The 72,089-nt window shown below is 41.0% G+C and overlaps 3 protein-coding genes across 4 annotated transcripts; all 3 read left to right on the top strand.

Annotated features, from left to right (window-relative positions):
• The first annotated feature begins 2,060 nt into the window (after positions 1–2,060).
• On the top strand, positions 2,061–13,960 carry stip1 (stress-induced phosphoprotein 1). Of its 2 annotated transcripts, none has more exons than XM_079651743.1 (14): positions 2,061–2,117; positions 5,768–5,977; positions 6,076–6,217; positions 7,353–7,494; positions 7,831–7,996; positions 8,084–8,210; positions 8,486–8,588; positions 11,773–11,893; positions 12,065–12,161; positions 12,249–12,373; positions 12,465–12,501; positions 12,628–12,731; positions 13,195–13,370; positions 13,449–13,960. In XM_079651743.1, exons 1-14 carry the CDS (start codon positions 2,076–2,078, stop codon positions 13,519–13,521), a joined length of 1,665 nt encoding a protein of 554 aa, XP_079507869.1. In that variant the 5' UTR covers positions 2,061–2,075; the 3' UTR covers positions 13,522–13,960. The 2 variants fall into 2 exon arrangements, with proteins under 2 accessions (XP_079507869.1, XP_079507870.1); XM_079651744.1 differs by lacking the exon at positions 2,061–2,117 and adding an exon at positions 2,590–2,736.
• A 550-nt stretch (positions 13,961–14,510) lies between these two features.
• rps6ka4 (ribosomal protein S6 kinase, polypeptide 4) lies at positions 14,511–31,362 on the top strand. The gene is made up of 18 exons (XM_079651742.1): positions 14,511–16,090; positions 16,923–16,994; positions 17,462–17,529; positions 17,740–17,890; positions 18,082–18,197; positions 18,920–19,027; positions 22,413–22,493; positions 23,184–23,287; positions 23,457–23,607; positions 23,706–23,867; positions 24,547–24,672; positions 25,246–25,379; positions 25,520–25,613; positions 26,387–26,557; positions 27,588–27,779; positions 27,867–28,026; positions 28,797–28,960; positions 29,058–31,362. Exons 1-18 carry the CDS (start codon positions 16,003–16,005, stop codon positions 29,301–29,303), a joined length of 2,388 nt encoding a protein of 795 aa, XP_079507868.1. The 5' UTR covers positions 14,511–16,002; the 3' UTR covers positions 29,304–31,362.
• Positions 31,363–32,858: 1,496 nt separating this feature from the next.
• LOC307019624 (poly(A) polymerase type 3-like) lies at positions 32,859–36,105 on the top strand. The gene is made up of 11 exons (XM_079650621.1): positions 32,859–32,956; positions 33,088–33,154; positions 33,487–33,639; positions 33,717–33,770; positions 33,881–33,992; positions 34,144–34,233; positions 34,408–34,546; positions 34,635–34,707; positions 34,815–34,935; positions 35,169–35,229; positions 35,454–36,105. The coding sequence occupies exons 2-11, from the start codon at positions 33,140–33,142 to the stop codon at positions 35,482–35,484; spliced, it is 849 nt and encodes a 282-aa protein (XP_079506747.1). The 5' UTR covers positions 32,859–32,956; positions 33,088–33,139; the 3' UTR covers positions 35,485–36,105.
• The last annotated feature ends 35,984 nt before the right edge of the window (positions 36,106–72,089 follow it).

The raw sequence follows: 72,089 nt of genomic DNA on the forward strand, positions 1-72,089 counted from the left end.
CACATACAAATAGAAAGGACCCCAGTGTATATAAACATATGAACAACATGAACTGTGAACATCTAGGCCAAATTTGGTGACATCCTGATCATTATCTCCAGGGATACATACATGGGATAACGCCAGCACGGCCCCCTTCAGAGGAGCCCACATTTTCACTATTTTCGGTTATGGGAAAGTTCCAAACATTAACCAAAATTAATCATTTTGCAGTAAAATATTTGTATACAACCATCCGTTTCATAGACATATTCAAGTAATGAAAAAACATGGTTGTGCTTTGTTCTACCTCGGGTAGGGGTACCTCAACTTTTAGGGGCCCTAGTTCCTCTACTAATTGCCTCACCCTGAATCCGCATGCAAAATGGGAAATGTAGTCTACGTAAAGTGTGCTGTATTTTGACGTAGCCTACTCTAGTTTAGATTAGTCATCCTATATTTTAAGCCTTCATAATCCAATGTACCAGGTGACATTTACTGAGCCAGGCCCTGAGAACAGATTGAACATATTGACATCAGATGGGCAACTCATTAGAAGGTCTATAGGGAAAGACAAGGGCAAGGGCGACTCAGTTCTGCTTTTCGTTGCACACTGAGCCTGAGGCAAACCTCAGATGCAGTGTGTCTGTGTGGCATCCTTGCTGAAAGCCCAAAGGCCGCTCTCTGAACATGACACACATCGCTTCTCTGTCTTGTGTTTCCTTGGTCTGTGAATCCATGGCAACAGATGAATGCTCTATTCAGGATGGACTCCATTACATAATTTGCAAATGAATCAGCAAACAAGGTGTGATGTGAAATTCAAGTTTTTTTTTAAAAGATACAAAATAGGATGTCTTCATGGAGTTTATTTTGAAAGTATATTCCAGAAGAAGAATATGCTTTGACAAAGAAACTTGTCTGATATGCAGCATCTTGTAGTCATAAGGAAAGTAATAAAAGGGCGGTACTAGATCCGCAAACAATGTTATTGTAGGGTAAAACCCAGTTATTATTTCTTTAGTATAATTGCGATGTCCGGTCTTTGTCTTGACAAGATTTTGAATAGGACATTGGCCCCGTCTCAGGTCGGTTAAATGAAATCCTTGCTTCCCTCACTTGCGTCGTTTCCCTGCGTCTAGTCCCTCCCACCAGGGAAGCATGGAGGGACGCAAGGAAACCACGAGAAGCAGGAAAATGAATTTTAAGAGCAATGGGACGTCCTTTCCTCCGGAGCGTCACGTGAAGCGACGTCCGTTTGTGATGACGCCGCACAGCTGTTCGTCTGACAGCAGCTCTGTCCCCGTTATTTTCACAAACACCCCCGCCACACATTTACTGACACAAACATTTGTATCATCTGTTGTAGACCCCAATAAATAAAATAAAATAAGAACTCATTCTCAAAAAAGATAAACGCCATTCTTAAAATGTATAAACGAACAATAGTTTGATTCTGATTCTGATTAATATTGATTAGAGTGCACAATAGAAATAAAATAATTGAGAGAAGAAAAAGAGATATATTATCTATCAAAACCCAGTTAGATTAAAATTCATTGGATTGCACACTTTGTTTGTTTGTGTGGATATGTAGCACATTAACATTTTAATAGCACTTAATGACTGACTGAATGGAAATGACAATAAATGAAAATGTAAAACGAAAAAAGCGATCATGAAAATGTTTCCAATAAATGAATACAATGATTTTTGACCACTTTGTTGTTCAGATATATCACATATTTGTAACTAAATGATACATGAATTGAAACAAAACACGGTATAAACTGAGGAGTGAGTCCCGTGAGTTTCATGTGTTTTCTTCACTCCGCTGGGAAACTGCTCTCATGTCAAGAAGCATGAGATCAGTGCATTCACTGCATCGTCCAATCAGTGAGCGATACACAGTAAGGGGGCGGGGCAAGTATCTGAGGATTTCATCGGAGGATGGATCGGTGGTTCCTCGATTATCGCTCCTCCATTATCGCTCCTCGCTCCTCGATCCTCCGGCAGAAATAAGAGCCATGGGACGGTACTCAAGATGGCGCAGACAAATCAACTTCCGGTGAGACCGAGGACCGAGGAACGAGGAAATGAAAATAGTCGACCTGAGACAGGGCCATTGTCTACGTTGGGTATATTTTCTGATTCTGCTAATGATTAAGATAAATGGTAAAACCGTCAGTTCTTGTATTTAAAACTATTTAAAAACATATCAGTGATAACTGGCCATAGCACCATATGTTTAAAGGTGATCTTCTATACATCATATGAAACTGTAATATCATATTGTGTAATATAATCTTGCCATAAATAATGAGTATCGATTAATGACTATCATATTTGATGCCATAAATCTCCACACGTTATCTTTCACTCATGAAGGTATTAAGATAGCCTAGTATATTTGTGTACTCCTTCCACATGTCATTGAAAAGTCCTAATGATTGACTTTTATGTTATTATGCGTCGAGGTTTGCCCTCTAATGTCCAGCCATGATCATCAACCAACTGATCTGTCCCTAAATTATTATCAGTCAGCCAATTCCCCTTAGAATATACCATGAAAAACACCACACATTGTTGTTTTGTTCCATGATCTTCCAGAAGTTTCAGTAAGTTTCCTGGTGAGACATAAATCTCAGCGTTGATCGCGTATTTCCTACATCCCAAACTGGCAACCTGCGTGTTCCGGGGGAGGCGCTTGTACGCAGTAGTTTCTGGAAGGAACCTCATGCTTGCACCATGGAGAAAGTGAGTGGCATAGAACTATCTTAATTTTTTGGTTTATTTCCTTCAATTTTACATATCTTTACAATAGAACTTAGAATAGAGTAGAGATTCATTAAGTTAAATACTTAAGTAGTGCAATGTAGACACCTTTCTACACCTTGACTTCACTGTTTGCCTTTACCAGTCGGCTAGTTAGCTCGTTAGCTTAGCGTCAATCCGGTAGTAATGTGTATTAGCTGTTTGGCTGATGTTTTCGATTAAGGTTGTAATCAAACCAACACAACATATTTTGACAATGCGACTCTGCAATATAGCTTAAACGGAATTCAAAGTGTGCTAATTCAACAAGATTAACTGAACGTGCATCTGCGTGCGGTTCTTGCTAATTTGCAATTGCACGCTATAAGGTTAGCTAACATTAAGCTAGCACATATGACTTACACTTCTTACGGCTGCTCTATCGTTGAAAAATATCACACTGAGGTTTGCCTGCCTCTGTAGCCATTGTCTATGTCTTGCTAACTCCTAGCAAATCACCGGCATAATGGCTTTGAATAACTCCTGAGTTACTGAATCATTGTGTCAAAGCTCACCATGTGAACTCTATCATTGATAAGGTGACGGACAAATGAAAATCATAATTGGGCCAGTAGATGTATATCTGTTGAAAGATTGTGTCAGGATGCCGACAGCTACTGCGGCGGTCCGCCAGTAGCACATGCTGCAGAGTATTTTTGGATCGGCTCCTCAGCAGCCTGCTCTCAGACCGGGGATTATTCTAGATGCACACGGCGCCGCTGTCATGGCTACAGCCGCAGTTTGTCGTTTTCACAGTTCAGCTACATCGTCCTACAAATAAATATACTGTGGTGGAAGAAGTTAATATATATTGCATCTGATACATCTTAAGCTAATTTGAAAAACTGTACTATTGGGTATAAATTAGTAAATTAAACTTAACCTATTTATATATAATTATTATTATTATTATTATTATTATTAAAAGTCTGAAGCTCAACAATCAGAATTATTGTGGGATAGAAGTTTAAATTAGCAGAAAATTAAAATACTCAAGTAAAGCACAGGAGCCTCTTAGTTATATATACAGTACTTGAGTAAATGTACTTAATTTCCACCACAGTTATATTGTAATGCCTTACCTGGTAAGTCATCGAAAATGTAAATGTTCCACTTTACATTATAGATCAAAATAAAGCAATACTTTTTGCAAACCCACAGTGTCTCCATCAAATACCCTTGAATTACCTGCTTTCTCTCGTCAAAACTATACTATAATATCATTCCAGCCCCCATTTAAATTATGGATAAATGAAGTATACTTGGAATTCATTATACACATATGACACAATCCAAAATAAAGCATAATCATGAATAACCAGACCACACTGAGATACACATTCGTATCTGTTCCTTCCATGAACTATTCTGTGAACAATTATGTATTGATGCTGCTAGTAGTGCTTGGTTTATCATCATTTTGGCTAATTCTACAGATTTTATATTTTGTCATAGTTGCGACTGGTTTAAAAATTAGGTAAAGAATTGTGAAACTAGATTTGTCAAATATAATCAGTAACATACATTAGAAACAGGTAGGTACCAAGTAGGTTAACACATGTGAAGAATTTGTCTTGGTGTTTTTGGTGCATACATAAACATACATTAATAAAATAATAATGATAAACAAACAATAAACCAAATAGAAATACTTTTGTTTTCCGATCAGAGTAACAGCTAGTGTGTAATTCATTTCGTCACATACTCTGGAGATGCAGTGTGATAAGTAGTATTAGTGACGATTTGTTGGGAACAATCTTGCTTAAAGGGGACCTATCATGCAAAATGCTCTTTGTGATGTCTTTTATAATCAAATATGTGTCCCCGGGGAACTCACGCAGCGTCAGAAAATAAAACCCTCTCTTTTCCTCCGTACCCAAATCTTTTAAAAACGGGTGTACAACTAGCAGATACAGATTCCATCCGCTGTGATGTTGGCGGACCCACAGAAAGTAGCTATCAGAAACAATGCCTGACGTGTTTTGGACGTCTTTGTTTACATTAGCAAGCATCGCTAACACCCTGTACTGAAGAGCACATTTGTTTTTTTTAAAGCAGGAAATAAATAAAGAACTCGCCTTGTGATAAACCTGCAAGAGAAAAAGCATTTGAGCTCCATACTATTTCAGAAATAATCCTTGACGTGGTTTAAACATGATGGCGTTTTATCACAACCGAATTTAACTATCTCTGGCATTAGCTCCGCCTCCTTATTTATTTTTGTTCAAGCTAAGGTCCCAAAATCTGCATTTCTCTAACAGGGCTGCAAAAGAGGGGTTTGAGCAATATGAGGCATGGCTACGATGGGTGATCTGTTTGGTATTTTGAAAAAAAAACTTCATAGACATGTTTTTATATAGGTATGGCCCTACAATATATTTTTCAAATATAGCATGATAGGTCCACTTTAAATATTCAATATCTCCCGCTCTCTAGAGCATCATCAGAATGCTTTGCTGTCCTTTATCCTAACTGGTTTTAGATCTGAACGAAAGTGTGGCAGTGTTTATACTCTGGAACAGACATTTTTTAAATGTAGGGCCATCTTAAGAAAATGAAACCAGTGCATGCTCACTCTTCATGTAAACATGAACACTTTATATATAGCTACATTCTATGGTCAACACAAAGAGCAGATGAGATTATTTTCCTGCTGCAGTGAGAGCCGATGACAGTTTAAAAACACTGCTGCAATTGGGCCTGCGCAGTTACATATGAAAAGTGCAATTTAAGAGGTTTGTGTTTTTGTCTCGGACAGACTATTTCTCTGCCGGGATGGGGTACATTTCTTTTGACGGCACAGGCCGCAGCGCTCCGCTTACAGGGAGACTCAATCGGAAGAAACACTTCAGATAAAGTTTAGAAGCTTGTAACATATTTCCCTGCAAAGTGATCCAAAGCGGAATGCATCCTGGTGTATTGTATATTATCTCATTGCTTAATTCAATTTTTCTTTTTTTGCATGGCTCGTTAGGTTTCAGCATTGAAAGACCAGGGCAACAAGGCGCTAAGTGCAGGGAATATTGATGAGGCTGTGCGCTGCTACACCGAGGCCTTGGCCCTTGACCCCTCAAACCATGTCCTGTTCAGTAACCGCTCCGCTGCCTACGCCAAGAAAGGCAACTACGAGAATGCTCTCCAGGACGCCTGTCAGACCATCAAGATCAAGTCTGACTGGGGCAAGGTGAGATGTCAATTGTTTTGCAATTATTCTATTGACAAAATACATAGCAAATACAATTTTGAATGCAATCTATATCCTTTGCATTTCCAATCAACCAGGGCTACTCCCGCAAAGCTGCAGCATTGGAATTTCTTGGCCGATTGGAAGACGCAAAAGCAACTTACCAGGAGGGACTCCGGCAAGAGCCAACCAACCAGCAGCTAAAGGAGGGTTTACAGAACATTGAGGCCCGGCTTGCAGGTACTAACTGTCGTATTTCTGATGTTCTATATTCTACAGAAAAAATTGTATTATGATGTGAGTCACTTTTCCCTTGTGAGTGGGTCGATATAAAGACAGGCTGTCCGCGGGGTCTTAAAAAGTATTACAAGTTGATAAATACATTTCGCGAAAATTAAGGCTATTAAACGGCATTTTCCAAGGTATTACAGTTTGTAGCTTGTTTTCAATAAGTATATAAATTGTCCAATGAGGCTGTATTCTAAAGTGTGCCTGAATGTAACCATTGCGTAGGTGTGTAGTGTGATTCATTGTGGTTTATTTATGGCATCCCGTTGGATTTGACGTCATCTGAACGGGACATCACACGTTCACTGCTTGATAGCGCGCGAAAGTCCGTTTACGCCGGTTGTTAAACAACATCGTTATGAGGAAATGCAAGTTTGCGTCCAAATGGTTGGAAGATAAGGAGGAAGGACAATCAATACTGTATATAGTAAAGTGTGTCGCCAATATAACCGGTTAAAACTTGAAGTGGCGATGAGGTCTTAAAATGTACGGAAAGGGTCTTCAAAAAGGTATTACATTTGACTTCAGGATTCCTGCATATACCCTGAAAGATGGCTGCTTTAATAGCATTGTGGGTGCTCCAAAGCAGAGTCGGCAGTCCACTTGTGTTTGGAGCATTGTGATTCATTCAGACAATAGACGAGTAGTAGGGGTGACGGAGGAAGCTCTGCTGTATTTAATCCTGACTCAGTGCAAAATATGTTGGCATCCTATACAATATAAACATCTTAAAATAGAATATTTAACGGAAGAGTGAAAATATTAAAGTTGACCATCAATCAATGTTTATTTATACAGCCCAATATCACAAATGTTACATTTTTCTCAGTGGACTTCATAGTTTGTACAGAATATCAGTATGACAATACGACACCCTCTGTCCTTAGACCCTCGCATCATACAAGGCAAAACATGAATATATACATATGTAGACTATTTGACAAATAAAACACTATTGAAGGGCATATTACATTTGATATAAATGTACTGTGTGCCCACTTAGTACAGCTAACAAAAGAGAAACTATGGAGCAGTGACTGGTTTGTATGACCATATCAATTACACTAATACATTTTTGCTCTACCAGAGAAATCAATGATGAACCCCTTCGCCATGCCCAACTTGTATCAGAAGCTGGAGACTGACTCAAGGACCCGTGAACTTCTGTCCGACCCCAGCTACAGAGAACTGCTGGAGCAGCTCAGGAGCAAACCATCGGAGCTTGGCACGTATGTGTATTTTCAGAAATGTGTAACTTTAACAACTTTCTTTGATTAATGACTAACAAATGATGTCTTGAGGCAGTACAGAGAAACAAAAAGATGCTTAGTTTAGGTAGAATTGTACACAATTCTGGAAAAGCAGTACCACGTTACTTGGTAATTGTAAGCCCACTTTCTTTACATTTATTGTATTGATTTTTGTGGAAGATCATCTTCTATGTTGGAGCTCCAAAATCAATTATACTCAAGGAGCCTTTTTAAATCAATCTTAATAAATCAGAAACTGAAGTTAAGTTTAAATAAAAGATGCGGTAGCCCTGAATACTGTGGACTGTTTTGCAGGAAGCTGCAGGATCCCAGAGTGATGACCACTCTGTCTGTGCTGCTGGGACTGAACCTCTCTGAGATGGATGAAGAAGAGGAGACCACTCCCCCTCCTCCCCCCAAACCCAAAGACACTCAGCCCCCTCCTCCCAGAGACGAAGACCTTCCTGAAAACAAGAGAAAGGTAAAGTATGATGAACCGATACATCATGTTTTTCACATTTAAGTTTCAAGCCTTTTTGCCTCTTTCTAATTACCTATTTTTTAACAGGCCGTGAGGGAGAAGGAACTTGGGAATACTGCATATAAGAATAAGGACTTTGAAGCGGCGCTGAAACATTACGAAGAAGCAGTCAAACATGACCCCTCCAACATGACGTATATATCGAATCAAGGAGGTAATTATTCTTACACCTTAGGTGGCTTCACACTTGAGCTCACTTACCCATAACGTGCCTAAAACTGACTATTCCGAATTTCTCACATATTGGATATAAAATGGGAAAATGTTTCAATCACACTTTAGGATTGGTTCTTGAAATATTGACCCATTAAACTTGCCAACAGTTGAGCCTCAGTTCAACCAAAATGTAGGAACTGCCATGATTATTATGAGCTTATAATTTCCACCACTGTTAAATGTGTACTCCGTTTTGTTTCGTTGTCCCTTCAGCTGTCTACTTTGAGAAGGGAGATTTTGAGAAGTGCCGAGAGCTGTGTGAGAAGGCCATCGATGTTGGCAGAGAGAACCGGGAAGACTACAGACAAATTGCAAAGTGAGTTCTGTAAAAAGCATGTCTTTTTATTTATTTTATGTCTTTACTTGAGTGAATGTACCCACATACTGCCTCATAACATAGAGGGCAGGATATGTATTTTGTGGGTCTTGTACGACAAAATGTCTTCATTAATTTATAAACGGTCTTTTCAGGGGCCTCATTTATAAAGCCTTGCGTAGGATTAACGTGGGAAGGTTGCTTACGTAGGACCAAGCAAATAAATACGTACAGACATTTTCGATTCATAAAAGACTGCGTACCGGCGCAGGACTTGCGTACGGCACATCCTATGCCCGTTTCCCTTTTTTATAAATCACAATCGACTCGAAATACGGCGCAGCTTTTGCGGGCTTCACGTGATGCCCATATTTGCCTATAAATATTCAAAGAAACGCCCATTCATTCATTTTTGACTGATCGCAGGATATGGCGACAGAACAGCTTAAAAAAAAATCTCACACCGTGTCAGATTTTGGTTATTTTGGGGAGGTCGAGATAAATCATGTTGTTTGGTGGATGCAGTTTGAACCAGAGTAGCAGCATGGAGGTCGGATCGTCAACAAAATAAATAAATAAGTGGTCCGAAAAAGGTTAATGACAAAAAAATACACATACCCTAACCTTCCTCAGGCAGTGTGTTCGTACCGGGGACAGGAGACACCCCCTTAATAAAGAAAATTATCAGGGAATCCCTCCGGAGTGGATTCATGACGACTGGATCTGAATTATTTGTTTGTGTTCCAGCCTTCGATCAGCAACTATATATCCATAATCCACCAGTTAAAGGAAATACAACTAATGTGTTGTGTTATATTAGCTGTACAATTTACCACATATGGTGTTCTTAGTTTCCATACCTCCTTTGTTTTACGAGCGACTTATCAAGTAGGCCATTGGCGAACGGCATAAAACACGATTAAACATGATAGTGTATATAAAACCATGCTCCTATACAACCTATAGAAATGCAAAACAGGGTCAGTTTAAAAATCATGCAAAATGCACTTTTGTACGTCTTTTTATACATGAATATGTCTTCCAAGGAACTCACAAAGTGTCAGAAAAGACAACCCTCTCTATTTTCCTCCATACCCAAATCTCTAAAAAAGGGGCTGCAACGGATCTGATAAAAACTGATCCAGATTTGAACACTTTACTGACGTCAGTAAAGTGGCGCTACGGCTATTGGGCCAACTCTCCAGCTATCAGGGAATGTGGGCCACGGCCGGCCATTGTCGCTCGAAAGTTCTGGAGACGCTGTAGTACATATGCGAGGCCTGTAAGTGGCGCTGTTGTTTGCCACAAAAGCAGCGAAGAAGACTTCCCGCCAGTGTTTCCGCCAGACCAGGGCTGAGAGGGCGTCCACCCCGAGAGCGGGGGGGGGGGGGGGAGGTTGTTTTGAATTTTGACTTGAGCCGTCCCTTATAGATAGGCCTACTATCTTTTTACGTTAGTGAACCGGATAATTTGGCTCGGCTCTCTTAAAGCGCCGGCTGTTTCCAAACAGCTCTTCATGTTATCAGTTTAACACAGAGCCTCAGTTTCGCTGCTGCGAGGCTCTGGCGCTCGCAGCTCACGCGCTCCACTAAAACCCCCCCGCTCAGCGTGTCCAAATCGCGCACGTTCCGTGTTGTCCTGTAGCAGGCACCTTCGATGTCGGGGAAACGGTCTTCAATACTCCGAAAATAATCCCACCAGACTCCTTTGCCCCTCCAACAGCGGGATGTCCTTGTCCTTTTTCCTTTTCGTCATTTCAAGCGATATCTTCTCACGAATTATTAATATTTTTTGGACGCCCTCGGCTCGCGTTCAGGGCGTCCCGAGCTGAATAAGGGCGTCAAATGATGGCAAGACGGCCCCCTGGCGGAAACGCTGCTTCACGCGCATGGTTGCCATGGTTGCCCTTCTGCCCTTCAAGCGTTTGGTCCCGCTGCTGTAATTCAATGCAATCCCTCCCCGTCAAGGCAAGCACTGTAATTCTCTCTGGTTAGTCCACCAGCAGATGACAAACACCCACCTCTCCGCCTCTTCCAAGGAACGAGGGGACCGTGCGCCAGAGTTCCAGTAGATGTCCGTTAAAGTTTAAATCTTCCGGACAAAATTAGAAAAGTGCCGGTCAAAGGTCTTCTTTGTTATTTATTGAGCTTTAAAACAAATTAACAACGACTCTATATAATAAAACACGGAGGACGGAGATCTATTTTTCTCCCCCTCTCTGACTTGATCAGAGCACGCTCCCCTCTCCTGCAGGGGGGCGTGGGTCAGCTGCAGCTCACAGAATCAGCCCCCTGCAAAAACAGGGCTGGAGAACAGCAAATAGAGCGAAATGAGGCATGGCTAAAATGCATGATCTGTTTGGTAATTTTAAAACAGAAACAATACCATATATCAGTTAAATATAGCATGATAGGTGTACTTTTTAAAAGTAATTCTGTCCTTCATCTTACCGCATAATTTATGAGAATACATTTATTTATTTATTTCTCCAAGTTATGTTTTTGTGCATTTAGGAGTCTCAAACAGGTGTTTGTTAAATCATTTTAAAATTGGCTTTAATCAATTTGTGGAAATGTATTCTTCATAAATTATAAATGAGAGGTAACATTTTATTTATGGTATTATTTCCACATGTTTCTCTCCATTCTTCCTTCTGCCAACGGTGTCACAGTTTCTCGTCTCTCCCATTTTTGTGCCGTACGCATGGGTCAGAGTTTGTGTGGAGGACCGCACATTTTCCCGTCAAGTTTGTTTTTTATAAATCGCAAACATTGTGTGGAAACTGGCGTTCGCCATCTTTTGAGCTTACGCACCGTTTCTAAATGAGGCCCCAGGTTGGGATTTGGGCAGCATTTGACGAGAAAATGTGTGTTGTATAGGAAACTATGATGTGTCAGTGTTGCTCTATTATTCCACACTTCATACTGGCCAAAGAGGACATAGTGATGTTACTGCTACTTAACCTTTTAATTGTGGTCACAAGCTCTAAGGTGGAATTAGGACCATTGTTTTAGCCAGTAGTTTCATAAGAATTATTTATTTCTGAACTGTCCACTACTCGAAAGAAAAGCTCCCTCATTCTCTTTGGTTTGCTTTTGAGTCTTCGGGTAAGAAAGCAAGCGCTCCAGCTCTCTGATGTAATGACATGTTTATCTTGTTCCGTCTCCTCCTTCTCTTTGTATAGGGCCTTGGCTAGGATTGGTAACTCGTACTTCAAGCAGGAACAATACAAAGAAGCAGTTCAGTATTTCAACAAGAGTTTGACGGAGCACCGTACTCCGGATGTCTTGAAGAAGTGCCAACAGGTGCAGTGAAAGCTGATTTCTAACCGAAATAAACGTTATTGTGACTCAGAACATTAGACAGTATTGGTAAAGTTTCAGTCTGATTGGGGGGGGAAAAAGGAAAAGTCTAGCGGGAATAAAAACATAACTGGGCATTTGACTTATACCTTGATATTGTGATTGGATCTGCAGGCGGAGAAGATATTAAAGGAGGAGGCAAAAGTAGCCTATATCAACCCCGATTTAGCCCTGGAATCGAAGAGCAGGGGCAATGAGTCCTTCCAAAAAGGTATGTAATTGTTGTAATGCTCGTTGGATAATCATTTAATTCTTCTTTTAAGAACTTCTTTAAAGATGAACTCATACTTTTCCACAGGAGACTACCCCTTAGCCATGAAACAGTACTCCGAGGCCATCAGGAGAAACCCCAAGGACGCCAAACTGTTCAGTAACCGAGCTGCCTGCTACACAAAGCTGTTGGAGTTTCAACTTGCCCTGAAGGTACACCATATCCTCACCCTGCTTCTTCATTAGTCAGTTAAAAGAGATTGTAGCAAAGAAATGACCTTATGATATTATTTTTGTTAATCAGGATTGTGAAGAGTGCATCAAACTTGAGCCCAGTTTCAGTAAGTAGAAACACTTAACATTTTACTTTAATAAAAGTGTTATTTTATTTGTATTTGTTTTACTCTTAACAGTTTATAAAAAATCCTTTTTGATTTTACACCTAATTCAACTACATCTTTCCACAGTCAAAGGCTACACGCGTAAAGGTGCTGCCTTGGAGGCCATGAAAGACTTCACTAAAGCTATGGAGGTCTACCAGAAGGCTCTGGATCTCGAATCTAATTCAAAGGTATTTCACAGGTTGCTAACTCCGTAATCCTGGGAAAATAATAATAATTTACATGAATGTAAGTAACATTTATTTATAAAGTGCTTTTCCCAGACATAGTCACAAAGTGCTTGACAAAGCATTAAAAGATTAAATGACCACACAAGCCACGTGTTAAGACACACAAGTTACCCAACAATATACATATTTAAGTACTTAGTCTTTTTTTTGAATGATAAGTCATTACCTGAATTCCATTTTCAGGTGTAGTGTGACTCAGAATAATAGATTCAATATTCTGTCATCTTTCTCAAAAACAGGAACATGGTAATTCATTGTTATCTGTAGGAATTGATTTGGGGACCATCAAATCTAAGCAAATGCTCAACACCTAAATCTATAAAACAACTACTCTGACGATGGAGACTTATTCATATATGCTTGCTAATGATCAATTGTTTTTCTTCCATTACTCCTCATTCAGGAGGCCACAGAGGGAATACAGCGCTGTATGTTCAGTCAGACGTCTATAAGGACTGACAGTCCCGAGGACGTGAAGAAGAGGGCCATGTCTGACCCCGAGGTGCAGCAGATTATGAGTGACCCCGCCATGCGCATGATCCTTGAGCAGATGCAGAAGGACCCTCAGGCGCTTAGCGAGTAAGTCCAGGAAATGTTTTCAAGTCACTTCCTGTTTCTCAGCACAGATAAGTTAATGTCTCTTTTTTCGTTCCTCAGACACTTAAAGAATCCAGTGATTGCTCAGAAGATTCAGAAACTCATTGATGTCGGACTGATAGCCATTCGTTGATGATAACCAAGAGACTCCAAGACAACGTGCAAATCCATTCAAAATATGACATCCTCCTTTCTTGCCTTCAAATTCAAAATTATATTGTCATTAGTCTCCCTGAGACTGTGTGTATGGTATGTTTTTTTTTTTAAAATCAGTTTCACTTTTTCAATGTATTAAAGAAAGCATCTTGTATGTCATCTGGAAGACTTGGTGGAAAAAATCTGGATTCATGTGTACAGATGCTCTATTACATAAAATAAAACGGCACAATTTAGTGCAGCAGCACACACCGTGTTTAAAGGGGAGATGCACCCATAAGCAGATAATGCTATATTCCTATTGAATCAGGGTTTAAGGAAATAAACAATATAAAAAAAAAAAAACTAATGAAGATAACAAAGAAATTGTCAACATAAGTCATTGTTAACTCTTGTTTTTTTTAAGTTTGACTAAACATGGTGCTTTAAAGCTGAACGCTCAGGTTTGTTCAGCTCCTTCCTGGTTGATCTCCTGCCGCAGGTAGAAAGTTGAATCTATTGGCCATTCACATGTTTGGTATTATTTTTGTACCTATCTGAAATATTCCAGGTTAGTTTTTCCGCCTTGCGGTCTTTGGTTGAATGTATTATGTGTGTACAGCTAATCAGAAATAATATCAGAAATGTGCTTTGTGTTTCCATGATTTAAGAGCTTGAGGATGTTGAAACATAACTTGGACTGGAATGGCATTTCATGATGCCATTAAGAGTGTAGGGAAACTGATGAGTGATTTTAAGATTGAGGTTGATACAGTAATTAAGGCAGCCATGTTATTGTTTTTGTACTGTTATACTGTTAGTCAAAAATTAAAATGTTGGAGGCAAAGCTCTTGTGCCAGTTGCAGTCTGCAAGAATACTGTAGAAAGATTGTGATGTGTTGATCTAGCATAACAGTCCTCACGGTGTTGTGATTTGGTGACCAAGTTTACCTTAGCGCAGGCAGTAGGAAGTGTGTTGATTCATGTTAAAGATGCTTTTGACTGGTCTCAAAGGGTGGATTTACCTTTCTAAACTATCAGCTATTGGTTGAGTAACAGGGGTCACAATTATCTCACTTTATGATAAATCTTGTTTGTCTGCTTCAAATGACACAAGCCAACGACACAGCAGAAAAAAAGGTGTGGGCCATGTCTACATTAAAGTCCCATTGTGATAAAACTACACACAACGACCAAGTTACTATGTGGTGGATGGTGTTTATGAAACTGTCATTGCAGGTGAAACTTACTTATGTTACATCAGATGTACAGTGAAATATACAGTTACTTCATGTAATTTAAAGGTGGCTTGTTGTACTATAAGACCAACAATGACTCAATGCAGTAGGAGACCTACATTCTAAGGTCTAATTCTGTGTGATTTTAAAACATTACAATACATAAATAAAAATTTCAATTAGAAATTATTGTATTTACAAATATCAGTGTAAATGGATATGCTTCCTGTTGAGAGATATATGGCAAATCTTTCAGAGTTGAAGGACCTGTCCCTCAGATCAAATGTATCGTTGAGACAGGATCTGATCTAACTGGTTCTCCTGAGGACTCGAACGTTGCTCCGCCCACACAGGCGGCTCACGTGACTGACCGTCGCCCAGGTTGTGTCGAAAGCATCCTGGTTTTAGCAGTTAGCTACCCTCTGATGAAAAATATAAAGTGAGGTGTTAATATTTGTATATGCGAATTATTAACTTGGCTTTAACGGTGTCCAAGACGACACGGATTTACCTTAACTGGCCCTGATAGATGATATCTGAAGAAGCCAGCTGACATTGCTAACTAAACATTAGCGTAAGCTAACGTCCACACTTTGACGGGCAAGAGCAGCAATTCGTTAGCTAGCTGCTAGTCTGCCAAATTACTACGACCATCCTAGTTAGCCAGGTAACATATCTTGTTGTTGTAGCAATTATGCTAACTATCTAGCGACGTAGGTGTTTACGCACCGAACAAAAGGTGATTTTGAACAGACGTTTATGTAAAACTGGCGTTAACGTTATTACTAAATAACGTGAGCTAACTTATCAATAATGACTTATGTGAAGCAGCTAATGCTAACGCTAGCGACTTAAACTTCATTGTAACTAACATACTCAATTGCCGCTGTGATTATATTTCTCATAGTTAATAGTGAAATAAAGCGAACAGCAGCCAGTAGGATGCTTTTTTAAAGCTACGCGTCTGTGTTTTGTAATTCATTTCATCCAATCACGAGATAAATAATTCAAAACATTAGGATGTCGAACGCTTGGGGATTAACATTTGGACAGCAGTATTTTCTAGAAAACACAGCTGTCCGGTCATTTCGGTAATCCCCGTTTTCTTCGTAATGCAGCTACAATAGATGTTTTTAATTGCTGAACGATAAAGTAAAAATCCTGTATACACCAATCAATATTTAGCTATCAAGTTTACCTTTAACAGTCTGTATAGGCTATAGCATACCCTGATTTAAGTTATGTCTGGGGACGCATCTGATAGTAGTGATGACTCCGATACAAAAACAAATGAAAAGGCCTGCACCGTCAAGCATCAAATCACCAATGGTAAGTCAAGGCAACTGTTTGTAATCAACACGTTATACGCTACTGTATGTAACCCTACCTATAGAAACCCCAAAACACTGTAGTTTATTCCATCATTCCATGTATTCAACACACGTGTAACATATATACATGTTTTATATTGTTGTATTTTTGTCGATTAAACTCTGCAGAGTTAGAAATGAATACACTTAGTATCTTCTGATAATGGATCTTATGGTAATGTTTTATTGGATTGCATGATACTTAGAGAAGCAAGCATAGTTAGAAACAACTTACACTATCTGATTCGGTCAATACAAAAAAACATATTCTCAATTTTAAATACATTAATGACTTAATTCTTTATGGTGTTGTATAATAGAAGACGTTTTTAATTTATTTGGAAAGATCTTACCCACTTGGTCATGTTTTCAGAGCATCAGTGTGTCAGACCTGAGGAGAGGCGAAATATAAAAAGGGCCAATTGTTGATTTATAGTTTGCATATAAACATTTGTATCCCTAGATAGATGTAAATCTGCCAAGAAAGAAAACATTTTATAATATGGTCATTGCAAAAAAGTAACAACACATTGAATCCTTATTCAAATTATATGTGTGTCTTTTTCTTCTTATATTGTGATATTTTTGCCACTACATGGTATTTTTTTGTCCACTTCTGAATGTCAAAATCAGGGATTACTTTGTGTTAAATTCAGTCCCTCACAATTTAAACATGCTATGTCTTAAAAGATTATGGGTCTTTTTGCATATTTTTAGAGATGCAAATGCCTTTTTTAAATGTGTCTGCTTGTTCTTTATTAAAAACAACAATTACACAATTCTGCCATTAGCTAACCTCACAGGTCACACTGAGAAGGTCGGCATGGAGAACTTTGAGCTGCTTAAAGTTTTGGGCACTGGAGGTAAGTGTCTACATGAAGCATTAAATATAGAAGCAGTTGTTATTGTACCTGAGTTAAAACTTGATTAGATGTAGGAGGAATATATAAAGCAGACGGGAGGTATTTTCCTTCCGTCATTAATTATGTTAAGGGTAGTGTTTTTAATGATTTTTTTTGTAGCTTGTATGAGAAAGCATCCCTGATGACTTGATGCTCTGGTGAAACTGTTCTTAACATTCATATCCTGATATGAAGATTGCAAATCATCATCACAGCATAAGATGTATCAGTGTGTTTGAAGGTATACCATGTGCTGTTGATGTCTCCGTTATTAAATCTGATTCATTATGAATCCCAATGAGAAAAGTAAAAGGCTGTTTTAATCAACACAGCAACACCTTAATAAAGTTAATGTGCAGGAATGCTTTATGAATCTATTCCAGTTATTATATAATGCCTTAATGGTGTATTTGCTTGTCTTTGTCTAGCTTATGGAAAAGTGTTTTTGGTCAGGAAGAACACCGGCCACGATGTGGGCCAGCTATATGCAATGAAGGTAAGACAATTTGTCTAAAAATATTCACCTAAATAAGATGACAAAACAGTTCTTTCTGAGACACAACTTTAAAATACTAATCAAGGCCGGAAAACAATTTATTATATTGTAAATCTTTGACTCATTTTGCTTTTACACAAAATGTATTTAGAATACTTGCACAGCTCATGCTTATTTGGCATGTCAACTTGATTTTGGTCTCTACTCTAGGTGTTAAAGAAAGCAGCGATTGTTCAAAAGGCAAAGACCACAGAGCATACTCGCACTGAGAGGCAGGTGCTGGAGCACATCCGCCAGTCTCCCTTCCTGGTCACGCTCCACTATGCCTTTCAGACGCAAAGCAAACTACACCTAATCCTGGGTGAGTGAGTGATGACACACACTGCAGCCAAACATGAAGAACTCCTGATCGTCAGTCTTGAAGCGCTGAATAGATGTTTTCTTCTTGTTTCTGTTTTCTGTTTGTCTGTTTGTTGGCATAATTTGTGTTTGGGTAATTTTCGTAAATTGTCTATTGAAGCTCTCTGTGTATTTGACTGTGTTTGGGTACAGACTATGTGAGCGGCGGGGAGATGTTCACTCATTTATACCAGCGGGACCACTTTCCTGAAGAAGCTGTGCGGATTTATATTGGGGAAATAATCCTGGCTCTGGAGCACCTGCACAAGGTGGGTGTTTGTCCCTCCAGCTCTGTGATTTTAAGCTATATTTATAGATCGGAGTAGTTTTTGGATAGTTCTTTGGATACAAAGATGCCGAAGACAGAGAAAGCACACTTACAGAGACACCAACGTATCTTTTTTATATTTGGTGAAGCCCTAAAAATTCACAAACTGTTGCCTAATCACACACATTTAGCAGATATTCACATTATCATTCAAGTCTCATTGTTGGTGGTCTTTTATCGATGACTCGGTAGCCACCAACTCCCTGACTATTTACCAGATTTTCTAGAACTATCTGTCATTTGGTTCTGGATAAAAGGAATGTAGTTTACTTTAAAGTTTACTTTGACAACATTATGAACATATTCACTGTTTTTAAATATTAACAGCTGTCTCTAACTTTCTAAGTTATGACCTTGATGCAAGACAGTGCATTCAAAGAAATAAAAACCTTGACATCGCAAAAACACTGACATAGTAGATTTTTGACTTTTATGAGTTGTTCCTTTGCATAGCTTCAAATAAAGCAATCTAAGCAAAAGTGTCAGTGACTCATATCCTCATTTTGAATTGCTTAACATAGTTTTGAAATGCTGCAATTACTGACAATAACCAGTTGATAATGGCTCATTCTGTCTTCATTGTTTTTAAAAAGGTTTACTAGGTTCTTTTGTGACTCACTGTAGAAATGAAGATGATTCATTATTTGACTGTTTTTTGTTTAGCTTGGGATTGTGTACCGAGACATCAAATTGGAAAATATTCTTCTCGACAATGAAGGCCATGTGGTGTTGACAGACTTCGGGCTCAGCAAGGAGTTTCTGGAAGAAGAGGTATGTAATAGGGTTGCCAGAAACTGACCATGATCAAAATCTGAGGTCACCTACTGTAACCCCAGTTTCTATGAGTAAATGGCGCAGCCCTCTAAGGCTATCGCTATTGGGTAATCCCCCTGCGCCCCCGCGCAGCACTGAAACACTTGTAGTCCACGCCCACCCACAAGGTGGGCCCCACCCTCGTGCCTCCTTCCGGTATAAATAGGAAGGAGGCCCGGCAATCTGCTCCCATACCAAATAACTTTTCTTTAGCTATTCGTAGAGCCAGTGGGGCCCAGCGCTTAGAGGGCTGCGCCATTTACTCATAGAAGCTGGGGTTACAGTAGGTAACCTCAGTTCTATTTCGTATATGGCTTCGCCCTCTAAGGCTATCGCTATTGTTTTAAGGGCGAAGCATGATGTAGTCTGCGCCCCACTGGGTCCGCCCGGCACTATAAGCACAGACACACCTGCTAAATAACACCCCATGCCTGTTGTGCCATGCGTAATGGCGCATCACCGTCCCTGGAACATAGCAAAACATGCCTATCTTCCTGACGGGGTGAAGGCTGGGAACAATACATACCGGCCGCTGTGAGAAAGTAGAGACGAAGGTCCCACCTTGCGCAGCGATCATAGAGGGGGAACAGCAGCTCTCTGCGTGTCAGACAGGTAGGAGAGCGCCCAGCTGGATCCCTGACGTCACTCACTCTGACCAGGCACTCCGTACAAAGTGTGTCAGAGGAAAAAGGAACATCCCTCCTATAAGAGGGAAAAAGGGCCGCTCTCCGCGTGCCGAGAGGCAGGAGAGAGGCGCACAGCTGGCTCCCTGACGTCACTCACTCCGACAGGACACCCAGTACAGGGTGTGTCAGAGAGGAATGGGAGACATCCCTCCAATAAAATTGATTAAACGAACAGGGGGAAGACCAAGATGCAGCAGTGCAAATATCTTCCACTCCACATTCCTCCGTGCAAAGCCGTGGAGGAGGAAATTCCTCTGGTGGAGTGCGCATTAATGTTCTCCGGGAGCTCCACCCCAGAGGAGATATATGCCTGTGACACAGCCTCACACAACCTGTGTGACAGCCGCTGTGCAGACAGAGGTTGCCCGATCGAGCGCTCTCTATAATGCACAAACAGGCGCTGAGAATGGCGCAAGGCAGCCGTGCGCGCCACATAGCAGGACAGCGCGCGCACAGGACAGAGGAGATTTAGAAAAATAGCGGGGGTAAAAACCGCGCAAGACACTGTTCCTGGGATGACAGGAGTGTTTCTTGTATCCCATGGAACTGCTGGGGGGAGAGGCTTCTCTGTGAAGTGCCGTAACTGCAGGACGTATCCTCTGCTGATCAGCCTGCTCATCCATCTGTCCATCAGACACACGCGCTGCCACTCTGAGAAACACTCTAAGAGCGGGCGCACATGCTCGAGATGTTCTGTGGTCGTCATGGCAACGAGCCACGCCAGGGAGTCTCCACACGCTGCGTTTCACTCCGGCTCTCATCATGAGGCGTGTACACGCTCAGGGGATGAATGGAGGTGTGTGCAGTGCTGTCCACACGAGGCGTTATAACAGCGCTCATGGGTTTGTTATGACCGTGTGCAGGAGGCGTATCTCGGACAGAGGAATGCCGCGAGCTCTGCAGGTTATTAACCGAGGTTAATAACCTTAATTCTGCAGGGAGCCCTGCTGTCGACAGATTAGTGGCAGCCGGCTTAATTACCGGCTCCGCTTCCTCGGAGGCTCTCGCGGAGCCGACCAGGAGCGGGGGAGCCTCACTCCCATTTGACTCGCCGCCGGGAGACCCTGTCTCTGGGGTGGCGGGGGAGCGGAGACGTGGGACGGGGCCCCTGCAGCCGCCGGGGCGGTTGCTGTGGGCGTCTCTCCGCTTGCGGCCTCCTGTGGCCGGCGTGGACGCCGCGTCTGCTGCGGGCGTTGGTGCCACTGTGGCAGCTCAGCCGACTGGAGCCAGCTGTACATGCTGGCGAATGCCGTCCACCTGTTCCGCGGCCGTCTCCATGGACTCCACCATGGCGTGGAACTGGGGTCCGAACAGCCCGTCCGGGCTGATTGGAGCGTCCAGTAGCACTTTTCTGGCCGTTTCCGTAACAGACGCCGCCGCGCTGTGGTGACGGAGAGGGGGAAAGCATGTTCGGCCGCCAAGCTGGCACCCTGCTCCGACTCTGTCTCCCCCGTCCGGGGGAGAGGAGGGAGGGGTAAACCGAACGGTGAACCGTGGAGGGAGGCGGGGCAGGAGTTGCTTCGGACTCCTGCCCGGCAATCTGCCCCAGGGACAAGAGGCCCCGTCCGCGGGCTCGTAAGCCTGGACGGGCCAATCGTCCTCCTCGGCCACAGCAGCAAGAGTGTCCGCTCTCCGCTTCCTGTCGCCCGAGGGGAGACGAGCGCAGTGCATGCTACCTGCTGGTTTAGAGCCGCGTACGCGTGCTCTGACCCCCGGCAGGATTCGCATACTGCTTTTATCTCTGCAGGTCATAACTCATTATGAACCCAGAGCCACATGAGGGACAACCACGGACGCAGTTGTTGCTCATGATGATTCTCAATTGCTGTGCTTCAGTAACTGTGCTGGTTTGTTGAAAAAAAGAGGGAGCAGATTGCAGGGCCTCCTTCCTATTTATACCAGAAGGAGGCCCGAGGTTGGGGCCCACCTTGCGGGTGGGCGTGGACTACAAGTGTTTCAGCGCTCCGCGGGGGCGCAGGGGGATTACCCAATAGCGATAGCCTTAGAGGGCTATACGAAATAGATCGATTATTCGGCAGCCCTGGCGGGAGAGAAAAAAAAAAACTCAAGACAAAAGGATTTCCGTTGTTTTCTTTACTGGAACATGTTTAACAGTACAAACAAAATAAACGACAAATAAACCAACATCAACATGATGCAGCTCCTTGAACTCTTTTTACCTGCCGCTTTGTTCATCTTTAGTCGCACGTGTGAGGGGGTGGGGGTGGGGGCGGGGTCGGTGTGTAGCGTGTAGCGTGCTGCAGCAGCAGTCTGCTCTGCACGCAGGCTCCTCCAAGTTTACAGTAAAACAAACTGGTGGTGTGACCAATGGCCATTTACAATTATTAATACTATTACTATTATTAGCATTAGTCTATATTTTGGTTGAAACTAAGCCAGAAAAAAAAAAAAAGACATTAATAATAATAAAAAAATATATAAATAAAATCGATTTTTAAAAATAATATTCGATTATGGAGACTGTAACGAATAATCGAATAATCACTGGCATCCCTAGTATGTAAACATGATACCTAAACAGGTGCACAGTGATACATGGAAGGTAAAACCTCTGTTGTTGCAATCTGAACAATATTTTATTTATACAAGATTGTTTTTAATACTTATACTATATCTTCCCTTTCTCCTCTGTACAGAAGGGAAGGACATACTCTTTCTGTGGCACCATTGAGTACATGGCACCTGAAATCATCAGGGGGAAATCTGGGCATGGCAAGGTAAATCAAACATGTTGTTCGCGTTTTTTTGGTCACGTTGAAGATTGAAGAGTAGTAGTAACTGGTAAGTAATTATTCTATTGAGATCCACATGAGTTGAACATTAATCAGTAAAGAGATTGCAGTTAGAGGGCCCTATTATGCTCATTTTCAGGTTTCATAATATTATTTTGTGCCTCTCCTGGGACACGTTTAGATAATCTCTTTTCACCCTCTGTCTAAAACCAGAGCCCAGTCTGATTGGTCAGCTGGCCGGCTTTTGTGATTGGTCATCCACTGAGGCTAAGGGGCGGGACATCTCTATCACGTAAAATGTATGGGAATGCTAGCCAATAGAAGCGCAAGTGTTACGTAGTGTCACCATGTTATGTAAGTAAACAAAGGAGTCCAATGGAGGCATTTCAGGCAGGTTGTAGGAGACGTCTGGAGGGAACTTTGGGATATTAGCCTTTGCAGACCCCTTTAAAAATAAATAGCCGAATGCTGAGTCGTGAAAACGTTGGTGCATTTGCAGGGCTATGATAAATTGTCAAACACTCAAAGATAAGATTCACTTTTGTGGTTGAAGGCAGTCAGTATCATAACAGACAACCCAGGTTCTGCTCAATAAATACACAATGGTTCTCTTATCTGCCCCTATTTCACCCTATTTCCATTATTTTATACATTTTAAACTGTTTTCTCCTTCAGTCAGTGGATTGGTGGAGCCTTGGGATCCTGATGTTTGAGCTTCTGACGGGGGCTTCACCTTTTACCTTGGAGGGAGAGAGGAACTCTCAAAGTGAGGTGTCAAAGTGAGTGCTCCATCTCCATAAAAAATGTTTTTAGATAATCAACCTTCCTAACACATACAGGTGGTTATCATTAAAACAGCGGAAATATCAAAGCTAATCTAGAATTTGTTGTCTCTAAATGGTAATTATTTGATTTCCCTGTCCCTCCCCACCACCATTCTACTGTCAGACGGATTTTGCGCTGTGACCCACCGTTCCCCTCTATGATCGGCTCCATCGCTCAGGACCTGCTGAGGAAGTTGTTGGTGAAAGATCCCCACAGGAGGCTGGGCTCAGGACCCCGGGGGTCTGAAGACATCAAAGCACATTCCTTCTTCAAGGTCCCATCCACCAGACTGTTTCTCGTATATCTCCCTTCCCCTGTCACCTCCTTTCATTCATTCACAACCCTCCTCATCTGCTCTGTCTTTCCTAACAGGGACTGAACTGGGCGGACCTAGCAGAGAAGAAGTTACCAAGTCCATTCAAGCCGGAGCTGAAGAGTGAACTGGACACGGGGAACTTTGCTGAGGAGTTCACTGGGATGGATCCGGTCTACTCTCCTGCGAGCACGCCGCCAAGCACCGACCGCCTGTTCCAGGTCAGTGCTTGCTGTTCTTGTTGAATATTAAATCATATTGTGTGATGAGATGTCTTATGCATTTTATATATATTTTTAAATTGTTTAGGATTTTATATAGTCTGCCCTTTCTCTCCCGCTTCGCAATTCTATTCACCAGTTTTTTTTGGAAAATAGAAAATTGGTTGAAACGTAAAACATTGATTTTTTTCAAATATCGCTTACGTTTTTTTTGCACGCGTTGATGATATTGAATTAGTTGTACCATTGAAATAAAATGCGACAAAGTGGAATGGAAACAGATTTAGCAACTAAATGATGACGTAGGTGAAGCAAGTCACTATAACAGTTGGGGTCGAACCTTTTTTTTTTTAAAGTACATTTTGTTTACTTTGTCTACTAAGCGACAATATATATATATATATATATATACAGGAAGCGTCATTACAAAGTTTCTACAAAGCTGTGTAATACATCATGAGGGTGACTGGCATATGTCAGCAACTAATAATAATTTGATGAGAATTATTAAAGCATTAGACAACAATCAACAAACACTGCGATGCACCAAAGTCCAAACCACAAGTGAAGCAACTAGAACTGCATATGTAAAATTGGTTGGGTTAAAACGATTCTCTCTTTCTCTCTCAAAGTTGACTTCTTGGTCATACACCTAACATTGCTTCTCTGTGCTTTTTAGGGTTACTCTTTTATTGCTCCCTCCATCCTGTTCAACAAGAATGCGGTGATGGGAGACTTTGTGCAATCCCAGATCGGTGCGGATCGTCCAGCTTCAGCATCTGTCCAACGCAGTGCCATGTTAGAGGTGCCTAACTTAAACCAGTGGTTCTTATCGTATAAATACATTTTGGGTTATGTTTTTAAAGGATTTAGTGTTAGTTGTTTTTCTTTGCACTACTGTAGAAAGTCGGTTTTGTAAAATCTATGCTGATTTAAAAAAAGAATTGAAAAACTAGGCTCGGTAGTATTTGATAATGAGGACAGGAAGGAAGAGAAGCTAGTTTATTTACAAAAGTTTGCCTACATGATTTCACTACATGTTTTGTCATGTTTTCTTAACGGTTAGGCAATATGAAAGAAATGTCACAAGTATTAGGTGCTTTTACAGTCTCTGTTTAGGACTGGATAAACTAGGGTCAGATTTTGAGTGGATCATCTTTGTACTACTTTATTTTAATAACCCAAAATGCATCACAGTTTGGTAGAGAAAAGAACATCTGTAATGTTATTAAAACTGCAAATTATGAGTCATATTATTTATATAGCAAACCTTTTCCAATTTGACTTTTCAGGTCTCGTTAACACTGCTATGCACACATGAAGGAAACAAACAGCACTTATAGTTCACTGTGACTCATTACATCCCTTCTTTGTTCAGGAGTCCCATTTCTTTCAGCACTATGAGCTGTGTCTCCATGGCCCCCCCCTGGGTGAGGGTAGCTTCTCTGTGTGCAGGAAATGCCGACACAAGCAAACCGGACACGAGTATGCGGTCAAGATCGTCAGCCGCAGGTGAGTGGAGATGTGATGCTGCTACACCGTCTTAGTTACAGCTTCAAGTTTTTGTGTGTAACTATCTCTTACAGTAATGATGTACAGTCTGACGGTTTAGGTCTGAGCATGTCCTTTTTAACACGTGCGAACTGTGTTAGGATGGAAGCAAACACCCAGAGGGAGGTGGCTGCTTTGCGGCAATGTGAGAGTCACCCAAACATCGTCAAGCTGCAAGAAGTCTACACTGATCAGGTACAGTGGAGGAAACCAATGACATGATATAACGTGAAATATTTAATATACGGCATTTGATTTGGAAAACATAACTATTAATGGCAGATATTTCAATTGCGATATGATTAATAAAATAACAGGTAATGGTAACTTTTAAAACATTTTCACATTGTTATTGAAATATATATTAAAAGCCTATTATGCTTTTTTTTCTCTATCGTGTAGGTTTTAGTGCTTGGAAATGGTCTGCAAAGGCTAAATTCCTAAAGTTCCCTCCCCCTCCCCCCTGCCCTCCATTGGATATCTTTGTTTACTTAAGTTACATAGTGACATCACTATGTAACCCTTGCGCTTCTATTGGTGCTAGTGCGTCGACACATTGTTCTACTAATCGGCAGGACATCACTAAGCAGTTGACCAATCACAACAGAGCCGGTCAGCTAACCAATCAGAGCAGGCTCAGGGCTCTGGTTTCAGACAGAGGGTGAAAAGAGGTGCTGCAGCACAGGCAGTATGAGAAAAATAAAGAGCTTTTTGAACATTAAAGCATGGAGACATGTCACAGTGAAGGAACAAATACAGATACAGTATGAAGCTGAAAATGAGCGTAATATGTAAAAAGGATCATTGTGTTTTTTTAAAAGTCTGTTTGTAGCCTTGGAGATCTCTGCAGCACCAAAGTATTTAATTTAAAACAAATATTGCACATTTCATTTTTAACTTTGCATCCCTATTGCATGAACTTTAAATTATGGAAAGCGTATGAACTCTTCCTTCGTTTTCTCTCTCAGTACCACACATATTTAGTGATGGAGCTTTTGCGAGGTGGGGAGCTGCTGGAGAGGATCAAGAGGAAGAAACTGTTCGGAGAGGCCGAGGCCAGTCAGCTGCTACAGAGCCTGTTCTCAGCTGTCAGCTTCATGCACGAGGCCGGAGTCGTGCACAGAGACCTCAAACCGGAGGTGGGCTGGACTTTGATGATTTGATTCATTCCTAAATTATTCAGTCTGAAGTCATTGCATCCATAATTAAAAATACATTTCAGTGATTAAAAATGTAAATGTTTCCAGGGAAGTTACATATTAGAAAGGAAGCCATGGCAGGTGGGATTATTGGCCAGGGATATTTGGTGAGAGAGAATTAGTCGACACAGAGTGAAGTTTAATTGTCTCTATTTTTTCCACTGTGAGCTGCATGTGTTCTGTGTGCCCTGAGGATATCTCGATGTAAGCATGTTGTTATTTTTGGCAGCATCATTTGAACATTTAATCGAGGCAAACACAGTGGACAGCAGTGCATAATATCTCTACTGCGGTGAAGCACTTTTCAAAATGAAGGCTGCAGATTTATCACACACGCATGCGGCCGTCTTCAGATGGCTGTGGGATTTAATTAACTAAAGGGGAAAGGCTTTCATATAGTATAAAGCAGCTGTGAATGACAGATAGTGGTAGGAATCACCCATTAACTTCTAGCTCCGCGAAGAGTGTTTTACGGAGATGCCTGTCGTAAACGCATAAACTTTTAGTTTTGATGCCAATCTAAATGCGTTTACAGGCTGGAGGGTGTTTAATTAAAACTGTTTATCTACATTATTCCATAATTGCTTCACATTTCTTCTTAAGTGTTGACTTTGTTGACAGAATCATCAAATGATGAGTCTCTGTCAGATGGGTGATGTTTAAAGAGCTGTTGTCTTACAGCATCTAAACTCATTTTCACCAATTAATTTGGCATTGCCTCGTTTGAATGAAACCCCCATCTGTTTGCCCTCTACTCACACCTTTGCACCATATGTAATGCACTGGGCTTGAAAATACCAAACAAAACACTAAGTAAGGCAAACAGTACGTTCAGGAACATACCAATATGCAGTATATAGTGGTAGTACTAGGATTTACTCAAAATATTGATCAGTTTTTGCTTTTTCAGAGTGTTAAAAAGTAAAGAAAAAGGGGATGATCATAGACTTCTAATTTGTTTCCCTTGCAGAACGTGCTGTTTGCAGATGAGGGGGAGGAATCTGTGCTGAAAGTAATAGATTTTGGATTTGCCCGCCTGTGCCCTGCAGGCAGTGCCCCCCTGCAGACCCCCTGCTTCACGCTGCAGTACGCTGCTCCTGAACTTTTTGAGAGTGCAGGATACGACAAAGCCTGTGACCTCTGGAGTCTCGGGGTCATCCTGGTAATTTAAACCAAAAAAATTGCTGATTCTGTCCCATCAGTAAGGTTAACTGAAGTACTAATGACTCGCTGTGTGTGTTTTCTGCAGTACACCATGCTGTCAGGCCAGGTGCCATTTCAGAGTGAGCAGCGGGGGATGACCTCGTCATATGCTGCAGACATCATGCAAAAGATTAAGGAGGGTGATTTCTCATTGGAAGGGGAGGCCTGGAAGGGCGTGTCGGAGGATGCCAAAGAGCTTGTTAAAGGTATGTGATATAGTGAGTAGGTGACACATTTATTAGGGCCACATAACATAACTTGAACAGAATGTGCTTTGTTGTAGCCTGCCCGTTGGGTGAGATGGAGGTTTTTTAGGGCTCATCAGCTGTCAACATTTTCTTTTCCATATCGGATTGTTTTGTCTAATTCACTTAAAAAGGGAAATAAAATACATTCTTGAAAATGTAGGGCTACAATACAATGTTATAGTTATTAAAAGGGCCCTATTGGACTCCTTTGTTTACCTGTGTGACATAGGAAATCCCTACGTAACAATTTTATTGGCTAACATTCCAGCACATTGTATATGATAGGCTAAGGGGCGAGACATCTCTAAGTGATCGGCCAATCACAAGAGAGCTGCCAAGATAACCAATCAGAGCAGAGTGGGCTCTGGTTTCAGACAGAGGGTGAAAAGAGGTGCTGCACCACAGGCAGTATGAGAAAAAGAAAGAGCTTTTTGAACATTAAAGCATGGAGACATGTCACAGTAGAGACACAAAATACAAATATGAACCTGAAAATGACCAAAAACTCTACTGTTGTTAACTAAAACAAAAAATGTATTTCTTTTTTCTCCAACGAAAGAAATAGTGATTTCTCTGCCCTGGTCAGAATTTCCCTATCATGTATATCAGTCAACAATATGTCTAAACTTTATATATTCATTATTGTTATACAATAGATAATATATATTGTTGTATTGCTTTAAAGGAGTCGATACATCAGTGTATTAAACCATCCTCTATCCTTAAAGGCCTGCTGACAGTGGACCCGGAGATGCGTCTCAAACTCTCTGATCTGAAGGAGAACAGCTGGCTGCAGGGCGGAGCCTCCATGTCCACCACTCCTCTGTGCACTCCAGATGTGCTGGAGTCTAGTGGACCTACTGTCCGCACCTATGTAAACGCCACCTACAAGGTAAAAGCATTGTGTTGACAATTTAGTAAAGTTCCTAAAATAAAAGATCGCCTGAACTTCATCTTACTTTTCTTTGTTTGTTTCGCTCCCTCACCAGGCTTTCAACCGTGGCAAGAGAGAGGGCTTCTTTCTGAAAAGTGTTGACAATGCTCCCCTTGCAAAACGCAGAAAGCTGAAGATGACAAGTACAGGCGTTGAGACCCGGTGGAGTTCATCCTCTTCTTCCTCCTCATCTTCCACCTCCTCTGCCTCTGCAACAGCATCGAAAGCACAGCCAAAGCTAACTGTGAGCCCAAAGGAAACTGTGAGCCCGAAGCAAACTGTGAACCCAAAGCAGAGCTAGCCTCACTGGCAGAGGAGAGATCACAGGGAAAGGGAAGAGGTATGTGCTTATACTGGCAACACAACATCCTCCAGTGTCCAAAAAACATTCTGACAAACCAAAAGACTGGTTTGAATTAGTGTGAAGTTTTCAATACAACATTGAATTCCATGTTTTAACAGCAACTTCATTCACCATGCCATTTTCTCCCTGAAACAAAGTGTATTTTCTCTGGAATGGGTGGAAGAGAAAGGAATTTTGGCATCTTTAAGATTGCACAGTCATGTATGGCCTTGAGAAAACTATTCGTATTCAGTATTCACTTACTATAATGGGGTGATATTACACACTAAAAGTTAAATATGAGAAATGTACCTGTTTCACTGTGGGTCAGAAACAGTGCCTGGCTATATAGGGATAAAGGGAAAAGGAGCCATAAATGAGCAGAAGCCATATATATATACATATATATATACAGCAACACATGGAAAATATCTATTGAGCCGTTGTGAGTACACACAAATGTGCATAAAAGCAAATTAAAAGTCCTTCCAGGAATTCACAGGCTTTATCCTCTGATTGTATTTAGTTATTTTGAATGTTGCCACACATATGATTGGCAGAAATCTGCAAAATGTGGCCCCAAGTGCTGTGCCACATATAGGCCCTGTGCTCTGTAAATATCTAAATGGTTTCCTCTTGCGCTATTTGCAAAGAATTTAAATGTTAAAAAATAAAGGCTAATTGCTGGAAGGACTGAGCGCAGAGGGAAAAGGATATGATTTGTATAAACTATCCAACACTTTGTTGTATAAATCGTCTCTATTGGATGCAGTCAGTCTCCACAGATCTCATTGAACAAATCGTGGGCCACATCTCTTGATCGATGGTTCTAATAAAGTATTTGCAAGCAATTTGTAGAGCTTGAACAGGTCGCAGTAAGTGTTCAACAGTAGTCATGGAATAGTTTTTCCTCATTACCTGCTGTAAATTACTCGCATTTTTGTGCCGCTCTGAACATTTCTAGCATGCTAATCTGTTGTGATGATGATAAACTGTAAGATCTTTATTTTGGTAGCTCTGGCTTACTATGGAAATGTCACTCACAATGTTTTCTATGATAACAATTGCAGCTTAAGTGTTTGCACGTAAATTGGAGCAAAATCCCTTGTTCATCGCCTTGGGCTTTTGAATTTTTAAAAGGTGTTACAGTTTTCCCTATGAGACCATCACAAATACAATTTGATTTGATACAGGGAAAGTTGTGGCCCCTGAATCACGCTCAGCTTAAGGGTCTTTTTACACATGTGGTTTTAAAACATTGTATGGCTTTGAAACACGAATAATGTTACATAATGAGAATTAATTATGACTTTAATATGGTTCTGACGAGACCTTCATACAACTTTTGTACATACTCTTTCTTGATTTAGAGCAAAACAAATGTATGTAATGATTTAAAATTTGAATTATTTTAATGGTATATTAGTTATCTGATGTAATGTTGTTGGCTTTTGTTTTTTACATGTTGCACAGTCAGTTGATCAATTAAAACACATTTCAGCTTTAAAGGTGCTTCTGTTAATATTTATTACATGTAATTGATTTATTGCCGTGGTAATGGGATTGATAATTAAATTGGATATTGTTGTTTACCAGCTGTGAGTTTGTGTGTGTGTGTCGATTTCATTCACAATTTGCCAATTAGTGCAAATGAACATACATTGGTACATACAGTATGTGTGAATGAATGGCATGAATGGTGCTGGGAGGTTAGTTGTACCTATGTTTCTGTACCAGATATGCATTATTACAATTGACTGTATTATTTTCATGTTGCTTGCCGCCTTTGTCTGTTTAAAGGTAACTGGTTGTTTGTATTTGACATTTTTACTTAAGACACTGCTTTATTTGGTGTTTATATTCTGTTGTAGTAAATGATATTTGTCTTTATTTCTCTTCCTTTTTTTGAGCTTTATCATTTTACTGAGATGCACTGTCACTGATGTTGTAACTGGGAATTGTACTTTTGCGCCAATATTTTTGGTTGGTGCAAAAATAAACATAACTTTTAAATAAATGGTGTGACTTGTCTTTTTACTGATGTTATTGGTCTAATGTTTGTGATTAATAAAGGACAGATGTTTGATACCTAGTGCACAGAGTTTGATAATCATTCAAAAAGCGTACATATTTCATAACAGAGAGAGGGAAAGTCTGGACTATAAGCACCACGTTTGGCATATTGCACGAAGGACAGGTAAGAAAAGGGGTTGTGTGGATTTTGTAGTGGCAGTATCTCAGTTATAGCCACAAGCAGTAAGTGGAGTAATTTCAACCTCTTTAACAGTGTTTCATTTCAGTCAAACTACCCCACCTATCTGCTGTTATTTCAGTTTCTACAATGGAGCTTCTTAACAGATAATTACCGCAATAAATTATTACTTCGCCCACAAAACAGTCGTTTGTGTATTAATATCTCAATCTATGCTGCCTTAAGTGTCAACAAGGAATTAAAATACCGAAAAATATATCCAGTCCAATACATTTACTCAAGTACTGTAGCCTACTAAGTACAATTTTAATGTAGCCTTGCGCTTTTCCATTTTATGCTCATTAGTAATTCTACTCCACTAAAATTCAGAGGTAAATATTTAACTTTTACTACACTACATTAACGTAGTAGGCTACCTTAAGTTACTAATACCTACTTAGCTGATATCTAATAATTCGAAAGTACATTTCAAAATGTAGTAGCCTACTTGTAGAAACACGTTTTTATAAAAGAAAAAGTTCATTGAATCACTTCAAAATATATGGGTTTTTATTCATACTTATTGCAAAGAACACTATATTAAGATTTATATTTCGACTAAACATTTAACTTTGTAAGATGATATGTTTTATTTAAAGAAAACATAGTTGCCGCGGCATTAAAACATGAATAGTTCGGAGTCACGTGGCGTTTTTTCTGGGCTCACGTGCCATGGTTCTTAAATTCCGTTCGAGAAGAAGACGTCATATGGTGAGCGCTCAATACGAATCCAGTCAGTGTTCCTAAACTCATCTCAGTCACAAACACACACAAACACACGCAGAGCACCTGTTGTTTGCAGAGAGAGACCTTTTTAACTAGTTTCCAAAACCTGATAAATATATCAACCTTGGTGAGCTCAACTGTTGCTACAATGCCTCGGTAAGTAGCCTACTTGAGTCTGGTTTTTTCATTGTTTTTTACATTTTTTTTACATTTCGCAAGTCAACTTGTTTGTTTAATTTGCTTAAACTTGTGTTTTGTAATGTTTTGGACTTGTATTGATACATACCATACCATATGCTAGCAGTAATATATGCAGTTGACATCATTACTTTCAGATTTCTTGTGGGGGGGGTTGAGTCACCTTATTTTCCACTCAACCAATGTTTCGTGATATAGTTTATCTCCATTTATATTTATTTGTCATGACTGTTGTATTAATAGTGCACTAACATCCATATGTACCTTTTCAGACGAAGAAGGAGGACAGCTCCATCCAGACCTAAACAAAAGGTGTATGCCCCCCCCCCCCCCCCCCCCCACCAACACGTGAGGAGGAAAGTGCCCAAGAAAATGACTTGATCGAGATTCTCGAGTCATTCGGATGCTTTGAGAGCTACGTGGAGCTGAGACACAGGTGAGATGCATATTTATATATTTCTTCATTAAGATGTCATTAATACAGCTTTGAGAGGTAGGCTTATGATTTTAAGGGTACCCGGGGGGGACTTACAAAGTCTGAAAATGCTCTTTGTGTCTTGTTTGCAGAGAGAATGTGGTCCAGAGACTGGAGTCACTGTTCAAAGAGTGGCTCATAGAGATGTGTTGGCAAATGGTAAGACATCTATCTTTATAAAATATTGTTGTTCCAAAAGTAAGCCCTCAAATTATTTTTGAAATGTGTTATTGCTTTGGTAACATCGTTTTTATTTCTTATTGTTATTGTAAAATTTCCCAGACATTGTCCCGCAGAAGGTTTAGTTTATCTTTTATTTTTTTCGAGCGTGTAAAACTAAAGAAAATACAAATGAAACAAGTGATACAGACATGATACAGTACTATACAAATGAATGTAATAACAAAACAAAACATTTAATTAATAATTGAATAATCTGTAGTATCATTGTCTGATATCAATAAAAAATAAAAATAACGGTTGGAGGGAAGCTCGTCCCTTTCGGCTCCCATCACCTGGGGGTCGCCTCGAAAGGCGCTGACATCGACGTCCTCTGTGTGGGACCGGGTTTCCTCCAGAGGAAGGACTTCTTCTCCTCTTTCGTTAGAAAACTGAAGAGGCAGAGAGAGGTCAAAGACATACGGGTACGTCTATAAGACATTCATTAAGACAAGTTACTTTTTTTACCCTGTTGCAAGTTACTGACTGTTGTTGTCTTCAGGTCATTGAAGAGGCATTCGTCCCTGTCGTTAAACTGACCTTTGAAGGAATTGAGGTAATTTGACCTAAGAAGAAATGTTGTCTCTGCAGTCTTCAGTATTCTTCAATCAAAGGTTTGTCAGCATGTGTATTCATCTTTGTTCGTGTGCTCCTGTTACATCCAAGATAGACTTAGTCTTTGCCAGGGTGGCCAGGTACAGAGTCCCACAGGAAATGGACCTGCTCAGAGAGGATTGGCTACAGGGGACGGACATCCACTCTGTGAGGAGTCTGAACGGTAAGCATCACGTTAGAGACCTGCGGGGACATCCTGCAGCATTAGTACCTGACAGCTGAACCCGTCAGGAACGTTTTTGTGATGTATTTTGGTCTGCCTTTTTTACAGTAACTTTTTTGATATTAATATTTCTCTTGTTTGTTTTTTGTAGGCTACAGAGTAACAGAGGAGATCCTCAGGCTCGTGCCGAATGTTCAGAACTTCAGACTCGCTCTGAGGACCATAAAGCTCTGGGCCAAACGTGAGTTGAGATATCTTCTTGTTTGACTAAATTAATCAGAAAATACTAAAACAGCCATAAACCTAATTTACTCAATCTGCAGTGGGTTAGAGCAGATTCGATCATGCCAGTGTTATCATGAGGTAACATTGTGAAGTGGAGGTCTTAATCTGTTCTCTCATCCTTTCTCTTCAGAAAGAAACATATACTCAAGCTCTCTGGGTTTCCTGGGCGGTGTTTCCTGGGCCATTCTGGTAGCCAGAATCTGCCAGGAGTACCCAAACGCCTCAGCCTCCACTCTCGTCAAAAAGTTTTTCAAGGAGTACAACGTGTGGTGAGTTTTCCCATTTCTTCAGTAAATGCCATCTTTCCAATAAAAAATCCACGAAACCATATTTTGTATAAATCTTGTTTTGTGACAGGAAGTGGCCAAACCCCATCATGTTGAGGGAGTTGAAGGATTGTCATTTCAACCTTCCTGTGTGGGATGCAAGGGTAAGGCCACGGCAAAATTTAAACTATAAATATAAAATATGTCAGTTAACTAACAATTAGCCCAAAAGCAACTGAAAGCTGATGTTGTGTTCTTCTGCATTTTCCAGGTTAATCTGGCAGACCGCTCCCACTCTATGCCGATCATCACGCCGGCATACCCAATGCAGAACACTGCTTTCAACGTGACTCCCTCCACCCTGGCCATCATGAAGGAGGAGATCCAGCGCGGTATGTCTCCACTCAGACATCCATCAGATGCTCACAGAGCACAGTCTAAGAGCTGTCCTGTGATTTACAATCAGTTGGTCAGAAATAAGCATTTCAACTTCAATCACTGCACTGTACTTTGATTAGGTTAGCACGATTTAGCAATGTTTAACTCACATCTTTAAGAATATTACAGGAAATCATACGCACAGAGGAGATTCATTTTTAACAAGCTTTCCCTTCCTCTCTCACAGGCCACACTATCACCCGCTGGTCCCAACTCTTTGAGAAGCCCAATTTCCTCAGGAAGTACAAGTATGTAATAATCTGCCCAAATATGAACATGTGTATCAGCATTCAAAACATATACTTTCTTAAATATTGACATCTCCACCAAGTTTATTAGTCATTCTTAGCTCTTATATTTTATACATTTTTGTATCTGTCTTGATGCTTTTTCTAATAGTATAATTATGCTTTCAAAGAAGGCAGATCTTTATATCTGATGTTTTGTCACGTTGTGTTTTTTCTTAATGAAGATGGAACAGTGTTAAAATTCACACTGCATAAAATACTGCTCTGCTTATTTTCATCTGAATGATGTATTTGTTTTCACACGTTGTGCTTTATAGTGCGTGAATTGGTATTTGAGTTTATATTAATGTGAGCTACTTAAGGCAGACTCTTTATATATTGCATACCGTAACTGATGGATTTGTTGTTTATAACTGACTCTCTTTTGACCTAAACCCAAACTCTTCAATGACTTCTGTAAATGAACGTGCAAATGTTTGTAATTTGCAGTTTTTTCTTTGTAATGTGCGACTGCTTTCAATTTGTACTTGATTTGAATTGTTGAATCCCACTTTCTTAATGAGGGTGTATTTGTGGTTTTGTTGTTTACTGTTATTAACTGAACATTTAGACAGAATGTTGTTAGTAGAAGTAGTAAAGTAGGTTTAAGAATTAGATCATGTGTTTCTTTGCGTGGATAATAGTTTTAACCTATAAGAAATATTAGACCTTTATTTAATAGTTGAATGCTGATTGTTTTATGTGCAGACCAGGTTGTGCTGTTTGTTGTTATTCATTCAAAATGTGGACCAAAGCTGATTTAAGAAGCTGTTAACGTGTTCGGTCTGACATGGATTAGTTGTTCCTGGAGTTCCTTATTTTACTGCATTTGTAATATTGTCCAGTTTAAATAAAGCTACTTGTGTTTTGATCCGTCTTGTTTTATTTGGACAAATTTGGACCTTTCCTTCTAGGTTTTCCTCTACAATCAGAGTTGTTTTTAATTACCACTTACTTAATAATTGGTAACATAAACACAAGTTTTGAAGTTGATTACTCAAAAGATTAAGTTGTTCCGACTAGTTTTACCACATGATTTAAAAGGGTTTTTAAGTTGTATGTACTTAATTGCTCTCATTCGGGATACAAGTTGTTAAGTTGATTACTCCAAACATTAAGTTATTCCAACTTATTTTACCGTATGATTTAAAAGGAATTTTAAGTTGTATGTACTTAATTACCATCATTGTGAACACACGTTTTTAAGTTGACAAACATTTATAAATGAAGTTGATCCAAATATATTGTATTCAATAGTTTTTTTTCTTAGCTTTTTCATGTTTTTGCCTTTTAAAGAAAGAAATTAATTGATTCCACAACAAAAGTATTGGGCAATTCACTTTTTATTTTGAACAGCAGTTGTTTATTTCAATACATGATGTTTCAATCAGGAAAGAATTCATTTAGTTTGAACATTTATTGACACATGCCATATGATAAGGTGAACACCTGAAATCACAGCTGACTGCAGAAAAGAGGAGAACCATTTTATAGTTTGGCTGCAGCACGTTGATTGGCTGCTGGAGAATGAGGTGAAATGTAATAGGTTAAAGAGAACGCCTGTGATGAGCTGATTACATGCAGCTGCGGAGTGAATGTATATAAACCCAGTCTTCCTGAAAGAACTTGCGCTGAGCTTCATTTCAATCTTGAAAAAAAAAGATAAATAACACATTTAAATTGCCCCACAAATAATAAAAACACATTAGCCATATTACCATGGGAAATGGGGACACAGCAAATAAATGCTGCCATCACAACGAACTTAGAGGCCTTTGCATATTTAAAACCAGTGCCAAATATATAAAATCTGTAAAGTTTTTGTAAAACTACAGAAACAAACTCTCAATGGCCCCAATCTGCAGATCACACACATCAATTTAACAAAATATGTAACAAAGATGTTTACACTGCCGACAGTCATTATTTCAAACAGTATGAACACATTTAACGCAGAATGCTTGCTCATTCATTTTTTTCCCTCGACCACGATGGTTGCCATCGTATGGTCAGATCCTGGGGTGGACCGGTCACTGATGAAGGCGATATTCATGTCCTTTTGAAGCACATTAAATAATAGGTTAGCGCATAAGAGATAATGAATTAGGTAATTGCATACTTTTTAAACTGTCACTCTTAGCGAATTCAGAGCCATTATTACCAGCTGCTAAAGCAACGCTGGTATTGTTTTCATCTATTGAGTCTGCATGTGTGTGTCATCATGGCAATGTGGTCCTGAAGACACACAGAGGTGGTTTCGAGTACTTTGCCTAGTGTTTTAATGCGTGTGGATAGATTTTGTCAATCACAACCGTGCAAGTTTTAGTGTATCTTCTCTTCTTTTTTGCAGGTTCCATACAATATTTGAACTGGTTAAGTGCAGAGCAGAAGCCACTTTTCAAATTTTACACAATCCTTTTCCCATGCTATTGAAGATATTATTGATTGGGGCGTGGCCTAAAGTGCAATATGCTTCAAAATGTAACTGACAGAGAGCAGTGCTTTTGTCCTGTGTTTTTACACTGTGCCCATGGATTTTATTTTATTTCAAGATTTTGAAAAGGTCCTCTTCCTTTTCTCCAAGGCACACGACAAGGCAGCGGATGGCTATAGTTCTCTGCGTACTTCAATTTTATTGTGCTATTTTTGAAAAAAGGAAAAAAAGAGAAGTTACCTAAATTAATATATTCCTAATGGGTGACTGCCAGCAACTTGCATTTCAATGACAACTCTAAATAACGATCCTACCTCAAGAAGCATGTCCTTGATCTGCTTCACCGAGATTCATTTTTAATAAAAAGCGATATCACAATAGTAACCAAAGTATTTGTACTCTCACAGTAGCCTCTACTACTTTGTATCCTCTTATATAGCTATTCACAGTCCAAAGGCTGCTAATTTTGGTCAAACAGCAATTTGCCTATACAGTGCAACTACAAGGCTATCTACTGTATTTGAATGACAAAAGATGACACTCACATTAAAATGTCCTTTGTATATTTATATTTGTCTTAACTGTCGGAACTTGTCCAGGCATGTTAAGTGGTAGTGGACTTGAAATCCTTAACTTAAGGTGTAGAACAATTAAGTTATCAAGCCAATTGCATTACTTACTACAACTTGAATTTTGTTTTAAGTCAATTAATGCAGAAATCAGAGTTCAGATTACACACAAAATTAAGTTGATGTAATTACCAACATTATTACGTCAACAAAACTTATAAATTAATGTTTGCAACTTAAAATGTTTATCTAAATCAATTAACTCACAGTTTTATCTTGCAAGCATGCATTTAATTAAGTGGAGGTGAAATCTCGCCTGAATTCGTTTTTAGAGTGCAGCTTTAATAAGAAGTGAGCAGTTGTGCTGTTGAGATTTAACATTAATGACAAATTCAACACAGTACCACTTCACTTTCTAAAGCAGTGGTCACCAACCTTTTTAAGCCCAAGATCACCGACCTCGGCCTAGGTGAAAGGCGAGATCTACCTATTGCAGAATTGAGTGAAAAAGACGGCCCAGACAATGCTTCCAATTTGAGGCCTTTTATATAGGCTAATTGCATCTGAATTACTGTTACAATGAAGGCTCCATAATCAGTTCACGGCATATAGGCAGGGGTAAAGTGCTATTGGGGGGCGGACCTCACCTCCTCTAGGGGGGTCCGGGGGGATGCTCCCCCGGGAAGATTTTTTTTTAAATATTGAAGTTGAAAGCATCAATCTGGTGCACTTTGAGAGCAACATGAAGAGATTTATGGATACCTCTCTCAACACCCAGATGAAACAGAACTGTAAACAGATTTTCTTTTTCTTTATGGATATTTTATAAATCACTCTCCTTTTTACATTAGGCCTACATTACATTACTTTTAAACTGTATTCTTGTTTTACTGCCATATAGTAGGCTATTTCATACCTGTTTTTCATTTATTCTCTTATTGTTTGTATAACTATAATGATCATATGAAGGTGTGCCGCGGAAATAATCTTTTGAATAATTTGTGACAAAACCGTTCTAAACACTCAGTCCTTTAGCTCACCTGAGCCCCTCAGTCTGACAGGAGAGGACTCTCCTCCAGCTTGTTGTGGAAACAGCTCCTTATGTCCGTTAGTGCAGCTAGCTAACCAGATGCTAACATCACGGTCCCCGCTAGCACCGGTCCCTCTCTCCCACTCTCCCTCTCTATCACACTAAATGCGCTATTGCCACACACACACAGAGCCGAGCTTGAATGACACAAGCACACGTGTATTTCCATGCAATCTCTGATTGGTCTGGTGTCTTGCCTCTGTTGCGTTCACTGAACACGGGAAATTACAGTCCTGCCGTTGTCTCTTGTGTCATGATGAGGTTCACGTCAGCGGCGCCGGATTCATTTCAGAAGTGGGGGGGCCAAAAAGTGTGTGTGTGTGTATGTGAAAGAAATGCTTAATCTACAGTGGTAATCAGTCCGCCAGTGCCTCCGCCAGGGCGGAGTGGTAATCACTCCGCCTCTCTGGCTACAGGAGGTAATGCAATTCATGAAACTTATTTAAAGAAATTCAAGAAATTGACATAAATTATTTATTCAACCGATGAACAATAGTTGTAATACAGTTACGAAAAGGACGAAGAGCCACTCGAACTGGCCTGGCTGGGGCGTAATATTAACTGTATAATAAAATAGGTCTTCCAATTAAACTATTGGTTAATAACACCTAACACAAGCTGTGATGTCATGTAATCAAAATCACATGACTCAAATGTCCAATCACAGGTGAGGGTGGAGGCGGAGCACCCTTCAAACAAATGTCCGACATTAGGCTAAAGCTAAAGAACATTTCCACGTGGCTAAATCTACACAATCTTCCTAGATTTTGCCGAAGTAAACCTCCCTTCGCTCACTGGCAAAGCAGAAGCTCCGGAGCACTTTTTTGAGGTCCAGGCCGTCGGTCAAATCTTTGTGGATGTGGAGGAAGAGAAGGTGATTTAAGCGGCGCTCGGACATTGTTGAACGGAGGAACGTCTTCAACCGACGGAGGCTGGAGAAGCTCCGCTCAGCTGTTGCATTTGACATTGGCACAGTCAAATACAGCCGTAGAAGTTTATCCACTTCACTGAAGAGGGATTGCGTGCCTCGTCCCTGTGCCGCCAGCATGTCGGTGATTGTGGACACCTTTGTCACCTGCATGATGGGTCTTTCAGCGGCGGAACTACTGTTGTGTGCCTGCAAAACTGCTGGAAACAGTGACAACTGGGTGGACAGCCGTTCCATGTCAATATCACCTGTGTACATGTCGACCAGATTTTGGGGGATGTTGATGCTGCCGAAACCAGGGGGACTGTTTACTGCTGTGAGGAGTGCCTGCTCCATACTCATCAGCAGCTGCAAAGTGGGTTGGTTAAACCTGCGAGTCAGCTCAGAAGTGAGCAGGTCAACTACCTCAAAAAACTGGCTCCTGAAGTAGTGCTCTGGATTTTCCCACTGATGAGACGCATCCCCATCATCATAACGGCGTGGAGCGCGCCGCCTTGGAGGAAGAGCCGGGGCCTGGACCAGGTCGCTCATGTTCGTTCTTTGGGCCTCTTCAAAGATGCTGTGGAATGCCTCTGTGGACCTCAGGTTTGTGTAGTGTGTCTGGAGCATCTGCACTGCTGACTTAACTGTCTCTGCTGAGAGGTCTTTGGACTGGAGCACCCGAGCCACCTCTTCCGCAGAAGAAAACAGTGTAAGAAACACTTTCAATCCGAAGAACACACTAAATTGAGTCATCAATGCCTGCAGCCCTGGTGCCTTCTTAATTGCTTCTGTGTTCCCCCCCATTCGGATTATTTCATCCAACGTGTCGTAGACGGCTTCATAATTCGCAAGCAGGGATTTTATTGCACTGCCTCTGGCTGTCCAGCGAGTGGGGCAGAGCGGTGTGAGGCCACTGACAGTAGGAGAGGCAGCAGCTGCAGCATCCCTAATGGTATTAAAGATGGCAAGTCGTTTTGGTGAGTTGTTGATGACCTCATGTATGTCGTGAACTAAACTGAAGGCACCACGTACCATGTTGCACTTTGAAGCAGCTTCCTGGAGTATGAGGTTTAAGCTGTGATTAGTGCAATGCATTGAGATTGCTTTGGGATTGATGTCTTTAAAACGTTTGGCCACACCTGACATTTGTCCCTGTAGAACAGATGCTCCATCGTAGGTTTGCCCTCTCATGATGTCACCAATGTCCAGGCCGCATCTCAGTAACATGTCCTTAATAGTAAGCGTTATTGATAATGCGTCAGTCTTAGGACAGTCATACATTCCTATGAAGTCTTCATGGACAACATAATCAGCTGATACCCATCAAACAGTCAGAGACAATTGTTCATGCCCGGAGCAATCGCGAGTTTCATCCACAATAACTGCATAATGTTCTGCATTGTTTTTAATTTCTGTTAATAAAGTGGTGAGAGATTCCCGATACATTTGGTTTATGAGTTCATTGATTGTCTCGTGTGATGCATATTTCCCGGTGAGCATGAAGCTTCTCAGAGTGGGGTTTTTATCAGCTACGAGTTCTACTAGCCTTTTGAAATTGCTCTCCTTATCCTCATGCCCCCTGATTGCTAGGCCCTGTCGGGTTAGAAACTGCAGACAGCGCAGCTGCTCCATCATCCCATCTCTTCTTTTTTCCTGCTCAATACGCTCCTGTTGGACAAGCTGGATGTTGACTGGTGTTTGACTGAAGAAAGCACACTTTTTTTGAACACACTCTCTGTGAACATTGGACTTTTCGTGGCTGTCCAGGAGGCTTGGGCACTTTTTTACAGTTATTACATCCGGTATTTACAAAACTGTCATCTCCACATTTTGAGAAAGTTACCAGCCGTTTGACAGCAGCAAATCTGCAAATTTCACAGAAGGCCCGTTTAGTGGTTTTACAAAGAATTAGCCACTCTCGGTTTTTGTACCATTCTGCATTAAAGTACCTTTCTCTTTGTCCAAACGATCTAGCGGTCTCCTTTTTTATCAACAATTAGCTGTGCAGCTTTACCCGTCTCGATGTCGCGACAACAAGCCTCCACGCAGTCGGAACCAGCCTGTTTCGGTTCAACGAGGCCTGCGGTTTTGACAGTCTCTGCGGCCGCAGAGCTGCTGCTTTTGGGTTTATCTGGCTGCGCTGGTTCTATAGTTGAAGGTCCAGGCTCCGGAGTTGTGGTGGATGTCAGGGATGTGACATTGAAGTGGTTGAATTTAAGTTTAGTTTGACTGTATTTCATTTTCTTATGCGCTGGTTCTTCTGACATGTTTGCGAGCTAAGTTTATCTTTCTAGGTTAACGGCTGCCACACACAGAACAACGTAACAAATAAACAAATCTCAGCTTTTTTATTGGTTGTAATGTAGGCTACTTGATACATTTGAATGGTGTGACAAAGTCCTCTTTGATTGGATTAAAATATACATATTCTTCCTGTTATGTTTGCCTGCTTTATTTTACCGAGTGCAATATTTGAACTGCTCGCATTGACCCAAAGACACATTTTGAGTTGTATACACTGTTGGAAAGAGGAGATTCCTAGCTTTCTAATGATATCAGGATTGTTATTGTACTCCAAATATTAAGCAAAATGTCACATTATATAATGATTGCCACCGAGTCATAATTTTGAGAAAAAGACGTTCAAAGTTTCCTCTTCTCTGGAATCCATCGATCTGATTGATTATTAGCGGGGCAAATGACCAGAGTAGCTATGGAGGGAAAATATTTTCGTTTGGATTACTTGTCTGGGGTAAACTCGCAAGTGTGTCTGTGTTAAACACACAGACGAGAAACACCGGCTGTTGTTATGCCCTGTGACGTTAAATTACTCCGTTCTCCTCTTGTAATTATGCCGTTACAAGCTTTCAAAGTTGTATTTATCATCTGGATTTGCCGAAACAACTTTAATATTCTGAAAGCCAAGACTTTGTTTATTTGAAATCAGATGAAACTGTCACGGACCCTGCCGTGTTATCTAGATTACTATACGGTTTACATTAATAATTTCAGTGAGAGGGAGGGGGAGGGGAGCTGCTGCTGCTGCTGCGCTGAGGGGGAGCCGAGTGAGAGCGAGGTGCCTGTCTTCTTCCCTTTACAAGCTTCAAAACTGTATTTATCGTTTGTTTTTGGAAATAAAAGTTTCATATTCTGAAAGCCAAGACTTTGCTTATTTAAAATCAAACAAAAAACTCGAACCCCGGAAAATATTTTTTTACACAAATACGTATATTTTTGAATTGATCCATAAAAGTGGGGGGGCCAATGGCCCCTTGGCCCCCCTGCTTCCGGCGCCCCTGGTTCACGTAAAGCACGGTTAATGTATTATATTATTGAGGTGTCTCAAATATACGTCAATCAAGTGGCACCTGCTAACGGGGTGGTGGATGATAGGCTTACATCTAAAAACGTATTTTTCAAACATTATTATTTTAATTTAATTTGTCTTTCTTTTGTTACTTTTTTTTTTAACGGTCCGCGATCTACCAGCACCACACTCGCGATCGACCGGTCGATCGCGATCGACTGGTTGGCGACCACAAAGGGTCAACAGGTTTTACCTTTTAGAAAAAATGGTTACGGTTTATAATGAAGACTAGTAACCTGATTTTAGTGATGTTACTCAATGTGCTGTAGCTTGGCCTGTTTTAAATATCAGAAATACCTTCAACTATGACCGTTGTTCAAACAGGTTTAATATTAAAATGAATATGATTGATGTAGTAAGATGCTGTGATGTGTATTGCAACTAATGTCTCTTATGTTTCAAGGCATTACGTTTTGCTGCATGCTACTTCAGCTACAGAGGAGCAGCATCCTGCATGGTAAGTACACTTTAAGTAAAACTGGAACGGATTTAGGCATTTTTTTCCACAATGAGAATGTTTATTTTTCTCTGAATCAGAAAACAGGTTTAACATTTTATTTCCACCAACTGTAGTGCTCTCTGAAACAGATGTTTTGTTCAATCTGTCAGGGTTGGCCTGGTGGAGTCTAGAATCCGACACCTGGTGGTAAATCTGGAGAGAAATATGTTGGTGACCCGGGCCCACATTAATGTCCAGTCCTACCCTGAACGCAGCACGGGCAACGCCAGGTAAGGACGAGTGGTTTTATGGTTATATTAGTGTTGGTATCTTGCATATTATTCATTTATGGAATATTAAATAACGTAATAGTAATGTTTTACTCTGTCCACTCATTGGTGTGTACTTCTTCCTGTTTCAGAGAGAAAATTAGCACAGGCTGATAATTTCTCTTAAGCAGCAGCCCTTAAGCCAATAATATTCATTTCTATTAACTTGTTATTGTTATTGTTATTGTTGGACTTGTGTTCAATGAACAGGCGGGCCAACACCTGTCAATAGACCTGACTCTTCAGCGCTTCAGTGACATCGGTATGTTTTCTTTTTCTAAACTCAGGAGAAATGTAGCAATGTCTCGTGAACTTATGAATCTTATTTGTATGTTGTGTTGTTGCAGTCCACAGTGTGGCAGGTCGCTGTCAGATGTTCAGAGAGGGGATGAGCACCTCAGCTCGATACATGTCCCAGAAGGACTTCAGCTGGGATCTGCCTCAGGGGCCTGGCAGGAGGGTTATCAGTGAAGACTCGCAGCCCTCAGAAACTTCCAGCAAGAAGTTTAAATCTGACGAGGGGCCGAGCGAGGAAGTGTCTCTCAGCCAATCAAAGAGTGGAGGTCTCAAGAGAGCCCGCACTCCTGAGTCAGAGTCACCGAGCAAGAGGGTCCGAACTGATCAGCTGAGGCCCGCTGAAACCTGAACGAGAAGGAGAGCCCCCCCTCAGCCTCCATTCATTTCATTTTGTAAATAGATGTATATATATATATATGTGTGTAAATAGCTGTATAAATGTACAACATGGAAATTAAATATTTATTTGCAAAGTACACCTGAACCAAAACTAGAGGTATTCTATTCCCTTTTGTGCATTTGATGACATCGTATCGTAGTTTTGGTGTGATTCAACAACAATTTTCACTGCCACCCCACCATTACATGAAATTAAACTAATTCCCTGACAGTCTTCATGAATTACAAATCACAAATTGATGCAGAACAACTTAAAACATACACTCCACTACAAAGGACCACAACACGTCTAAAGAGATATAACATGATCATAGACTGACCCAAAGGTACTGTGAACACACAAAGAACTAGATGCAAAACAGCCACAATTTTCCATTTTATGCTACTCCACTACAATTCAGAGGTAAATCGTGTACTTTTACTCCACTACATTTATTTAATACTGTAAGTTACTTTTCAGATTTAAATGAATGATGTGAAATATAATAAAGTCTTAAATCAGACTTTAGTTCCACCTGGAGTAAATTCACAAGCTACCCTGCAGTATACAAAGTCATTCAAACTAGCTGCACCTTTACCAGCTTTGAGCTTTGAGCTTTCAATCAGTATAAAACATATCATATATATTATTCTGAAATGGACCAATCTGCACAATGACTACTTTTACTTTTGCGACCTTTAAGTGTATTTTGATTCTAAAACTGTTCTACTTTCTACATTTTGAATATAGGACTTTCTTGTAATAGAGTATTCCTACATTCTGGTACTTCTACTTTTACTGAAGTACAATATCTGAGTACTTGTCCTTCCTCTGCAAATAATATATGATTATAGAGGGATGCACAAATGGTCATTGTGTGGGCTTTTAAGGGTAGTTCTGAGTAATGCACAATATAGCCTACTGCTGTGGTTTTTCACCCTTCTAAAGATGAGTACAATTATTTTTCTAAGGTTCTCTATTGCTAGCAGAGAGCCATTATTGTGTGTAATGTAAGGTGGCTGCTGTGTTGCTATGCCCACTTAAAGTCAGTGCTATGATACTTTTAAATTCCTAATATCAGACCGGCTACGTTTCCCCATTAGACTTCATGAAATGTCGAAACATTTCTAGGAACCAGTGCTGGCCATTAAATAGGAGGAATAAGATTAAGATTAATAATACAACATATTTTAATGTATCATTGTGAGTTAAGATAAACTCTGTTGATGTATTTTTCAAGATACAGAATATAAAGAAGCACAAAAAAAGCTCCTTATATGAACCATAAAATATCAATTATAAAGCACTTATTATAGTCCAATAATATAACATAAAAAAAGAGCATTGTTAACTTGAGCTCTTTTAGTTTGGTATATATACCTTCTAACTTAGTATATTTTGATGCTGATACTTTTTTAGTAAAGTAACATTTTAAATGCAGAACTTGTACTTCTAATGGTGTATTTCTACACTGTAGTAATACTGCTTTTATTTAAATATCTAAGGTCTTTATCCACCTCTGCTCAGGTCTAGACAGCAATTAACAGCGCAGGACAGGAGGGACACAGCCGACACAGGGCAGGACAGAAAACGTTGCAGAGGCATTGGCCGCCTTATGATAGAACACCTTCATTACACAGGACAAGACACTTAATTACACCTTCTCACTAAATCACACCTTTTCTAACTTATCACCAAGTCAGGAACCCGTCAAATACATTGTGAAGGGTTTGTGGCCCTAAAGAGAACATCGGATCACAGCAGTGATTTCAGCTAGATACTTTCCTAACTATGACAACAAAAGGATAATGCTGTCATGCTGATTCTTTTATTATTGTTTTAGCAGGTGAAGTTTTAAGAATATATACAAGATCCTAGCGGCTTTCATTTGACCATTTGCACTAAGCGTGTTGGACAGTTGAAGCCAATACAAAGGCTATTTGTTTAGCAGGTATTTGGTCATAAATGTGAGCCGAATGAAATGTCAGGGGATCACCAGTTATAAGGGTTTATCCTCTGAAGACCATGAATATCTGTCCTAGATTTCAACGCAATCCATACAGTTGCTGTTCGTCAGTCTGTGTTGAACCCAGACGGGCACTGCCACGGAGCCACAAAGGTGATATCATATTGGTGGTGAGGATGCATGTGATGACACAAAAGCAAGGAGAAACCGATAAATGTGATTGGCATGCTTTGCAGGCCGCTCATTGATCGCTGGCAGCAGAAGAATTCCCAGCTGAGTCTCTGGGCTAATCACACTCTTCCCTCCACATCTTCTACAGACTGTGTGCTGCGGCAGAGGCCGCTGTTCTTGGCACCACCTCGCTAACAAACAGCTGCACTTTCTGAAGGGCAGGACTTTTGTCTCTGCAGGAGGAAGCATATGTTCATAAACACATAAAGACTCACACTTTCATACACAACAAGAATGAACGCCAACAAACTGTTTGGGGGGGGAAAACAGCTCTGATGGCAGATTAAACCACATTTAAATTGTGTGTGGAATTAAATATTAATTACAAGGCAGAATTAAATTGTAATTTTAAGCATAGTTCCGCAGACACCCGTGCAAGTGTCATAAAATCTGTTATTATCTTTCTAGTAGCAATTGCAATGTAGCAAATAATACATGTCCTTTGCGATACAATACATTTACGGCTGTGGACAACAGTCTTGTGTACTGTGTTAGTGTTACAGTTCCTTGTAGCGGGAGGCCTTGCAGCTTAAACTAAGCAATGGAGAGAAGTGCACTAAAGACAGCAGTGTACTGTAGGCAGAGAAGAAAAATGAAAAGCATGTGAAACTTGCCAAATACAATGTCAATGTTGGCTGTTGCAGGTAAAACTTTAAGGTCACCTGCCACTATGACGGATTTTTGTTATATTAAAAAATACAATTAAATTAACAACATTTAAATAAGTCAGAAATAAAGTTGATTTGTTACATATTTCTGGTTGCATTGACAATTCAAGAGCACAATAGTTAATGAAAAAACTGAATGTAGGAGAGAAGCTGCTCCTGAACAGCTGTCCAATGTAAGCATCACATAAAAAAACTGTACAATAAGTGTCTTAACTGATGAGAGTGCTGAATCAAATATTTAACAGGCTATTAAAATATGTGGTTTGTAGTAATGTGATGCCCATTAAAAAGCCACACCGCTCTATTAGTTCACTGATAAGTTTCCTGAGCTCTGACGCTGTCCGTGGTCCTGAGCGCTGCACCATTAACTCCGCACCACCGGGGGTCAGTAGGGGGCTTGGCACTGACAACAGGAGCTATATATTGGAGCTATATATATCTCTTTATATTATTTAATAGTTTAACATTTATTTTCTTGCTGTTTATAGTGTTTATTATTATTATCATTTATTTATATGTATTCTTAGCAGTGTTTGGCAACTTACTTAAAAAAAGTAACTAGTAATAGTTATAGTTACTGCTCTCAAAAGTAACTAGTTACTTTATTAGTTACTAAATTGTAAAAGTAACTAGTAACACGTTACTTTACTTTAAAAATAATAACAATACAAATACAAGTTTTGGTGTTGTTCTGTGGCAGAGTAAGAGAAAAGACAACTCCCCATCATTGTAGCAATATCATTATGAAATGTAGTGGAACAATAAAACACAAAAGATATGTTTAGACATTTTGACAGTACAGTAATTTTGATTATTGCAGCCTCAACAATCAAGTGGACAATGCTTTCTGTCCTGCACACAGTTTACATTTGACCGTAATATTTTTTGCGTCCTTTATCCCCACAAATTGAAAATAGTGGTTAAATCTCCAAGTTGTTAATGCGCTGCTGCTCTCGCTGATACTTGCATCTGCCATTGTGTGTGTGTGTGCTGGTGGTGGGCGTTGCCGTGTTTGTGTTAGCAAGTGTTTGTAAGTCTGTGTATTTTCCCCATAAGGCAAGACCCGCCCAACTCTGTCTCTGATTGGCTTACCCTGAAATGTTACCCCGCGTTAACCAATCACTCCTCTCTGGTCACTTTCACTTTTCCATGGTACTGTGAGAGGACATCGCTGTATTCGCCTGTAAGTTACATCCGCAGGGAGATTCGGTTCGGTCACATAATGTAACGCAGTAACGCACCCATTTAAATCACAGTAACTATAACGGCGTTACTGAATGGGAATAGCCAGGTAACTAGTAACGTTATTAGTTACCGCAAAAGGTAGTTGCGTTACAGTAACGCGTTAGTTTGTAACGCGTTAGTCCCAACACTGATTCTTAGTTAGCGTCATAAGTTAAAATAGTTTCTATGCTTTTATTTTGAAGGCATGTTTTGGGCACTGGGTGATTAGAGCACCTGGTGTAATTGTATATATTGGAGACAGGTGGGTGGTGGGAGCCAGAGCACTAGTAGGCAAACGTTTTTTTACTTTGTATCGGCCAAAATCATATAACTAAAACAGATAATCAACTTAAAATAATACAGCCGCTGAGGCACTAGATCGCGGATCTTACGCAGGTGTTACAACCTGCCTTAAGGCTGGAACAAATAGGGAGGCCACACAGAGTTAAATGCCAAATATATGTTTATTTAACATGTTAACAAAAAACACCTCTGAGGAATAGTGTAAGTAAGAATCAGACTGTCAGTAGTGTCAGCAGTGTGTGGGTGTGTGGAAGGGTGTTGTAGCATGTTGGAGGGTGCATCAAACCTAACACAGGCTGTAGACTGAGGTTCCTGCAGCATGCCAGAATCAGAGAGTGATCCTTGCAGCTGGGCAACCTTTATACCTTCTTGTGGCTCCGCCTCTAGATGGGCGGGCACAAACAGGACGACACTCCCAGTACCTGCCAGAGGACAGCAAGGCAGGGAGCACAGCCAGGCAGAAGGGGGGAGGGGTCGTCACACCCCCTCCCTTAAAATGGAGGACCCACTAGGATCCTCCAACCTGGGGCACAAAAACACAGACACAAAACACAATAAACAAAACAAGGTTAATCTTGAAATGTTCATACAACCTAAAAGCACATCTGTAGCATCGAGCTCAACCCCTCAGCAACTTTGGTACCTGGAAGCATTTTAAGAGAGGGCAAACAGAAAAAACAGACATCCCTGCAGGGAGAAAAACACTAGTTAACCTAGGAGGTTATAGCCCTGGACATGGCATCAGCCACTGTATTATCCACACCTTTGACATGCTTGATGTCCAGATGAAAAGGCTGTAGGAAGAGACACATAAGGCGTTGATTTGGATTCTGGAGCGAGTGCAGAAAGGTTAGGGGGTTATGATCTGTATAGACCACCAGGGGCCCAACTCCACTCCCAACATACACCTCAAAATGTTGTAACGCCCAGATGAGTGCCAGTGCCTCCTTTTCAATGATCGAATAGTTTAATTGATGAGAGTTACATTTCTTAGAGAAGAAACTCACCGGGCATTCGGAGCCCCTCTCATCAACCTGCGCGAGTACAGCCCCAGCTCCAACCTTACTAGCATCCACATGAAGAATGAAGGGCTGGTCCATCTGGGGAGCTGCTAGGACAGGAGCAGAGCACAACACAGTTTTCGCAGCCTCTAAAGCCTGTTGACACCGAGGAGACCATTCAAACTTGACCTCAGGGCTGAGAAGAGAGGTGAGGGGCGCAACCACCGTAGAGAAATTCTGACAGAACCCACGATAGTACCCCACCATGCCCAGGAAACGAGAGAGTTCTTTTCTGGTTGTTGAAACAGGGAACCGGTCAATTGCCAGCACCTTAGCCCTCACTGGCTTAACCTGTCCTTGGCCAACTACTTTACCCAGGTAGGTGACCGTTGCCTTAGCAAACTCACACTTTGCCAAGTTAACGGTCAGACAAGCCCAGGCAAGACGTTCAAACAGCGCGTGAATGTGTTGGAGATGTTCCTCCCAAGTGTCACTGTATACAACAACATCATCCAGATACACAGCGCAGCCAGCAAGACCTGACACCACCTGGTTCATCAGGCGTTGGAACGTGGTCGGGGCATTTCGTAACCCAAATGGCATTAATGTGTATGAGTACAGCCCACTGGACGTAATAAATGAGGCGATCTTCCTAGCTCTTGCAGTTAACGGGACCTGCCAGTAACCCTTTAGCAGGTCAAATTTACTGACAAACTTAGCAGAACCGACCTGGTCCACACAGTCCTCCATGCGAGGGAGTGGAAACGAGTCAGGTTTGGTCACTAAGTTCACCTTGCGGAGATCAGTACATGGCCTAAATGTACCATCTGGTTTCGTAACCAGCAAACAAGGAGAAGACAAACTAGAAGCACACGGCTCAGCGATGTTATTCTCAAGCATATACCTTACTTCTGCCTCTAAATGCTCTCGTTTGTCCGGAGACATACGGTAAAAACGCTGTCGTACCGGTTTAGCATTACCCACCTCAATATCGTGTTCTATAAGGTGGGTGCGAGAGGGAGTGTCTCAAAACAGGCAGGGATAGTTTTGAACTAGATCGACCAACTCTGTGCGCCGCGGTTTGGTTAAAGGACCCAGCATTCCACCTAGATTAGCCAGTGACTCCGAATTCTTAAGCCGTCCTCTCAACAGACCATCATCTGGGGAATACTCTTCTTCAACCTTAACCCCTGTCCCCACATCCAGAGATGGTGATGGGTGACCCACTGTCACCACTGCAGCATCTGAGGAAACAGAACAAACCACACCTGGCACAGGTTTACGGGCAAAATACGGTTTTAGCAAGTTTATATGGCAAAACTGCACCGACTTCTTCCGGTCAGGGGTCGCTATCAAATAGTTGAGGTCTGACAACTTCTTTGACACTGTATAAGGGCCAGAGAACTTGGCCTGAAACGGGGAGCCAACTACAGGCAGCAGTGCTAAAACCTGATCCCCAGGACTCAACTCACAACGTTCTGCACGTCCATCATAGAGGCTTTTCATTTTAGTTTGAGCAGACTGTAGCTTTTCTCTTGCCATTTGATTAGCCCGATACAAGCGGTGTTTGAAACCATTGACATAGTCTATTAAACTTCACGGGGCCTCCTTGGCTTGCCAATCCTCGTGTAGGGTGGCCAACGGGCCCCTTACATTGTGCCCAAATACCAGGTCATTAGGGCTAAAACCCAAACTCTCCTGCAAAACCTCCCTTGCCGCCAGCATCAACCAGGGTAACCCTTCTTCCCAGTCACGTTCCAACTCCGTACAATATGAACGGAGGAGAGACTTCAAGGATTGGTGGAACCTCTCAAGCGCTCCCTGGCTCTGAGGATGATCGGCACTTGACTGTGAATGTTTGATATTCAACTGCTGTAACACCTCGGCAAACAACTTTGAAGTGAATTTAGTCCCCTGATCTGACTGGATGATCTTTGGGAGACCAAATATAGTTATAAATTGTGTCAGCGCTTTTACAACTGACCTGGTGGTGATATTCCTAAGAGGATAGGCAGCAGGATAACGTGTAGCCTGACACATGACTGTAAGCAAAAAGTTGTTCCCTGCTTTGGAGCGTGGCAATGGTCCAACACAATCTACAATCAGATGCTCAAATGGATTACCAACAACTGGAATTGGATACAGAGGCGCAGGTTTAATGACCTGATTTGGTTTGCCAGTCAACTGACAAGTGTTGCAAGTTTTAATGAAAGCAGCAATGTCTTTCTTCAGAAGTGGCCAGTAAAAACAACGGCCAACCCGATCATATGTTTTCTTCACACCTAAATGACCTGCAATGCCATCATGAGCAGTCTGAAGAACAGTGAGTCTTAACTTACTGGGTAACACAACTTGCACAACTTCCTCACCCACAAAACATTCCCCCTGGGGAACCCACTTTCTCACCAACAAACCATCCTGGAGAAAATAACCACGGGCTGCACTTCTGAATTCCTCATCCGGTAGAACTTGGCTGTACAGAGCCTGAAGGGTGGGATCGTTCTTTTGCTCATTCCCAAGGTTGCTACAAGAAATAGGCAAAGGAAAGGTATGCACAGGAAATACAGATTCTTTTTTCTTATCTTTTGTAAGGTCACAAACATTACAGCTGGCAGCACGTGTTACTGCGCCGGTGGCAGGCATCACAGAAGGGTTTTTTGGGAATTTAGCACCTTCTACCTGGGATATTGGAGACCCAGGCCATACTCGATCACCAGCCAGGTCATTTCCCAAGATGATCTGTAAGCCCCAAATAGGCAGAGAAGGACGCACTCCCATGACCACATCCCCTTGCAGCAGACTGGAGACTAATGTCAGTTTATGCTGTGGAGCAGAGAAGACGGTTAATCCCATCCCCTGGACCTCAACACTGGAACCGGTGTCTGTCTTAGGAGAGAAAGGTAACACAGAACCAACAATAAACGAGTCCAACGCCCCTGAGTCCCATAATATCTTTACCGGTACCTTCTCTTTACTCCCGACCAGTGAAACAAAACCATCAGACACAAAAGCTTTATAACCAGGGTCTATCTCCTCGTGTTCACTGACTTGAGCTTGAATTACCGATTCAGATAAAGAGGACTGAGTGTGTTTCCGCAAAGCCGCAATGACACTTTCCCTTTCCACTGCACGTAGCGATGCCACAGTCCCAGACGCTTTTGCCGACACAGCCCCAGGCCTGGACTTTCTCTTCCACTCAGGACAATCGTTTCTCCAGTGTCCTTTATTAAAACAGTAATTACAAATACGATTGGGGTCAAACTTACCCCGATTCCCACGGTCAATCCTAACTGGAAACTTATCTTTTCCTTCTGAAACACCTTTACTGAAGTGAGCCACCGCACTACTCTCTTTGTATCCCGCATCTCCACGACCACGGCTGTCACCAAAAAACACTTTATGGGTCAGAGTAAACTCATCTGCCAGCTTGGCTGCCTCTGAAACTCTGTTTACTTTCTGCTCATTAATGTAGGTAACAACACGGTCAGGATAGTTACTTTTGAATTGCTCAAGCAAGATAAGCTCCTGCAGATCTTCCAGAGTTTTCACCTGTGATGAAACACACCAACGGTTGAAACTAGTGGTTAAATCACGAGCAAACTCCATGTGTGACTGCTTCTCTTTTCTGAGTAACCTAAAGTGCTGTCGATATGCTTCAGGTACTAACTCAAATGCCCGAAGTACAGCAGCTTTCACCAACTGGTAATTTCTACTGTCTTCAGCAGCCAAGGCAGTGAAAGCCCCCTGGGCCTTTCCAGTGAAGACACACTGAAGCAGAAGGGTGCGCTCAACATCAGACCAGTCTCGTGCCTCTGCTAGACGCTCAAATAACACAAAGAAAATGTCTGGGTCCTTTTCGTTGAACCTCGGAACTATCCTCAAATTAACAGCAACATCAAATGCTTGATTTACAGGAACCTGACCTACAGTCTCTGCAGCTCTCCTGGTCTCAGATGGAAGCTTACCTTCACTCATCAGCTCTAATCTATAGCGCTCCAAGTCTAGTTTTTGTCTAACCTGAACTTGAGCCATCTCCGCTTCCTGAAGACGGGCATTTTGTCTCAACTTTTCTACCTCCACATCACGTTCCAAGTGTAGCATTAGAAGCTCTTTCTGTTCCTTAAATGATAGTCCAACCCCAAGTCCAGACAGGACTGGAACCACACCTGAAACATTACCTGACTCAATTGACTGTTGGGAGGCAGGCCCCAGAAAGACAGACAAAACACTTTTTCCCACTAACTGTGCCTTTATTTCTACCAACAACTCCTCTTTATTCAACTTTTTGGGAAGATCAAGACCGTAATGGTCAGCCACTCTCAAAAGCTGATCTTTTTTATAAGTACCCAACAAATCCTCCTTTGGGGACTCAACAAAATCTTCAATAGAAGCCATTTAACTGTTTACCGACCAAGGCAAGGTTTTTCCAGCAGTAACTGATAGTGAAAGACAGTTTTACATATTGAAACCCCACTCCTCTGGCTAACTACCTTACCAAATGCTTACTGACTCACTCAACCCTAGTCTTCGTGTAGAATTGTGGGAGGATTTTAAGCACAAAAGCCCAGTTAATTCTCAGCAATTGAAAATCACCTAGGCAGTCATGGAGTGCACCCGAGCAAATGCTCTAGCCACTTACTACACAAAAATAACAAACAAAAACAAAAAAAAGGTTCAATGGAGACAGCTTGTGTCTCTCATTGCTTATACCTAACAGGAATAAGCGTTCCAAACATTTGACAGCCTTTAACACAAAACAGCAATACCGGAAAACATAGCTTGCCTTGGACAGAAACACAACATAGAGTAAGATCAACCTGACCTATTTTCCCCTACAGAACTCAGAGTCAACCAACAAGCTGTGTGAACTCTCCCTGACTGAAATAGGTCACCAAGTCCTTTATCCAGCACCGGAAAATATCCCGGACGAGACCCCACTTGTTACAACCTGCCTTAAGGCTGGAACAAATAGGGAGGCCACACAGAGTTAAATGCCAAATATATGTTTATTTAACATGTTAACAAAAAACACCTCTGAGGAATAGTGTAAGTAAGAATCAGACTGTCAGTATCGCCTGCCAGGATCAGAATCAGAATCAGGGAGTGATCCTTGTAGCTGGGCAACCTTTATACCTTCTTGTGGCTCCGCCTCTAGATGGGCGGGCACAAACAGGACGACACTCCCAGTACCTGCCAGAGGACAGCAAGGCAGGGAGCACAGCCAGGCAGAAGGGGTCGTCACACAGGGCAAAGATCCAGGTCCAGACAAGGTTCTTCGTTGTGCATTTTATTCCTATAACAAAATACAATGAACAGGTTTCCTACATCTCTTTCCTTAAGCCTTTCCTATGGCTTTCCCTTGTGTGGCTTGAAACAGGAATGAGTGATTTGTGCCTCCGAGAGCTGCTCACGGTAAGCTTTTTCCGTGGAGATGACAGGGGCATAGGTGGCCAGAGGGAAGTGGATACGGGGGTAGGGCACCAAGTTGGTCTGGAACTCTGTCGGATCAACATTGATGGCACCATCAAAACGAAGGGAGGCAGTGATGGAGGATACCATCTGACTCATTATCCTGTTCATTGTCAATGATATTGGATCATAATAAATGCACAGCGGAGAATCTTGTCTGGAACTGGATTGTAAGTGCAGCCTTTACATGTTGTAATATTTCATGCGTGCCATATTTAGTCTTTTATTTTGAAGTCCAAGCTCACGTCTCGTTATGCTGTTCTCGCGTGAGTTAGAGATCGAGAACATGAGAAGCACCCTCAAAGTAAGATTCACGGATACTTACAGCGCTGTTAGTTTTGTATTCTTATACATATAAGTTGTGAAGAGAACTGAAGAATACTTCCCTCTGTTTTCAGAGCATGCAGCCCAACGAGGTATGTTGTTGTGCTTGTATTACTTTTATGTTTATTACCTTGCTAGTCATCTCACATGCTGTGCATGTTATTGTGTGCCTAACACAAAACTATGTTTGTCATTTATACTGTTTGTTTGTGTAGTTTTCACTGTGGATTCGGAGGAAAAACCCGTTATGAGAAAGCCACTTATGTCTGCCTGTGCTTCGAGGGAATTACATGGATCATTGCCCCTTGCGTAAGATCTGCTAACTAGTGCCTCAGCGGCTGTATTATTTAAGTTAATTATCCGTTTTATTTCTATATGATTGTGGCCGCTACAAAGTAAAAACCCGTGCCGTGAAAGCGGACTTGTTTTTTGAAGTTCTTTTTTGTGGATTTTTGGATTGCCCGCGTTTGAAGTGGAGTATTGGATTTCACTTTAAAAGACACACCGGGCCCTGGACGGACTTCAACAACGGCACAGGAACATGGGCGGTATGTGAACATTTTCTCCAGTGGCTGTATAGGAAAACGGCCTCACTATTGGAGTGCTGGAGTAATTGTTTCGCCGCATATGAATGAACAGTGGGACAAGTTTAAAGAATAGTCGGACCGTGGGAACAGATCCACACAGTGATTACGCACTCTGACGCGCAGGCATGCGCATGCATCAGCGTTTTCTCCTGTGGATTAAAATAATTTATTTGGATATTTAAATAACGCCAATCAAAGAAAAATTATGCAAGACGCTACATCACAGGCCAGAAGTGGATCTTCTGACGAGGTAAATCCTAAGGACATTGCACCACACATGTTATGTTTAAAGGACAATAATTCCAGACCACAGAAAGTATTCAGATTATCATACAGATCATCTGCAATAATCAAAGCTGAAGCTGATTTAGCAGTCCTTAAAGAACGCATGGCTGCATTGAAGAGGAAGCATGCATTGGAAGCCCAAGAGGAGGAGCTTAGAAAAGAAAAGACAAAACTTGTCTGCACTCAATGCCAAAATTGAGATACTGAAAATCCACTTGAGGCGTGGATCGGAAGGATCTGTGGAAAAATGGTAACAAAAAGAAATCTGAAAAGATAAAGTTTCCTTCTGCCCCAAACTACAACTGTTTTTCTCTCCAACACAACCATCACTCACAGGATACATGTTCAAGCTTCAATATGAAATAGAAAATGAGGAAATAAATGTCATAAAGGTGGATGGATCTAGTTTTGTTTGCCCTGCTGGTCACATAATCAAAGACTATTGGAGATATTTGAAGTGCAGTGTGTGTGTCACCAGAAGCAACTGTCAGCCCTTCACATTGAAGATGAGGATACACGCACATCCTTCAACAAAGCACATGTTTCACCTGGACAGTCAGAGACAAGTGTTCATACTGGGGCCGGTGGACAGGGCAAATGATTCAGCTCTGGCTGGCCTGTTGTAGTAACCTCCCACCTTGCAGTGGAACAAAAAGAGAAGATGCTCATCAAACTTCACATTCATCATGATTCAAAAGAAAAAACATCAACAGTGCAATGGGAAAAGCACACAGAGAGTGAGGAGCAGGGAAGAAACCACAAAGAGGAGACCAGCTCCAAGACATCAGAGTCAACAAAGTCATAAACATCAGACCGAAACACAGCTTGAAGAAATGCTTTCCAACCTCAAGATAGATAGTGTGAACAGTGATGGAGACACGGAGGAGCCTCCTTATGAAGAGGATTTGAATGACGGAGCGAGTGGAAAAAGCTCAGAAAATAATTTCCAACAGGTGATATGTTCTTCATTGCAAATACAAGTGGACCCTGGATGAAGGGAAGGACGGAGAGGCCCATGGTGGTGGTGGGGTTATGGTATGGGCAGGCGTATGTTATGGACGACGAACACAGGCCACTCGATTCACAACATTACCCTAACCCTAACCCTCACACCAGATACTGACTGGTTTTCAGACCCTCCCAGACCCCCCCAATAAAGCAAAAATGCACGTTTCAGAGTGGCCTTTTCTTGTGGCCAGCCTAAGGCACACCTGTGCAATAATCATGCTGTCTAATCAGCATCTGGATATGTCACACCTGTGAGGTGGGATGGATTATCTCGGCAAAGGAGAAGTGCTCACTATCACAGATCTTTTCAGATTTGTGAACAATATTTGAGAGAAATGGTTATTTTGTGTATATAGAAAATGTTTTAGATCTTTGAGTTCATCTCATGAAAAATGGGAGCAAAAACAAAAGTGTTCCATTTATATTTTTGTTCAGTGTAGTTTCTATGCTTTTATTTTGAAGGCATGTTTTGGGCACTGGGTGATTAGAGCACCTGGTGTAATTGTATATATTGGAGACAGGTGGGTGGTGGGAGCCAGAGCACTAGTAGGCAAACGGTTTTTTACCATGGTGTTTCGAGCCACAGGGTTTTCCAACCACAAGAAAGGAAAGCCATCGGAAAGACTTAAAGGAACAAACCATAGGAAACCTTTTCATTGTCAATGATATTGGATCATAATAAATGCACAACGGAGAATCTTGTCTGGACCTGGATCATTGCCCTGCGTAAGATCTGCTAACTAGTGCCTCAGCGGCTGTATTATTTTAAGTTAATTATCTGTTTTATTTCTATATGATTTTGGCCGCTACAGGAGCCACAATGAGCAATTGAGAAGCAGTGGATAACATGAATATAATGTGTCATTGAGTCATTAATCAAATCAAACCCCGGGTGGATGATTTGCAGAATAAATGTAATATATTGAGCATGACAAAGACAAATCTGAATGGAGCACTTGATCAAAATCATCAATTACAGGATGTGCGTCTTGGAAGTAACCCAAGAACTGAGTGCACTTCTTTCAGTCGGCAGCACACACACACAAAAGGCGGAAACATGTTGAAGTAGCACTATCATGCTGTAGTACCTTACTTATTGATCAGTCTTCAGAGTGGATCACACAGACGTGGGCTTAGATTTCTATATTAAACAGGTCAATGCACAAGCATCAAGACACTATCTCCACTTGTGCCTTATGATGGAGACTGGACAGTACTACACGGTTACTATACATTTATACATGTTTTTTATGTATTTTTAATAATATTTTCAGAAGTAGTTTTCTAGTGGTATTTGTGATGCATTCTCATGGTGTTCCAAAGCCTCAAGAAAAATAACCAATTGATTGTCATAGTGATGGGAACAGGGTTATGTTAAGGCTTGAGAATGTATTCTTTTGGACCAAAACCGTATTATGAATGGAGAACATTATCAGAAGAAAATAACACATTAATCATATAGGAAGCATATGATAAAAAATACTATTTATTTGCATTCTAGGACTTCTTGGATACAGCCATTTTGAAACTTCATCTATACAAGTACAAGTTATTATTTCTCAGCCTCCACTGTACCACTTTTGAGCATTCTTATTTTCGCTGTTTGTCACAGAAGTCCTCCAACTTCATTGATATGCATTGTTAGGTTTTTGAAAAACACAGTCATCTTTTTGCCCTATTCTCACAGTTTTAGGTGGCTGTTGTTGCTTCAGCATGGAACATTTAGCCTGAACAAGAAGCCAGAAGGAACACTAAACATGCTAAAAGCAGGCTTTGTTTAAATTATGGGTGCCAGATTATCTCCTTAATGTCAGGTTCGAAGTTTTGAGCTGGATGACTGTGCATTTTTAGAGTTCATGTCATTGCATTGAAAAGCTTTCATTAACCCAAGGGTCAACACATTTTCATTGCTTGCAGCTTCCTTTAATTAAAGTTGGAAATTAAAAACAACCAGTTAAGATTTTTTCACCTGCCACTGACAGTTTGTAAATTACCAGTGGTGTGTAAAATAATAATTTCCAGCTAATGAGTGAAACCTCTTTCTCTCTGTATTGTTGAGTGTTTGTATGCTCCATGAGCTGCAGAGTGCAGATGGCTGACAATCCTTGTTCTGATGAATGACTCAGAAGGATCCTCTGCCGTCTACTTACTCCTTCTTATCGTGTCCTCTTCTGACTCTGTGGCATTTATACAAGCAACTTTAATTTTGCAGTAGCTAACATCTGTGGATAGATGTCAGAAAAGTGACTCATGCAATGTGCACAGAGCTGCTTCCACTTAATCATGCAGGTCGACCCTGGAGAAACAGAGAGGATGAAGACATATATATATTTCTCCAGCAGCATACTTCGCTTTAATGACTGGGAGGATAGCATTGAAGCTCAGAGAGGGGGAACAAATAGCGATATGACAATGTCGACAAAATGGGATTTCTCTTATGAGAGTATTAGAGGCACGTATTAGATGGAAAGGTCTTTACTTTGAGTTTCTCTCTGCCCCCACCCTCTCCCTGAATAACGGAATCAGAACAGAGAAACTAAGTATTGATTCAGCGGCTTAAAATGCATTTTCAATTCACATACCATTTGAACAGCCTTCCCTGCCTCCCTTTTTTATGCCACCAATTCCATTAACCTCACCCTGCCCTCTGGCACCCATCACCCCTCTCACTGTCTGTTAACCCTGCCCGCTTTATTCTCATTCCATCATTTCTGGTTCAGCTGAGATATGATCATTAACTTTCAGCGCATGTCCACCTTTAGGCAGGATTGTGCAGTGATACAAACACCAGTCTAATAAGTGTTGTAAAAAAATCACCGGCAAGACAGTAACATCCACTTTAACAAGCCCTTTCAGGCTGTTATAGCTTCAGTTGGCAGCGGTGATGCCGTGTACAAACAAATAACCCAAGTCTGTTAACAAAAAGGTAAACATTATTGCAGCATATAAAAAAAAATCCCTTCAGCGGGGCAATCATGAAAGGATGACGAGGCAGCTTTTATATTTGTCGAATACGTCAAACTAAGAGCGCGTGGCATGAAAAGAGCTCCCACAATGAAAGAGGGTAGAAATCATTGTATGATTTTCCTTAGGTTTTGTACAATATAAATTATGAGGCATATCTCTCCGGCATTGTTAAGTGCACCTCCTCGGTATCTGATCTGCGGTTTATTAAAAATGGAAGTCATTCTAAATGAGCCCCGTAATGCTCAACCCTTTCAAGAAATCTTAATGGATCCAAGCCTATCTCTGACAAGGTTAAGCGCTTGAGGAGACAGCGAGAAACGTTAACAGACTAGATTATGGAGAGAGATGAATACTAACCAGCACACAGATTTGGATGGAACATTAGACGGTGCCATGAATAAATGCAGTGAGTTTGTTAACATGCATCAGGTATTCCAGATAGCGCTGGATAAAGAATATGTTGACTTCATGTTGTGAATGATATATTTATTGCCCTGAAATATCTGACATAAAACCTCAATGAAACTTCTCTTGCAAACCAGAGAGCTGAACTAACTGCAACTGTTGCAGCCCCCACAATCACTGTTATAATCACTCTCTACCTTGTTCTGACTTATGGTATTGAAATTGAGCAACTATTAGTCGAACCGCATAATCCTGCTTTATCCGACAATTTTTTTGTAACTTTTGAAGTACTGTTACTAGACTACAAACCATTAGTCAAAAGTTCCTGCAGCAGAAATCTGTTAGTGCTATAGCCAAATTTAAAGGCAATTTCTTATGATCATAATTCGATTGTTATTGAGGTCTACTAGAATAGATTTACATTGTGCAATTTTCCAAACTCACATTGGTTTCTCATACATCATCTCTGTATAGTATGTGTATTCACTCTCTGTCCTAAACGGCTTGTTGGAGCTCCTGCCCCCCCCCCCCCCACACCACCGTTACAGCAGTTCATCAGTGATTACTTGTTACAATGGCGTTAGCAACCAGAACATGAGACCAGCAATGACAAATAGATGAGAATACTGCGTGGGGTCTGGGTGCCGTGTTGGGACCACATTACTCCTGTTCTGGCTGCCTTACACTGGCTCCCTATAGAACACAGGATAGAATTTAAAATTCTTCTTCTCGCCTACAAAGCCCTTAATGGGCAGGCGCCATCTTACCTTAAAGAACTCATTATACCCTACTGTCCAACTAGGGCAGGGGTCTGCAACCTTTTTGACCAAAAGAGCAATTTTGCTCCTTTTTCCAAAACATTTTTTTGTCTGGAGCCGCAAAACATATTTCATAGCCTGATAGCTAATAAAGTTGTATTTATTGTTATATCAGACAAAAACTACGTTTTTTTTGCATGTATTAGGCTATTTATTACATTATATAAAACTGTTAACCTCTAATAAGAAACAAAGAACTCCTATAAGGAGAATTAAAAATAATACACAGGCCTACTTTAAAATAAATTAAACACAGCACTTGGGGAGTCCTCTGCACATTTGAAGGAAAACAAAATATTATTAAAATGGGCCCACTTTGAAATAAATAAAACATATAGCTGCACCCTAAAAAGAGTTAAAGGTAGGGTAGGTAAGAATGGAGAAACCAGCTCGAGTGCGCTAGAATTTGAAAATACACAACCGGAAAAAATATGCTTCTTCCTTCAGACTTTCTTAAAGAGTCCCTCCTCCAACACACACGAACGCGCATCATCAATGAGGCCACGATATACATTTGTGCACAGATGGAAGGCTGACAGGCAGGTAGGCCATCCAATCATTTTAGCCGGGCCGGCTAAAATGCCGTGCTTTTTACAGCGCTACGGCTTCCAGAGATTAATTTTTGTATGTATTTATTGTCAAAGCATTTAATATATTCATTGCTATCGGGACGTTAAGATCATTCCATGGAATATAACAAAAAGTGTTTTCTGAACTAAATTACATACCCCATTGAATTATGACTGAAGATTGTCAGCTGTCTTCCTCTCCCTTGTTGTTCCTCGATACGTAAAGGCTGCAGCACCGTTGACAACTTCTCTCTACACATCAAACATACCGGTAAACCAGCATCGTTTGCTGTGAAAGCATATAACTGTCCACACAGAATTTAATTCCTGTGGTCCTCCGGTACTTTTCTTTGATTTATCCATAGTTCGCTCATCGAGCCGGGGGTCCAGTTATTCACCCGCAGGAAAAGGCGCTCGCGCGGGACCGTAGCAGGATGTGACGCATATTTTAGTTGACCTAAAACCGTTTTGTTTTTTATTTATGTGTCACAGTATCACCTCAAAATACAAGATACGAAACATTTTCAACCATGCAACAAAATATAAATAGTCCTACAAATACTTTTATTTTATTTCCTTCTTATTTTTGTCTAAGCTCAAGGGAGCCAGAGCAGAGGGCTTAAAGGGCCGCATGCGGCCCGACCCCTGAACTAGGGCATTGCGTTCCAAGAATGCAGGGTTGTTGGTTGTTCCTAGAGTCTCTAAAAGTACAATGGGAGCCAGACCCTTTTCTTATCAAGCTCCACATTTGTGGAATCAGCTTCCAGTTTGTATTCGGGCGGCAGCCAGCCTATCCGTTTTTAAGAGTACGGTCAAGACCTTCCTTTTTGATAAAACGTATAGTTGATAAAATAATCGAATAAGAGTGCATTGATGTAGACACGTTGTGCCTCTTCACCCGTACCTCTTAGTTCTTACTCTTTTCCCTCACTAATGGTATAGATGTAATTTGTTTGTGTGTGTAGACGGTGGAAGCAAGGAGAGGCATACACGTGCCTTGATCCCTGCCGAGTCGACGTACAACTGATGATTTGTGTCAGTGCCAAACAACTTTTTAGGAGCAATGCGCTCATGGTATAGATGTGGCGCATACATCTTAGTTCCTACTCTTCCCCCTCACCCTATCCTAAGGGAGTGCATGTACACTCTAAAAAAGAATTCAGGCGACCTTTCACCTCCACTTAATTAAATGCATGGTTGCAAGATAAAAATGTGAGTTAATTGATTCAGATAAACATTTTAAGTTGCAAACATTAATTTATAAGTTGTGTTGACGTAATAATGTTGGTAATTACATCAACTTAATATTGTGTGTAATTTGAACTCTGATTTCTGCGTTAATTGATTTAAAATTCAATTCAAGTTCAAGTAATGCAATTGGCTTGATAAATTAATTGTTCTTCACCTTGAGTTAAGGATTTCAAGTCCACTCCCACTTAACATGCCTGGACAAGTACCAACAGTTAAGACAAATAGAAATATACAAAGGACATTTTAAGGTGAGTGTCATCTTTTGTCATTCAAATACAGTAGATAGCCTTGTAATTGCACTGTATAGGCAAATTGCTGTTTGACCAAAATTAGCAGCCTTTGAACTGTGAATAGTTATATAAGAGGATACAAAGTAGTAGAGGCCACTGTGAGATTAAAAATACTTTGGTTACTATTGTGATATAACTTTTTATTAAAAATGAATCTCGGTGAAGCAGATCAAGGACATGCTTCTTGGATCGTTATTTAGAGTTTTCATTGAAATGCAAGTTGTTGGCAGTCTCCCATTCAGAACATATTCATTTAGGTAACTTCTCTTTTTTTCCTTTTTCAAAAATAGCACAATACAATTGAAGTACGCAGAGAACTATAGCCATCCGCTGCCTTATCGTGTGCCTTGGAGAAAAGGAAGAGGACCTTTTCAAGGAGTTTAGCGACGTAATTAAAAATCCATGGGCACAGGACAAAAGCACTGCTCTCTGTCAGTTACATTTTGAAGCATATTGCACTTTTGGCCACACCCCAAACAATAATATCTTAGCAACGTTCAGCATGGATAGGTGTTGACAGCAATGGCATGGGAAAAGGATTGTGTAAAATTTGAAAAGTGGCTTCTGCTCTGCACTTAACCAGTTCAAATATTGTATGGAACCTGCAAAAAAGATGAGAAGATACACTAAAACTTGCACGGTTGTGATTGTCAAAATCTGTCCACATGCATTAAAACACTAGGCAAAGTACTCAAAACCACCTCTGTGTGTCTTCAGGACCACATTGCCATGATGACACACACATGCAGACTCAAGGTGAAAACAATACCAGCGTTGCTTTAGCGTAATGGCTCTGAATTCGCTAAGAGTGACAGTTTAAAAAGTATGCAATTACCTAATTCATTATCTCTTATGCGCTAACCTATTATTTAATGTGCTTCAAAAGGACATGAATATCCCCTTCATCAGTGACCGGTCCACCCCAGGATCTGACCATACGATGGCAACCATCGTGGTCGAGGGAAACAAATGAATGAGCAAGCATTCTGCGTTAAATGTGTTCATACTGTTTGAAATAATGACTGTCGGCAGTGTAAACATCTTTGTCACATCTTTTGTAAAATTGATGTGTGAAAAACTTTACAGATTTTACATATTTGGCACTGGTTTTAAATATGCAAAGGCCTCTAACTTCGATGTGATGGCAGCATTTGCTGTGTCCCCATTTCCCATGGTAATATGGCTAATGTGTTTATTTATTATTTGTGGGGACATTTAAATTTGTGTTATTTATCTTTTTTTTCAAGATTTAAATGAAGATCAGCGCAAGTTCTTTCAGGAAGACTGGGTTTATATACATTCACTCCGCAGCTGCATGTAATCAGCTCATCACAGGCGTTCTCTTTAACCTATTACATTTCACCTCATTCTCCAGCAGCCAATCAACGTGCTGCAGCCAAAATATAAAATGGTTCTCCTCTTTTCTGCAGTCAGCTGTGATTTCAGGTGTTCACCTTATCATATGGCATGTGTCAATAAATGTTCAAACTAAATGAATTCTCTCCTGATTGAAACATCATGTGTTGAAATAAATAACTGCAGTTTCAAAATAAAAATATTTGGATCAACTTAATTTATAAATGGTTGTCAACTTAAAAATGTGTGTTCACAATGATGGTAATTAAGTACATACAACTTAAAATTCCTTTTAAATCATACGGTAAAACAAGTTGGAATAACTTAATGTTTGGAGTAATCAACTTAACAACTTGTATCCCGAATGAGGGCAATTAAGTACATACAACTTTAAAACCCTTTTAAATCATGTGGTAAAACTAGTCGGAACAACTTAATCTTTTGAGTAATCAACTTCAAAACTTGTGTTTATGTTACCAATTATTAAGTAAGTGGCAATTAAAAACAACTCTGATTGTAGAGGAAAAGCCTTCTCCCCTAACTCAAATAACTTTGTTGCTTTAAGAAAATTTCATTAGAAGTTGTCTTAACTCAATAAACATCGTTGCAAACTGTTGCGTTGATTTTCTTTGTTGAGCCAAGTCATTTGTTTTTAGAGTGTACGTAGACACGTTAGTTTTGCTGCTATAGGCTTAGACTGCCGGGGGACACCTTACTTCTACCTTTTGTCTGTCTGTACCTGTGTACTCTCATGTTCCGAATAACCCAGCTTCCCCCAAATGTCTTTTTGGTGTCTATCTACGCCGGGATACGGAGTCATGTGTCCTGGATCCTGAGTCCTGGATCCTGAGTCCTGGATCCTGAGTCCTGGGTCCTGGATCCTGAGTCCTGGACTTCGAGTCGTGACTGAACCTGTCTCTGCGTTCCTGCCTGACTCTCATCATACTTCCCTGATGGCTCCCCCAGGATTGTTGACATCCTCGTGGATTCATCTTCTTATTATAGACAAATGCATTTCCAAACATTCGGTCTAACTACGCTGTAAAATGTATTATCTTTTCGATTTACACACGGCATCTATTGCACGTCTGTCCGTCCTGGGAGAGGGATCCCTCCTCTGTTGTTCTCCCTGAGATTTCTCCCATTTTCCCCTTTAAACTGTGGGTTTCTCTGGAAGTTTTTCCTTGTACGATGTGAGGGTCTAAGGCAGTGGTTCTCAAACTTTTTCTGTCAGGCCCCCCCTTTGGAGAAAAAAAAAGTCGGGCCCCCCCAACACAAATAGTCAGGCTCAGATTTATTTTGGGGGTGCTGTGGGGTAGCTTGACGTTTCATAGAGGGTGCTCAAACATTTAGGGTTTCCCATTAATGTCGCTACAGTGGAATTTTCTACTGCAACAATCCCCACGCATATACACAATGTACCCGCGACTGTTACAATGAAGGCTCGATAATCAGCTCACGGCATATAGGTGTAAGCAGGGTTAAAGTGCTATTTTTATAGGTGGTGTCATGGACCTCACATAGGGGGGTCCGGGGGCAAGCTCCCCCGGGAAGATTTTTAAATATTGAAGTTAAAAGCATCAATCTGGTGCACTTTGAGAGCAAAATGAAGAGATCTATGGATACATCTCTCAACACAGAACTGTAAACAGATTTACTATTTCTTTATGGATATTTTACAAATCACTCCCCTTTTAAATTTTATTCATTTTTTAATGTCATATAGTATTTCATACCTGTTTTTAATATATTCTCTTATTTTTTTATAACTATAATGATCATATAAACGTGCGCCTCGGAAATAATTGTTTACATTAATGGTGACCAAAACGTTTGAGACACACTGAGATAACACTGACGGTACGTCCACACAGCAGCTTTGAAACAATCTTGAAAATCTTGGAGCTGGGCGTGTCTGAGAGCTTGGGGATTTTTCGCGAGCAACGCGACCAACAACCAATCACATGAATCCCCCGCCCCCGGCATACAAAGCAAAAAACCCCGGGGATTTTATGCGAGCAATATATATATATATATATATATAGTGGGGCAAAAAGTATTTAGTCAGCTACCAATTGTGCAAGTTCTCCCACTTAAAAAGATGAGGGAGGCCTGTAATTTTCATCCTAGGTATACCTCAACTATGAGAGACAACATGAGAAAAGAAAATCCAGAGAATCACATTGTCTGATTTTTAAAGACTTTTTTTGCAAATTATGGTGGAAAATAAGTATTTGGTCAATAACAAAAGTTCATCTCAATACTTTGTTATATACCCTTTGTTGGCAATGAAAGAGGTCAAACGTTTTCTGTAAGTCTTCACAAGGTTTACTTTTCACACACTGTTGCTGGTATTTTGGCCCATTCCTCCATGCAGATCTCCTCTAGATCAGTGATGTTTTGGGGCTGTCGCTGGGCAACACGGACTTTCAACTCCCTCCAAAGATTTTCTATGGTGTTGAGATCTGGAGACTGGCTAGGCCACTCCAGGACCTTAAAATGCTTCTTACGAAGTCACTCCTTCGTTGCCCGGGCGGTGTGTTTGGGATCATTGTCATGCTGAAAGACCCAGCCACGTTTCATCTTCAATGCCCTTGCTGATGGAAGGAGGTTGTCACTCAAAATCTCACGATACATGGCCCCATTCATTTTTTCCTTTACACAGATCAGTTGTCCTGGTCCCTTTGCAGAAAAACAGCCCCAAAGCATGATGTTTCCACCCTCATGTTTCACAGTAGGTATGGTGTTCTTTGGATGCAACTCAGCATTCTTTCCCCTCCAAACACTTCTAGTTGAGTTTTTACCAAAAAGTTCTATTTTGGTTTCATCTGATCATATGACATTCTCCCAATCCTCTTCTGGATCATCTAAATGCTCTCTAGCAAACTTCAGACGGGCCTGGACATGTACTGGCTTAAGCAGGGGGACACGTCTGGCACTGCAGGATTTGAGTCCCTGGCGGCGTAGTGTGTTACTGATGGTAGCCTTTGTTACTTTGGTCCCAGCTCTCTGCAGGGCATTGACTAGGTCCCCCCGTGTGGTTCTGGGATTTTTGCTCACCGTTCTTGTGATCATTTTGACCCCACGGGGTGAGATCTTGCGTGGACCCCCAGATCGAGGGAGATTATAAGTGGTCTTGTATGTCTTCAATTTTCTAATAATTGCTCCCACAGTTGATTTCTTCACACCAAGCTGCTTACCTATTGCAGATTCAGTCTTCCCAGCCTGGTGCAGGTCTACAATTTTGTTTCTGGTGTCCTTTGACAGCTCTTTGGTCTTGGCCATAGTGGAGTTTGGAGTGTGACTGTTTGAGGTTGTGGATAGGTGTCTTTTATACTGCTAACGAATTCAAACAGGTGCCATTAATACAGTTAACAAGTGGAGGACGGAGGAGGCTCTTAAAGAAGAAGTTACAGGTCTGTGAGAGCCAGAAATCTTGTTTGTTTGTAGGTGACCAAATACTTATTTTACCGAGGAATTTACCAATTAATTCATTAAAAATCCTACAATGTGATTTCCTGGATTCTTTCCCCCCATTCTGTCTCTCATACTTGAAGTGTACCTAGGATGACAATTACAGGCCTCTCTCATCTTTTTAAGTGGGAGAACTTGCACAATTGGTGGCTGACTAAATACTTTTTTGTCCCACTGTATATATATAAACTCCCCAAACAGGCGAAAACCTACCAGTTTCCCCCACTGTCTCTGCCACCTCCCTCCATGCCTGGTTCCTCCGGTTTGTATCCCGGTAAATAGTTGTGGTCGTAAAGAACCGGGTGATTTGCTACCGTAATTTCTCGTTTGGAATATGAGGAAATGAACTGCGGTCTGGCTCTCCCGGCTTGCACGCGCTTTGATTGGCTACTATGGCTAGCGCTTGTACTGTCAGATTTGCATAAACGGGATTTGATTGGCTGACGCTTCCAGCTCAGCTTCAAAAGTTGAACATTGCTCAACTTTTGAATCCTGAAAATCCTGTAAATCCTGTAAATCTTCGCTTCGCTTCCCCACAATGCAGTTCGGCGAAAAGCGAAGCAAAGTGATGTCACTCCCATTCAAAGTCAATGGGCAGAGAAGCGTTGGAAGATTTTTTTTAAGCTGCTGTGTGGACGTACCGTGAGAGAGTCCTTTAGCTCACTGAGCCTCTCAGTCTGACAGGAAAGGACTCTCCTCCACTTTGTTGTTGAAAAAACTCCTTATATCCGTTAGCGTAGCTCGCTAGTACCAGAAGCTAACATCAACGATCTCCGGTACCGGTGCGCTCTCTCTCTCTCTCGCTCGCGCACGCTCACAAAATGGCTCGTTCCACACACACACACAGAGCCGAGCGTTAATGAAACACAGAGACCCAGACGTAATAGTACTGTATCATATAATTTTTCAAAATATGATTTTTCAAAAAAAAAAATTTAAATAACCATTTTTCCTTCTGGTCTCTCGCGCCCCCCCTGTCATGCCTCTGCGCCCCCCTGGGATGGCGAACCCCACACTTTGAGAACCACTGGTCTAAGGACAGAGGGTGTCGTATTGTCATACTGATATTCTGTACAAACTGTGAAGTCCACTGAGACAAATTTAACATTTGTGATATTGGGCTATATAAATAAACATTGATTGATTGATTCATATTCCTACTGTATTTAAACTGTTCTTTAAGCTAAGGCATACACTGAAGTCTATTTGGGATTACGTGTTCTGGAATTGTACCATTATTACATTGGACCAAAAAATGTACTGATATTAATCTGTTTCTTACTTTACTAAAGGAACATTTTGTAACTATTTGACTAAAAAATAACATTAACTTTAGGGAGAGTGGTACCTTTGTGAGTTCCTATCTGGGCACCCAACACCTTTTTTTGCACAATGTGACTTGGTGAGTTGGTATGATATCCCACCAGAAGTGCGTAACGTTTACAGCTAAACATTGATTTAGGTGAAACTGGATTATATTGTATTGAGATATTTTTGTTTCTCCTTGAAGTCCACTGCCTCAAATCCCAGAGATTTGTGGACTATTCTAATGGACAGAAATGATTTGGATTTTGCTAAAGTAACACTAGCTGCTAATTGCTGCTAACTTTGACTCTCTTCTGCTAGTTAGCTGTTAGCTCAGTTAGCCATGCTGCCAGGACTGGGAACTTTCAGCAATAGGGGTGTGCGAGTTCACACTGCTAGCATGTGAGTTTTGTGCCGCTGGAAGGGGGGGGGGGGGGGTGCAGAAAGGTACAGCAGTGTCGTGCCAGAACCGGTTTAGTAATAGTAGCTTGGTTGCTATGTCTTGTGTTGTTGCTGTGATGATTGCCACTCAATATCACAGAGGGATTGCTAAACTGTGATTAACTAGGCGCTTGCACTCTCCAATAACGACAAAGTTATTGCTTTGAAAACCATTTATTTCAAAACCAAAAACAGCGTGTGCATGGCAACACACTGTTTTTGGTTGTTTGAAGTGTGGCTGTGTTAGCTAAAGTGTCGACATGTTAATCTCATCACAACAAATGCACATCTAATTTAACAGCGGCTTTAATGGCAACAGCGGTGTAAAAGTGGACTGCAATCTGAAACTGTAGGGGTGATAAACCCAAAATACAGAATCATGCTGCTTTAAGTTATAGTGAACTGATCTCTAAAAACCACCGTTGGCATTCAAAATTTCACAGAGCTGCATTTTGAATGATTTATCTTTTCCCAGAACACTTTTCTTTACCCAGCATGCTCACTGTTCCTCCAGAGAGTTTTAGGAGAAGTCTAGCCTACAGTATCGGCTGCTCTGCAGGCCTGCTGTTCCTGCTACTCTTTCTCCTCCAGAAACCCTCAACATTAATAACTGCACAAAATCCTGTTGACTAAGAATCAGACAGATTTTCGGATTTCCATTCACTCTGTTGGTTCATGAACTATACAATATTAATGCTCTACCAGGAGAGACTGTCACTTTCCCTCCTATATGCCCTTCAGATGAAACCACTCAGTGGATAAATCAGCTCTGAATAACCCAAAGTAGAGGAATGTGTGGTACACTTCCAAACACAAGATTGTTTAATAATACAGTTGTATTGTCTGTTTGGTGAGGAGCACCTTTAAAGTCTTTGGGATAAGCTGTTCCAATGCATCTTTAATGTTGTGCTCACACGTCCCCATGTATAATGAATACATATAATCTGGATATACTCACAGATGCCATGGAAACTGTACTTAAGTTGACGTCCTGGCATGTGAGCACATCTTCGGAGTAATTTTAGCTCTTCTTGCAACTGTAATGGGATCTTGGCTTGGCACCAG

Source organism: Notothenia rossii (genome assembly GCF_949606895.1).
Source record: "Notothenia rossii genome assembly, chromosome: 9".
NCBI lineage: Eukaryota > Metazoa > Chordata > Actinopteri > Perciformes > Nototheniidae > Notothenia > Notothenia rossii.

What these genes read in the sequence shown, in the direction of transcription:
- LOC307019624 (XM_079650621.1), top strand. An exon ending in GAAGGAGGAGATCCAGCGCG is followed by an intron (nt 34,936 to 35,168) that starts GTATGTCTCCAC and finishes CCTCTCTCACAG; the next exon opens with GCCACACTATCACCCGCTGG. An exon ending in AATTTCCTCAGGAAGTACAA is followed by an intron (nt 35,230 to 35,453) that starts GTATGTAATAAT and finishes TTCTTAATGAAG; the next exon opens with ATGGAACAGTGTTAAAATTC.
- rps6ka4 (XM_079651742.1), top strand. Translation starts at nt 16,003, where the DNA reads ATGTCTGGGGACGCATCTGATAGTAGTGATGACTCCGATACAAAAACA. An exon ending in AAGCACATTCCTTCTTCAAG is followed by an intron (nt 23,608 to 23,705) that starts GTCCCATCCACC and finishes CTTTCCTAACAG; the next exon opens with GGACTGAACTGGGCGGACCT. An exon ending in GGAGTCTCGGGGTCATCCTG is followed by an intron (nt 27,780 to 27,866) that starts GTAATTTAAACC and finishes TGTTTTCTGCAG; the next exon opens with TACACCATGCTGTCAGGCCA.
- stip1 (XM_079651743.1), top strand. Translation starts at nt 2,076, where the DNA reads ATGAAAATAGTCGACCTGAGACAGGGCCATTGTCTACGTTGG. An exon ending in TTCCTGAAAACAAGAGAAAG is followed by an intron (nt 7,997 to 8,083) that starts GTAAAGTATGAT and finishes ATTTTTTAACAG; the next exon opens with GCCGTGAGGGAGAAGGAACT. An exon ending in GTATATATCGAATCAAGGAG is followed by an intron (nt 8,211 to 8,485) that starts GTAATTATTCTT and finishes TTGTCCCTTCAG; the next exon opens with CTGTCTACTTTGAGAAGGGA.